Source organism: Anarhichas minor, unplaced genomic scaffold, assembly GCF_050575085.1.
Source record: "Anarhichas minor isolate MPS153535 unplaced genomic scaffold, ASM5057508v1 ptg000062l, whole genome shotgun sequence".
NCBI classification, from domain to species: Eukaryota; Metazoa; Chordata; class Actinopteri; order Perciformes; family Anarhichadidae; genus Anarhichas; species Anarhichas minor.
In genome coordinates, this window is record NW_027466508.1 from 2,782,547 (window position 1) to 2,835,895 (window position 53,349).

At 40.8% G+C, this 53,349-nt stretch overlaps 3 protein-coding genes and 1 pseudogene across 5 annotated transcripts; 1 reads left to right on the forward strand and 3 right to left on the reverse strand.

Moving 5' to 3' along the window:
• Positions 1-956: 956 nt before the first annotated feature.
• On the reverse strand, positions 957-21,987 carry LOC142933790 (protein mono-ADP-ribosyltransferase PARP6). Its single transcript, XM_076078013.1, has 24 exons — positions 21,722-21,987; positions 20,220-20,317; positions 18,582-18,741; positions 18,022-18,099; positions 15,497-15,591; positions 14,876-14,936; positions 14,591-14,681; positions 14,354-14,420; positions 13,967-14,116; positions 12,251-12,401; positions 11,670-11,801; positions 11,374-11,469; positions 10,989-11,081; positions 10,613-10,738; positions 10,278-10,343; positions 9,799-9,866; positions 9,280-9,328; positions 9,012-9,124; positions 7,583-7,655; positions 5,717-5,786; positions 4,717-4,796; positions 4,322-4,385; positions 3,615-3,699; positions 957-2,807 (listed from the first exon to the last, which is right to left on the reverse strand). The coding sequence occupies exons 3-24, from the start codon at positions 18,582-18,584 to the stop codon at positions 2,705-2,707; spliced, it is 1,914 nt and encodes a 637-aa protein (XP_075934128.1). The 5' UTR covers positions 18,585-18,741; positions 20,220-20,317; positions 21,722-21,987; the 3' UTR covers positions 957-2,704.
• Positions 21,988-23,290: 1,303 nt separating this feature from the next.
• pkma (pyruvate kinase M1/2a) lies at positions 23,291-37,814 on the forward strand. 3 transcript variants are annotated; one of them, XM_076077707.1, is made up of 12 exons: positions 23,344-23,449; positions 23,581-23,597; positions 28,652-28,827; positions 28,935-29,026; positions 31,622-31,753; positions 31,875-32,061; positions 32,175-32,445; positions 32,668-32,818; positions 32,985-33,137; positions 34,638-34,804; positions 36,291-36,472; positions 36,562-37,814. In XM_076077707.1, exons 3-12 carry the CDS (start codon positions 28,671-28,673, stop codon positions 36,666-36,668), a joined length of 1,599 nt encoding a protein of 532 aa, XP_075933822.1. In that variant the 5' UTR covers positions 23,344-23,449; positions 23,581-23,597; positions 28,652-28,670; the 3' UTR covers positions 36,669-37,814. The 3 variants fall into 3 exon arrangements, with proteins under 3 accessions (XP_075933821.1, XP_075933823.1, XP_075933822.1); XM_076077706.1 differs by lacking the exon at positions 23,581-23,597 and having other exon boundaries at positions 23,291-23,449; XM_076077708.1 differs by lacking the exons at positions 23,581-23,597; positions 34,638-34,804 and adding an exon at positions 35,229-35,395 and having other exon boundaries at positions 23,291-23,449.
• A 375-nt stretch (positions 37,815-38,189) lies between these two features.
• dhdh.2 (dihydrodiol dehydrogenase, tandem duplicate 2) lies at positions 38,190-41,708 on the reverse strand. Its single transcript, XM_076077709.1, has 7 exons — positions 41,073-41,708; positions 40,459-40,570; positions 40,041-40,204; positions 39,531-39,783; positions 38,776-38,900; positions 38,525-38,675; positions 38,190-38,299 (listed from the first exon to the last, which is right to left on the reverse strand). Exons 1-7 carry the CDS (start codon positions 41,376-41,378, stop codon positions 38,190-38,192), a joined length of 1,221 nt encoding a protein of 406 aa, XP_075933824.1. The 5' UTR covers positions 41,379-41,708.
• Positions 41,709-44,463: 2,755 nt separating this feature from the next.
• On the reverse strand, positions 44,464-47,403 carry LOC142933744 (trans-1,2-dihydrobenzene-1,2-diol dehydrogenase-like; annotated as a pseudogene).
• Between the last annotated feature and the right edge of the window lie 5,946 nt (positions 47,404-53,349).

Here is a 53,349-nt window from a genome sequence, read left to right on the forward strand (position 1 = left end):
GGAATCAATGTAAACTTTAATGAATTTGTGATGCAATAAATCAATTAGATGTAGCTTTGACAAGCCTGTAGGTACTGCAGATATGTCGGTATATTGGTCTGTCCTGCACCACCGCCTCCAAAACTAAATCGATAAAACTTTTAAAGGAAAATCAGCTTGAATGGGGAAGTCATACTTCGGGACTGTAGTGTTGAGTTTCTTCCATTTACTTTTATTCTTTCTTTTAAGTTAGTTTAGGATGATGTGGTGTACAACTAATATTGCTATTTATCTTTCAGTGAGCTAGTATTGCTTAAGCCAATCTGATGCATAATATACATATTTACTCTGACACAATGTTGTTAAAGGTTAGTATACACTACTAGGATAAAAGAATAAAAGTAAATGGAAGAAACTCAACTACACGCCTTATACAATTTACTTGGTGTGTGTATTAACAATGTATGTGGATATAGCAGGATGGGCATATTTTGTTTATTATTCATCCCATTTTCTTTCTTTGTCTTTCTTCAGGAGTAGCATTGAGGTATAGTGTGTTCACATGTGAGTCACATAGGAGACATCTTCCTATATGCAGGACATAATGGCTCAATGAACAGAAGTGCTGATTGCAGCCAATTGATTTGTCACCACATGAACTTAAAAGGAAATTTGAATCACCTGGAAAGAAAGTCCACAAACTCTGAATTTACAAAGCATCATACTTCACCTATTATTGCATAAACCTTTGCAAGTAATTATACGTGTGAAAGTCGGATTAGATTTCATCAATATCCTTGAAATGAAATAGAGAAGTCAGCTGGTCCGTGTATGTGCTGGTGGAGTAATGGTGCCCCCTTCTGCCCAAAATGCTAACAGAAAGCTTTAGCCACAGAAGATAATTCTACGTTTAATGGTTACACATATTTTCCACAGAGACATCAAATAATAGGAGACTGTATGTAAAACTGTGCAAAATCAGGCTTTATTCTTTTTTTTTTTTCTGCATCGTCGCCTTTCATCATCATCATCATAATCACCATCATTGTCGTCAACATCATCTTTGAAAACATTACTCATCATTAGAGACAGCTAGAGAATAGATTCTCAAAGAGACTCGCAGCTCAAGCCTGTTGGCAAAAACAGCCATCAGCTATTAGCACAGTCCCGCAATGCGATGAGTAAGCTGTACATGTCCACTTCTTTCTGGGCAATACATTGCAACAATGTTCAATGTCCCGTTATACAATTTGCTCTCTCAGTGCCTCGAAGTCCATCCAGGGGTCAGAATCTTTAGTTCCAGGAGATACCAAAAGCCCATCTCAGCACAGACATGGTTAAGATGTTGGATATTATAGTCTTGCTGAGTCCATACATACTTTTTTTAACCACTTTTCTTCCACTAACCATCTACTGCAGGTCCGAGGACAGTCCATTCTTCCAGTTTAGGCAAACGTTGAATAAGTGCAATGTCTAGTATAATGTCAAGAAAATACAAACCCACACGTACATACATACAGTACATGACTAACTGATAAACTTGATTAGCTATACAAGGTTGCCATTCTCCAAGGAGAAACAATAGAGTTGCACACAAATGCCGATCTGTAACATCCAGTGTCCACCAGGAGCTCACCTGGACTGGAGACTGCCAGTAGGTTGTTGGGTAAAATTGTCCATGATTCTGTACAGTGGCTTTTGGAAGTTGCGACTCCAATGGGAAGTGTAGTCCATACACACAAAGATTCATTTTGAACGTAAAGAAAAGGTGATGACTACTTGAACAAAATGATGATGCGTGACAGATTGTGGTAGCTTTTTGAACATAGATCATAGGCAACAGATATAACATGTCCACAGATTACATCCACTGTTGTTGTTTTTTTGTTTTTCTTTATGACCCTTGTTGTTCAGCCTGCCATGTCACATCCGTCCAGTTAGATCAAAGTTGTCTCTGTCAATTCTTGTTTGTTTGCCACTTGGAGACTGTGAGGGGTTTGAAGGTGCATTACCAATGAGAACTGTCTTGATTCTGTAATGAAAATTGGGGAGCTGGATTTTTACATTTGAAAATGTTATCAAAAACAAAGTGCCTATAGTGTACGTAACCACACCTCGCTTTATGGATTCTGGGAGTGAACAAGGACAAAATGACAGAGTAGTGCTCACCCCTCAGATAACCATGTCACAGACCTTAATTCATGTCATTAGTCAAATAACACAATAAGAAAACAAACTTCTATGCATGTAAATCCATCAATTATTTGCCACAAAAGGGATTTTGTTTGGAATGATTCTTTTTTTTTTTTTTTTAACTACATTTTCGCAAATAGAAATGATGAATAGATATAATGAGTCCAAAGGATCAGTGATCAGTCAGTGCATTAAGAAAGGGGAATGCCCAGTCTAACCAGGATTGGACAGTGTGTATGTGTATGTGTGGAGAGCCAAAGCAGTGACTACTCACTTTTTTCTCCTGCTGTTAACTGAGAAAAACAGACTGACTTTAACCAGGTTAAATCTGAACATGTAATGTGTAACCACTTGGAGAAGAGGAACAAAGAAGGGCGAGGAAAATGACAGGACCAGAACAAAACAACTTTAGAGATAATGTGCTCAAGAGCTCCCACAGCCTTCAGTGTCAGGCCTGAGGTCAGCTCGCCCCAACATTCGCTGTCTGCCTGCCTGTGTGCCTTCGCCCAGAGAGACGTATGGAAAACCGCCATTAGCTGGAGTAGATCTGGGTCCCAATCACACGCATGATCTCCTTCTGCACCTTAGGCTCCTGGGTGTTGATGTTGGCATCTCCTACTTGGCCATCCTCATACCTGCACATATACATAGATGAGTAGACATAGGGTTTCTTTTCAACTTTTCATCAATAGCTGCCTTATGTTTTATCCCCTCTCTTGCTCACTACCTCGATGTTCCTACAAGGTTACCTTTCTATACTGATGATAGAAAGGTTACCTTTCCATAGACGAATGAGCTGCTGTTGTCTAGGAAGCAAGTGAATTACAGTGGTTTTAGAAAAGGCGCTGTTATGTCTGACACAACAAATCTTCCTGTTTTTATTCTTATCATATCAACGTTTCCTCAAGCTGAAAAACACAACCATACGCTGAGCACAAGGTCAGAATTGAATTATATTTAGCTGAGATTTAAATTTGATTGCAGGCCATCGCGAATCTAATTTCCAACTCAGAAGACAGCAGTGGACATGATAATAGACTTTGCCATCTGGTGAATGCCTGTGTCCAAAGCCATAACATCAGCAGCCAGTGTGGATGTCATGTGTTATTTGCCGAGCTCCAAAACACAGTTTTAAACATCATACCGAAAGGCTGTGACTTGACAGGAACCCAGTTTAGTGAAGCGGTAACACCATTCAACCATCACTTATTCTCGGCTAATTTAAAATGATGATGAGTGATGAGGGAAAGCGGCAGCAGATATCACAATTCTTCATTAAATCACCTTCATCAGGTGCGGCTTCGCAGTAAAAAATAAGCAGCCTGAGTGATCAACTATGCCTTTTAAGTGTGATGATTATTTTTTATTTTTGCTACCTGGTTGTTATGCCAACTACTTTGGTAATTATGCATTACTTATGTAGAAGTGTTGGAAATACTTACACAAAAAAGAAGCGAGTACAGACGTGATCCGATACTGGACACACCCAAATGTTACCATGTTTCTGCAGATCCTTAGATGTGATGACTGTTGAAGAGAGAGAAGCATGTTTTACCAGAGATGGTGGTTTGTATGTTGTACTTTACTTTCTTGTTATTTATCAATATTAGTAGTGGTGTTGCTGTTGTATTTGGTGTTGTATTATATTATATTATACTGCATAAGATGCTGAAGAGCTTAAGGGCTTCAACTCAGTTATTATCCAAACTGATGCACATTATTTATTTTGTTTATCTGTAATAGTTTTATCCTATAATGATGATGATATTATAATAATTGATATGACCTTTTAACACATAAATACACTGGTCACATTACCTAGTTTAATTTAGATTGTAATGATCAAAATTGTGGTATTTTTTTCTTGTTTTGCTTTTTTATTGTAACTGTCCTCTATAGCTCCATAGCGCAGGCCTTCATTTAAATCCTTCTTATAACTATACACTGCTCAAATAATCTGTTTCAATGGGGAATATGTCACAGTACAAAGCATAAAGATGCTCTAACTTCTGTTTCACTGGGACTTTAAATCAATATATTATTATACATTTTTAGTTTATTAATTAAATGTCATACAATCAAATATACTAATGCAACATATTTGCTATTATCTCCGCTCTGACATGTAATACCTCCTGCTTGTGATTACCTTCACACAGAGCGATGCAGTTCAGATTTCGACTCTGAAGAAACCTTGATTGTATCGGACGGCTCTATAGAAAAAAAAGGAGACAACAGTTAAGTCCCACCAAGCTGCTAAAGTGAATACGACCTAACTATGCTGATGATGGCACACATGGAAACATTGAGAATTACAAACACTGAAACTGTACAGAGTGTAATAGTCAGAAGCAGGGCATAGTGAATGTAGGAAACATTTGATGATTTAAACTCAGAATACAAAATATTCTAAAATAAGTTGAACAGCCCTCATCTGGTAATCCATGTTGATTTCTGTGAAGGCTTCAAATTGTTCCTTGTCTCTGCCCCTTTATTTGCATATCTTCTTTGTGTGTGATGGGAATCTGGATGTAAAATGTCCACCTGTGGTATGGTGTTCATGCGGTTGTAACGCTGCACCAGCTCATCTTTGGTGGGCATGCGGTGCTGTCCTTTCCCCATTCCTGCAAGAAGCAGCACACAGACAGCAAACAACCCTGAGTCAGAACGACCTCGAGTCACTCAAGCTGTGAAAAACCTTCCTCTAGTGGTCTTTAGCTCCTTGTACAGAGACATTATTACCCAGAGTTCTAACCTTCATATGAAGGTTGTTCCAAAATGCTACTGAATATTTTCTGCACACAAGCTGAGACAGAAAGTGACACTGTTATCTTTTAATTTTTTTAAAACTGCAAAGTTCTAATAAAATATGAAATCAGCTGAAGTATGTATTTATTGGCTTTAATTAAGCACGGACAGAGTAAGCCAAATGGATACGATGCGAGCAACTGTTGCTGTTATTCTTGCCACCTTAACTGATAATAATTAATTCCACATCAATCCTTAAAACTGTGAAACCATTGCTTAGGAGCTTGTTAATAGTGTTAACAGGTAAACAGGCAACCTGCAGATGTCATGTCCACATAATCTGCACCAGAACCATAGTGGGACCTCAAAAACCAACCTCGGAGATTGTGTTTCAGCGAAAATTCACAGGGGGAAGTAAGGTAAGGACTAGTTAAGTTTAAATGTGTCTTCAGCCCCATCCCATGAACAGAACATAGTATAAAATACCAACACAGTACAAAGTAACACACAGATCCACTGACAGCTCCCTTTTACTCAGCCACAACATATTGTATGGTATGGTATGCGGCACGGCACACAAGCCCAAGGCACAGCACCCAAAATGGACACAAAACACAGAGCAGCACAATATGATAGCATGGAAAGCTCCCACATGTGAAAATGTCGTGTTCTGAGATGATAATCAGGCCATTTCAAAAACATAGAGCGTACTCAGTCAACATGGTGGAATCAAAAGGTAGAGGGGTGGGTGGGGGGGCCGGAGGGGACTGAGTGGCGAGGAATGAGCCGTTCCTACCTGAGTATCCAAAAGATATGCTGGAGATGGGGCTCAGATAGATGCCCTTTCCATACGCTGCCCCATGCAGCTTGGGTTTGAAAAGAGCAGGAAGGAAGGAAGGGTCACTGAGCAGTTGCACAGGACAACCTCTTACATGCACGCACACACACACGAATGTACTCACACATACAGTGCAATACATACCAGTCTTACTCTAGTTGTATCTCAGGATGTATAAGTCAGTGATTTTTATCTTTCTGTTAGAGTCTACCTGGCAAACAACACCAACCAGGCATACTAAATACACACGCACACCCACATGCACACGACAATCCAAAGATAGTGGATTGCAAAGAGCCAAAGAGAGAAAAGATAGTTTTATTATTCTAGTGATCTGAAACAACTCGTATAACCCACACAGTCACACCTTTAAACTGCCAACATGTTTCCTCCTTGCAACATAATGTAGTCCAGAGAAGGCCATGTGATGCTCTTGAGTTTAATGAATGAAATTTGTGTATGTGATGCTCAGGTATTCAAGCAATGCTGAAATGAGACCGTGTATGCTGGCTTGGTTTGAGTATGAGGACGACTGATAATGATGTTTAAGCCTCCACACAAGAATGTCCAGAATGAGGAAAATGAAAAGGACCACAGGTGTAACATGGACAAGTTTTCATAGGACACAGTGATCCAGAGGACAAACGAGAGGAAGAACAAACAGCACCGTGATGGTTTGGGAATGAAATGTGAGGGAGATGGAGGTCGGGACTTGGCACATCTGGAAGAAATCAAAAGGAACAATAGACAAGAGGTTTTGTGTGATGGTTGGAGCTGGAGGCAGACTCGATCCTCCTCCTCTTGTGAAAGACAATGACTGAGGAAGGGGGGTGTCAATGCTCAAGGTGAAATGGAGAGGAGAAAGAGGAGGCAGACGAGCACTGAGCACTGAGGCGTGATCAAAGATAGAGTGTTCAAAAAGTTGGAGAACAAAGAAGGCATAAATGAAACACATCAGCATGATAGAGCAATCACGGCCGACGTGAATGTTTCAGAGATTCTTGAGTTTTCACATTTAATTGTTTTTCATCTATTTTCAGGACATGCCGGTGTATCTGCAAGCAGTCATTATCTGCCGTATTGTGCAAATGAGACAATCCTGCGCTCTCTGGTGCTCGCTTCTTTTTAAATAATAATTGTGTATTATTATGTATTAATCTTATACAGACCTGGGTCACAAAGTGCAAAAACAACCTTGGCAAAACAATATAAAGATCCAGATGGATACAGACCTGAGTAAAACCGGAATACACTCGGAAAGAAAAGTATGATTTTCTGCTTCTGCCTTGAAACTATATTTATGGTCCTCATTTGGTCAATTGGACCCATCTGGTATCAACTCATTTAAATGACCTGATTTGAGGCTGCTCTTTGACCCAAGAAGTGGTGCTAGTTACTGACCTTTGCGGGAAGCCACACCCACCGGAAGTCTATACTTACTACCATGGAGCTTGTCCTTTGCATCCTTCAGCTTCAGACCTAGCCTACTCAGTGCTCTAGGTGGTTAACCCCAACAGGGCACACAGGCAGCCTCCCAACATCACAGCTGACACCACAGCCCCCTCCCTTTGTCCCACAACAGGAAGAGACGTGCTGTCTGCTGCTGTCGACGACAGCAAAAAACACAGCCGACATTGGCCAGGAAAATCTACCAGTGTGCCCCGCTCGCTAAAATGCCAATTGCAAAGCTGACGAAAGGGAAGCTGGCATCCATTAACTGCAAAAATGAATCAGCCGGACAGCGAACCTGCTCTGTCAGAGAGCAGGTTCACTGTCCGAGAGGAGATGCGTCGTAAATTGCAGCCAACTGCCAGGGTTACGTACCTGCAGTTTGGTATAAGAGGCATTGACTAGTCCATTTCTCAGAACAGAGTGCCAGTTCTCTATATGGGAACCACTAGAGCAAGTGTAGAGAGAGGGAGAGATAAGAAGGAAGAGATAAAAGTGCTGTGTGAATATAAACAGCATGGATCTCAGTGTGCAACCACTGATGTGTAGTGGGCCAGATCCATGCTGTTCAAAATAACACTGGGGCACATTCTGTCTGTGACCTTTGATTCACAAAAAGGGATTAGCAAATTCACTATTATTTAATTTATTTTTATATTATTTACTGTGTTTGAAAATGTCATGAATTATTAATGAAAGAATGTGTTACATTACCTTTACAGTGTTGTTCTTTTTATTATTACATAAGTATTTTGTAAAAGAATACTTATTGAAGAGAGAAGTTTGAAGTTCTCTTCTGCCATCCACAAACAGCTTCTGTAGTCATCTATTTATACAATCTGTGCAGTGACATTCTGTTACATCATCATAGTATTCCAAATTTAATATAAAAAAAAAGATCTAAGATGACAACCCATCACTGCTGTCTTTCAGGACAGGACGGGATATTTGAATACCTTTCCCAGTGCAGGTATCTGGACTGTCTTACAACACAGAGAGCAGTGTCACGATTGCTGTTATTTTTAACTTTTTGAAGCAGTATCGAGTCCTTGTTCTCACAGTCTAATAAATAAACAGGGACAAGTTATAGAGCTAAAAGTATTAGCTGTTTATGGATTCCCTTCTAAATCTTGCCAATTGTCATTAATCTGACTCTGAACGTGCATTTGTATTTTCAAATGTTTCTATTTATATGAAAAGATGGCAGCCACACTGACATACAAATTTGGCATTTCCTGTTCATCATTTTTAGTATTAACCAGCATAAAAAGAGAGACTGTTATCACTGCTCATGTGTTAGCTGTACCCGGCGAGAGCCCAGATGGGCCATGTGTATCTAAAATATTCAGCGAAGCCCCATCTGCTACAGTACAAATCTCGATCTCACAGATATTGCTGGCTCCACGTGCTGGCTTAGCGAGGTGGTTTCTCTGTCCAATAGAATGGTCACTGTTCTCTGCTATTGTTTGTTATGGTTCCATGAAAAGCTGCTAGAGTGGCTCCCCCATCCGCAACATAATGACCAGGTGTTACACTGAGACATGTTCATGTTTGACAGTGTGTACTGTTGTTACGCTAAATTATGCATGCTTTTTAGTGACTATGCTTGATTTGAGATTCATTATGTAAAGTAAGTGATTTCTCACATTATATTTGCTCAACAGCCACAAGCTTAACAATGTAATAACTACAAACTGTTTTCTGATATTACACAGCCTAAATGATTTAAACTCTATAACTGTAGCTTTACACTCTATAAGATTTTCGATTGTGTGAGCCAATGAGAGGAACAAAGTGGACTCACTGGAAGGCGAAGGTGCTGCCATATAGCTTCTTGGCAGTGCGAAAACGAGCCTCCTTGGCCGGGGGGCTGCTGAGCAGCAGGAACTGGTGGGAGGTGTGCATGAATTTCAGTTGCTATCACAATGAGTTCATAAGGGAAAAGTGAGAGCAAGAGAGAGACAAACAAAGAAATAGAAAGTGAGTAAGAACCATTAAATGACATAATGTAGCAGTAATAAAAAACTAATTTAAAAAAGGACACTTGAGGGGATGTCGTTCTGGTTCCCTACCCTACTCAAAGGCAGCTTGACGATATGAGACCTGTTACTGGAAATAATCCTGCAAAAAGACAGAGAGAAGATCGCAACATAAATCAAATAAGGTGAAACACAATTTAAAGTATTAGCCGATGTGCTACCACTTTGCTTGAACCACAATAGGCCTTTTTCACAGCAGACATTTTGACTTGTCAAAAATAGTAAAACACGGGTGTTAACAATGGTTCCGTTCTATTCAAGTGTTCCAGAAAGCCATGACAGTGTGACAATGAGCCAACATGGCACAAGAGCAGGACCATGAAACCAGCCAAATGGAATTCAGCCATCACTATTTACAGCTGTGCTTTTCCTGCTGTGAAATGTCAAAATGTTCTCCATGAGAAAGGCCTATAGGCATAAGCCTATATAATGATTATTTAACTAGCATGGTATGTTTGATATGCTCTCTACTGATAAGTAGTGCTGTATAAGTGAAATCATGTTAGATGCAAAGCAGAGCAAACCCCTTTTTAAAACAGATCCTCTACTCACCATTGTAGCAGAGGATGGGCCAAAGGGTCAAGCTTGTCCATCTGTTTCTTGATCTCTAGATATGAGCCCTGTAAAAAAGCACACAAGCATGTGTGGTTTTCAGTTTTCAGGATTGTTTCCCCGAAGCCAAATGAGCAAGTGTTTAGATCTAGACTTACTATGTGTTTTATACATAGTACAGATGCAGTCAAGCCACAGTGGGTAAATAAATAATAGAAACAAGAGTGGGGAAGATCAATAGAGAAGATAAACTAATCAGAAACAGCTGTCATTTTGATAAACAAAGACCTCACCCATACAGCTCAAACAGTCAAATAAATACAGGACTGTGCAATGTACATGTGGGGGACATAGAGTGATGATCTTATATAAACTAAAAAAAAACTTAGATTATGTCTTAAACATTATACATCAAGACCATCTGCAGCCTATATCAACTGTGGCCCTTTCCTTCATTCCCTCCCATCTACTCCTTGTACCTGGGTCATTTCCCGAATGGACATGACGCTGTCCAATGCTTTCTGCAGTCTCTCATAATTCTTCTTCTGTGTTCATCGGTTGAGCCGAACATCCATTGTATGCAATGAGAAAGGGAACAACATAGAGACATCTAAATTCACTTGTAGAGGTTTTTCCATCCTATCCTATCCATTGATACCATCTTAAGCATTTCAGTTACATCGCTTCATTCGTTTCGTCTGTGGATAACTACAATGATATTTTCTAGTTTTGTGGTGAGAGCAGAAGTAGTTTTAATAGAGTCGGTTTGTTTTACAAATTGAAATTTGTGTATTGGTTTTGTAAGGATGCTGACCTTTGGGTTGAAGGCCAGAGTTTTAGGGTCATTGGGGTCAACGACTGATGGGTAGGGCTCAAAGATGATGCTCTTACGGGGCGACTCAAGAGCAGCTCTACACATAGCCACAAGTAGGTCCACCACCTGCGGAGAGAGGGATTTTAAATTTACATTTTATGCCTTTATGTGATGCTGTTATCGACTCGATACGACTGAAGAACCCACCTCAGTTCCAATAACGCATATAAACTTCAAATAATCACAAATTAACATCATCACATGTCCCAGTGTTTGTGTTTTGATTTTCTTACATATATGTTCAGCCTTTCTTCTTAAAAAGAAATATAAATAATCAGGATTATATCATATACAATATCTGTTGTTTTGTTGTCACCTCTGCTCCAGTGGCCACTTCCTCTGCAGCTCCGGACATTACACCCAGAGTGTAGAAGGAGAAGACACACAGCTCCCTGGTGCACACAGCCGGCTATAAAAACACACACATGGACACAAAGAGGGATGAGAATACACAAATTGCAATGTGTACTACATATCTACACAAAAACAAGTACACTCATGCCCACACGTAATGACACACACTCTTTATCTTTCTCACTCACAACTACAATTGTGGAAAATCCATTAACAGGATCGTATTACTAATAGAGAGAGAAAACATCACATACATGCTATTCATAACGTTTTTTTTTTTTTTTTTTAACCAATAGGGAAGGGTTTCTAAACCGATACTGTACGTTTCTCTTTCTCGTCTCTGATACCTTCAGCATGGATCCATTCTGAAAGACGTGCTGTTCATCACACACCACGCAGTACTCGTTGAGCGTGGGGATCCTCTGCTCTGAGTACTTCATTATCTGTTTGGAGAAAAGTGGTGTTCCCAGTTATCACTCCCAAATGAAGAAGTGCCATATGAAGGAATAAGGACTAGTTTGGTAGCAGAATTGTCACAAACTACAATTTTGTACTGCAATCGTGACTGACTTAACCTGTTATTATGTCCTAGAACAACAATGCACTGTAGGCCCCACCCCATGCCACTGTCAGCAAGTCTAACCTGCACTAAGAAGCCATACTCCAAGGTAGGGATGTTCTTGCAGTGGCCGCCCGCCTGGGATGAGAAAAACAATTCAATCAGCTGCCTCGTGGTAATCTGCGCAGGGGCTCTGGCCGCCGGGACAGCCACAGTCTGATGAGTCAAGTGAAGACAAAGCATTATGGGAAACGGCGCACCAGCCATTTTACGGTAGGGGTAAGGAAAGGCTCAGGTGGGAACAGTGCAGGTGGCGGGTGACTGAGAAGAGGGTCCGAGTGAATCACAGTGGATTAAAAACAGAAATATACAGTGCCAAGAACATCATCATCATCAACATTTTGTAGTATTCTTGATGATTTTGAACTCCGTATCATAGCATCATGAGTTTCTACAGCAGCAATGTTACACATGTAAGGAGTGTAAAGCTTAGAGGGATGTGACAAAAACGCTATGATCACAACTTGACACGTGAGTGAGACAGATAAATAAGTGGGAGGACAGTGGCATTTAGTCAATTCATCATATTCAAATATAAACTGAAATGTATCTAACTCCAAATCTGAGAGATGCACGGGTGCTGTAATGTCCAGACCGGAACTGACCTGGCTGTTTGGTGGATAGCTGAAAAGCTCCCCTTTGGGATTCTTCATGGTACACGAGATAGAGCGGTTCATCAGACGGGTCACTCTCAGCTCAGGGACGCTCAGCTTCCCTTTTAAAACTGTGTCTTGGATCAGAGGAAAACTCGGAGACCTAGAATATAGCAAGAAACAATTCATGTGCATCACTTCATCTGCCATTTTTCCCAGGAGGAAAAAAATGTTGTCGTTGTCCCTGTGTTTGTAGAAGTTACGTAATGGAGGGTTTGGCTTCAAAGGCCAAATCAGGAATTTCAGAACTTATCATTGTAATGTTGCTTTGAATAAATCTTAATTATCAATGATATCATTGGCAACATCTCCTGAGCTGTAATCCTGCATGGTAAGACTGCACTGTGATCACATAGTCAGTACCTGGGTTATTTTATAGTGACATGTGTTAAAGAAATACACACTGCACACGCTGCACTTGGAGTATTATACTATCTCTGACAAGTGAAATCTGTTTGGGCAGTAGCTCAAGTCACTAACTGTTAACATTCAAGAACCAGTGTTCACTTCCACCATCACTCTCAGTACATTATCCATGTACACTCTTGACGTGAGACTCCTGTCAAGTTGTGAGGATGTCAAGACAGCCTATAGTTAGTGAGACTGACGTCCATCGAGTGGGCCGAGATTCAATCCCTGTGCACCAATAACTGTCAAAGCATTGAAAAGTAAGACAGAGGCCGAGAAGGGTACTTCCCCCCCCCCCTTGGGGAAATTGGTTGAGTGTGTCAAATTTGCAGTGTCAGAGATTCCTTTTCGCTGCTTGTCTTATTTGCTACAGTTCCTCTTTCACAGACACAACCTTCTTAAAGTATTTCCATCACTATCTTCCAACAGAAATCTTCAATCTTGGAAAAATAGCTTACTTGTATGTAAGTACATTTATTCATATAGCACATTTCTAACTCAGACGTCACAGGGTGCTTCACAAAAGAAGAAAGAAGAAAGACAATCGATCCCTTTGTAACAGGATATTTCCTGGTAAAGACATCTCAAGAATGAGGTGTTAAGAATGTTTTGTGTCACTGCCTAGGTACAAAATAACTGAAATCTATTTGAAAGTGCACAGTATACTGTTGTAATTCTTTAGAATTAAAAGTCCATATGCAATAATTATTAATAATTTCTTAATGATAATTAACAACCATTTGTAAATGGATAAACTTAATCTAAAGCCTTCTATTATTTCCTAAAAACCTTTACAACAACTGATAGAAATGTCTTGTAAAAACTGCTTTCACTTGAGTTACAGTAAAACGCAATAACAAACCGCAGATGTTATGCCAAAATAACACCAAAATAGCTTAAATGTTTCTGTACTTGAGGTTAATTAATCTGGGCTCTTCTCCACGAGTGATTGCAGACACTTGGAAACAGTGAAGTGTTCAGAAAATAAATCAGGACAATAACTAATAAGACTGTGTTTGTAGACAGTCAGCATCAAAACCAAGCGTCACAATATCAGTATAACAACTGAGCTCTATTGCTGGAATAGAAAGACATGCCGATTTTGCAATGAAATGAAAAACATCCAGCACATATCTGTATTATCATTAGCCTAAATTGTTGTTTGTTTATTTGAAAATTTTGTGTAGTATGCTGAATATGAAACATAGGCACGGGGCTGTAGTTGCCCTGATAGAGATATACAGTGGTAGAGAGACCTACTTGGGTATGGGGGAGAAGATGCTGAGCCCGGCGCGGAACTTCTTGATGGTTCCTCCGGCTTTGAACCAGCTGTGCCTCTTCTCCTGCTGGGCCTTGAGGAACTCATTACTGAGGTGCTTCCACTGCTGTGAGGTGAATGTACTCAGGATCCTGCCACGTTACAAATTAAGAGAGCCAAGCAGGAAGATATGTGAGTGAACCTGACACAGTGAATTACTCTTTAAATCACCTTCTTTTTGTTGTTGATGTGCATTATTATTTTGTGTGATTGGATTAGGCAACCAACAATTGTTTTTTACTTCTGATGCTGCACATTTGGATATCCAAAATCTACTACAATTTCACTATGAAACATCGATGCTCAATATAATAGATCACATGACTCACTTTTTGAGCTGCAGGCCCAAGCTGAAGCCTTCTTTATTGGAGGGCTGGAACACTTCTACTGATGGCTCTGAGTAAAGATGACTAACACTATTACACAGTGCACAGATACACAGACTCTCTCTTTCAATCTCCCTCTTGTATAGCACATACCGTACTCACCTCCTACGCTCAATGAGTGGCACAAATACCTAAAGTCCCTCCCAGAAAACCAACATCCACACTGACATCTTTACTCACCAGGTCCATCGAGGTACTGAGAAAGAGAAAAGCGCAGTCTCAGAATAATGGGCTCTGTTCTGATAACTTTCCAAGCTGTCGCAACCTCCTCCTGAGTCAGACACACACACACATACACACAAATATACAGAGTTAGCGTCCTAATTAGGGCCATTTCTCATTACATAAATAAATTATGAGCATGCAATGCATTATAAATGATGTGTTACTTTGCAAAATGTCAACGTTGGAATAGTAATGGGCAGGGGAGAAGGTGTGTGCAAGGGGAGAAGAATGCTGACTCACATCTAAGAAACTGATATTAATGTGAAGATCGATGTCCACGTCATCAATGGTTCCATACTCCCTATTCAGAGACACAACAACAGATACATTTATCATACTAATGTAATGGGATACATTAAACTCCAACACTTTCAACTGATTATCCCTTGAGGGAGAATATAGGGTTGTTGTTTTTTCTATTTCTCCAGAAAATGCTTAAAGGTTCTCTTTACAATATTCAGAGCATTGATATAGCATCAAATAACTATTTGAAATGTAAAGATATATGCAGAGAATGAAGTTACTCTCCCTCTGTGTGTGTTGTAATCTGAGTTTTTCTGGGATTTGTTTACATAGCTGAGCTACGTCATCATGGAAGCGTAGCGCCCGCCCTCAGGTTCCCCCTTATGTAAACACTGTTAGCTTTGTCAGCACAGTTGCCGTCATTTGCACTGTTAGCACTCATAGCATCGTCAGATACGAGCCACCGGCTCAGTTGTGGCCATGTTGAGAGCCGTGTGGAGGCAATAGTAATGCTCTGAATTTTGTATTGAGCACTTTGAAAATTAATACATGAATACATACAATCTTTGAATTGTGCCTGTGTGTAAGAGTGTGTACTTCTGTGTGTCTGTGCTGTACCTAACAGAGACAGCACTGTCAGTGTAGATGTCTTTTACTGCCTCAATATCTGCATCCAGTTGAGGGTGGCGGTACAGGTCAGCAGCACAGCTCCCCTGTAACGAGCAGTATACAAAGCCCTCTCAGATGAATTCAAGTACCCTTGGGTGACACCACCCATCATGTTCCAAATATGTTAATTTATTTATTTCATTTAATGGACAATGCATATTGATCAACATCACTGTAAATGTGCCAGTGTTAGACAAAATAATCATTTTATCATCTCACTTGGCCAGATGTTATATTAGCCATTAAAAACAACAATAAAACACACAACACATCAAATCTGAGCCGGAGAAAGCAAAACATGAACAGCTAATGAACAGCTAATAAACAGTTGATAAAATGCTAAGAAGGAGTAGGATATGTAAAATACAGGCTATTAATACTCAATGTTTGAAAGAAAATCAAATCACATAACATTACAGAAGACAGTTAAAACCAGAAGGAACGCAATCGGACAAACAGACAAAAAGCCAAGTAAATGATAGCAGACAAGGCAAGCATGCATGGACTAGGTATGATGGCCGGTCCAGTGGCGTTTTAGTCAAGTTTTCAGCATATATGTAAAGGAACAGTTAGAGTCGCTATGTCGTATATGAAACAGAACGGATGTTCAAAACTGTAAAAGCTGACTGGCGGAAAGATTTTTTTTCTCCTTGTGCCAATTATGTCCCTTTTTATTCTTGATCTAGTTAATCTAACGAATTTTTTATATCAAACAGGCTTTGTGAAATTTAATAAGATTTCCATACCAAAGGAGACCATTATCATATCTTCACCATATGAAGTAACAGTATTGACAGCTTGTAGGTTTATTGTCCAGGACCTTGACAGCTTGTTTATATACAGATTGTGCGGGTTCAACATTTGAATTTAAAGATTATTTGAAACTGGATTAAGACAATTTAATATATAAAAGTGGATATTGTTACAATAATACTAAATTAATGTTTCTATTCCAACCATTCATCTATTCATTTTACTTCAATATCTGTTATAATGACCTAACTGTTTGAGCTGTTTAATCACTATTTTTAGCTATCTAGTTCAACCATTCATCAATTGTTTATAGCTAAATATTGCAACTCTTTATCCATTACTTTTAGCTATCTATTTAAACCATTATCTATTATAATTACCTAAATATTATTAACTATTTTTTAAACTATATTAACTATTTAGCCATTGCTTTTAGCTATCTGTTCAGACCTCTCTGTTCACTTGATAACTAGTTGTTAACCCTTTTAAAACATGTTTCTAATCAAATCAATTACTTTTGCACATTTTATATTGGCAATAAAGTAGAGAGTTATGTAATGTAACATTAAAGAGGAAAGAACAAAGTATTTCGTTAAGGAAAGAATTCGTACATTTCTTAAACTGTCGACACATACATTTTGGCTTTTTTCAGTGATTATTTTACATCCCGTCATTTAATACTTTGGTATCCTCCATTAATAGCATTTATTGACCTAAGTTTGTCATACGCGTTCCTGGTGTCTAGACTTGAAGTCAGACTCTGTTCTCCTCAGCTCTCCTCTGTGTGTAGAACAGATCCTACTCTTTCATCCTTATCTTTATACACTGCTTTCATGTTCTCTGACTGCATAGAAATGAGCTTTAAATCCCAGACTGGATTTACATTTCAATCATAGGACTTGGAAGATAACAGTAAAAAAAGGATGACCAACAAATTAAGATCTTATATGGAAGTGAAGCATTGAACTTCTCGAGATGAGATGATACATGAAATAGGGGCCACGAAAATGATTTTGACAGTGTTGCCTGGGATTGATACTTAAGGTCACATAGGGTGATAGTAACTGTACTGTACTTTCAAGGTAAATGTCATGTTTGCTATTATCAGTTTGCAAAAAGACAAAAGCTCAGAGCATTGTTAAACATTGATCACTTACATTCTAACTGAATATCCTACTTCAGATTTATTTAAATGTTTGCCCTGCCAGCAGTGAGGCATTAAGATAGAAACGTCAGCAAGTCCATCTGTTCTGCACTACTACAGCAAAATATCTCAACAACTATTCACCACATTGCCATGACATTTGGTCAGAATATCCACAATCCTCAAAAGAATGACTGCAAATGACACCTGATTTATTGTCTGGTGCCAAGATCAGGTGAAAATCTATCTCGACCAACATCTAGGTCTCTGGCAATATCCTGAAAACGAGTGGCTGTTATTCTGTGACACTTGTAGTAGTTATTCATGGTTAAATGGTCCAATTAGTATATTACAGGAGTATAACTTGTCATGAACACATCCAGTAGCTCTTTTACAGTTGCTGGTAAATACAATTATAATAATTTGCGAAAGAAAACTATTTTTTAACTACCTGAGATTATTGTAATGTGAAAGTAAAAAAAGAGGATAAAGTGCTTAACAAGCACCATTATTGACAAATAGCAGATTAAACACATAGATTAATATAGTAAGGGTAATACGGTTGCCATTGCTGTACCTGAATGCCATACAGGAACTGTTCTGACTCGTTCTCCCCATCCGACTCCTCGTCTGTCCAACACTGGCCTTTGATGTCCTGTTGGCCCACACATTGTGAAAAGGCCGTTATAGTGGAGCGGAAAGAAAATGCAACCTCTCTCCATCATCCTTTCATCTCACATCCTTTCTCACATCTCCCTATTTAGCCTCTTGTTCAAAACACCCAGCTTCAAAACGCTGCTTTATATAGAATTTCAAAGAGAGAGACAGAGAGGCGCGATTTATTTCCAAAAGACAGGAAGAATTCAAAGTTCAAAAGAATACTCAAATAACAATCAATGATGAGTTGATAAAAATCGCTTCTTATCGCAAAATAACCATGTCTCGTGTCATTTCCAGCAAAGCCTGAAGCCCAGAGACTCTGTTGCACAAACCTACAGTCTGTACTTCTTTGAGTAGCCACAGCAATGTCATTTAATTGAATTTACCACTTTAATAATCTTAAACAAACCATGAATGAATGACACAGCTCAATCGTATGCATTGATTAATACACCAATAGAATCCTAGCTGTCTTACCATTGGTTCTGCTGTTCATAAGGCTCACTCAGACAGGTTTAGGCCTTTGAATACTGCCAACCATTGCAGCCTTTTTCCAGGTGGCAGAACAAGAACAGAAAACCGGAGAGCTTTGGCTCACCCCCCCCTCTCTTTCTTGCACTCGTCAGAACTGCAAAACCTAGGAGAAATAGAAATTAAAATTCAGTAATGGACGAAAACATGAAACAAAGAGGCCATCACCAGTGATGCCATGCTTTGTAAATGGTGCCCTCCTCCTCTTTTCTTTAAATGGTCTGCACTTCACCTTGCCATGTATCCTAGCAACAGCCATCTCTGCCTCCTTTCAGAGTGGCATTAATCACTGTGGAGAGAATGTGTGGGAGATATGTGCTGTACGTTCAGTACCCAGGATGTATCCATGTCTTTGTTTTTTTTTCAGGATCTTCATCTATTATTACCAAGGCTCCAGAGGTTGGCACACCTTTGAATTATGTCAGTACATCGTTAGACTGACGTTGTTGGTCTGGGCAAATTAATGAAAAGAAAATCGTTGAAACACAATGTAACTTGATGTGTTAGCATAAGGAGAGTCAATTGTGGGCACACCGTGTTGACTAAAAAAATCAAAGTCGTTTCTTAAGAATTTAGCATTATAAAATAATGGTTGCCTTTAAATGAATAGTTACCGTACGTGATGGGAAAAAAAGATCTTGAATTTTATTCCAGATTTAGAGAGAAGAGTATCTGTGAGGATAAACGACGTCGCTGATGTAACAGAGGCAGCTACAGCACACTGCAGTTCATGGCAGCCCATCGCATTTTGTGTCAGACATGTAAACAATGAGCGTGGTGTCCGTTCAACATGGCTTAAAGCTGCAGATGCAGAGTTGCATATTTCACACTGCAGCATCAGAATACAAATTACAATTTACATAGTCTGGGGCCCGTCAAGCCAAAATGATAAAGAATTTTGAATATTTATCAGCTCTAAATCCTGAGACATGTGCAAGCAAAGACTGGATGGTAATGTAGCTTGGCACTACTCTGCATCTTTGCTATATATAGGTCAATATAATGAAATGAACACCAATTATTCATTTCTTCTTTGTTTGCTGGACTAACAAAGGACACTAAGCTCATCTGTCCCTCAGATTGGGCCATTATCTATGCAAAACTATCATGATACTGTGTTTTTCTCTTCCTGGTTGTGGATATCTGTCCTTTTTTTCAGGTTACGGTTTGGCTCCTTCTTTGTCTAAAACACCCTTCCAGACATCAACTGCATCCTATTAAATGAATCCCCTGTTGTTACCATCTTCCACTTCAGCTCCTCTCCTTGTCTCTCTATGTCTGCTGCCCTGCCATGTCCTCAACCCTGCTAGCATCTACACCCCTCCACCGCCCCCACTCCCCACCATTCTCATAGCCTATGTCGTCTCACATACCAATAGTCAAGGGGCGAACTGCACCCCCCCCCCCCCCCCCCCCCCCACACACACACACACACTCCCACACTCCCCCACCCCACACACACACATCTACCGCCATCGTCCCCGTTCCACTTTCAGATGATATTTAACACAAACACAGATGCAGTCAGGCGGATTTTCCCCTCCCCCCACTCTCTGCACCCCCACCCCATCCATCCACACTTACCTCCACAGAGGATGGAGACTCGGATGCCGTCCTTGCCTCAGCTGCTCTCCCTCTTAAAGGGCACACCTGCTTCTCGCTCTCTCGGTGGCTGTATTCCACTGAAACGATATGACAGTAAGCCCATTAAAAGAGGATTTTAGAGAAACCAGAGACACAATTCCCCAATTCTACAGTGTCTGTCTCTCTGTGCTTGTGGTGTGTGTCTGCGTGTAATCCAGCCGGTGTGTGTGAGCCTGTGTGTTTATCTATTGCAGATCTCTGCCGCTACTGCTGTCTTATATTTTGCCTGACAACACTGAGGGGTCTGAGCATGCTCAGTGAGACCAGGCAAGCCAGTCATGTGACCTGCAGCTGACTGCACTGCTGCTGAAAAATGTCTGCTTGTATATATGCATCTGCCTGTGTTTGCGCGTGTGATTGCATAAGTCAGTGTCTATTACTGTGCAATCATGCTTTAGAGGTAGCTTCTGGTTGATATTCAAAAGCTTTCGTGTCTTAAAATAAGGAATACACATTTAAAAAAGAAACCCTAAATATCCTTACTGCTATATTTGTGCTTTACATTTCAGCTACACTGCATGCTATACAGATGAAGAAATGCAGGCTAAATGAATTGATATTCAGTAACATCTTCAAAAAATTATATAACATTACAAAAAAAGATCATATCTTCTGTATCTATCAAAGACCTTGTCATTGTGTGCATGTGTGAGATAATGTTAACTCAAGGTATCTATTTAAGAACTGACCTAAAGAGTGAACAGGTGTTAGGCCAGTCTGATCGGTGTGTGGCTGTACTGAGGAGAGGAAGGGAAAATGATGATCTCTTCATACATTTTATGTGGCATACAATGAGGCAAACTAGAGTGCACGGGCCCTAATGGCACGATATAAATATGGGAAACAGTTTGACATCATGCCAAAGTTGCTTTGTCAACCACAGCTATGCTGCCTGGTACTTCTTGTACGTGAATGTGTGTTCCACGTCAATGAAGAGTTCACTTTAGTAGTAGCCCCAGAACAATTCACCATCTCCCACCTATAGTGCAACTGTCCTTCACTGTACATCAACACTACAGTCAGTACATTTTGTTTCTGGAAGAAGGTGAAAGTGCAGCAATTAAATGTTTCAGTCTACTTTTCAGCAGGCCAAATATTTGTTTTCCATTTTCAGCCCATTCGGATCACCAAAAATGTAATCATAAATTGGTTCCCATTAGTGCTATTTCACATTTTTTGTTTTTCTTTATCGTATTATGATCAATGTAATCAAAATGTTATTTTACTGTACTATTTTAGGTTTTCTATGTGTGACTTAATGAAGTTGTGCTTATTTCATAATTTGTTTTGATTGATTCCCCCTTTATATTGTTATATTGACGTACTCATAGGCAGCAGTTGCACTTGCTCATGCAGTAATAATACACAACTAAGCATTAGGACGTCCAATCTGCTCATCTCTGAGATTTATCTGAGCATATTCCCACATTGTCTTACTGTACCTCGTGGCCCAGGGGTTAGCAGCCATTAATACTGACTGACAGCCAGGAGCTTGGCCAGTGGACGGGGTGACTGGATGGCAGATATGTCCCTCACTTGGACAGGTGTGTCCATTGGCCTCAGGTAGTGGAGAGGAGTGGATCCAGGCAGAGGCTGCCAGCAGCCAGTGAGACAGAAACATGGGCAGTGGAAACAGCAGTGCTAACACAACCACAGCTGTGAACAGGTGAGAACAAAAAGGGACACTGGGGGAGGAGACGTGGACTCAGTGAAGAATGCACACTTAGAATAGGACACAGGGAGTCAAGAAAAAAACAAATTAACATTAGCATTGGTGCTTTGTGTTTCTGTGAGTAAATAGTACATTGAAGAGTATCTTTGCCGGATTGATTTCTCTAATCTCCGTTGCTAAATTTGAAGTTTAGATTTGAACCACACTATAGTGGAGATATACGTAGTTGACAGTTGTGTTTGTGTCAAGGTTTTAGTTTTTGGCTGCCATCTTGTTGGCAGAGCTGAATATTACAACATCAGAATAAATCGTCCTGGGGAACATTTAGCTGTCTAGTCTTCCCTGGATAAACAACCGATATTTCTTCATTTACTGTCGACCATTGAAATACCACAGCTGATTAGCAAAGGGATGGCATTACACTAATCATGTCGTAACAAAGTATAGCTGTGTACCTGCACCGTGTACCTCTAACAAGGTTTCTCAGGCTTTTTGTATTCTCTGTGAAAAATCATATTAGCATAATGCAGTATTATAGCATAATACTGTTAGTGGTCGATTTATTTCTATAGTGTGTAATGTTATAGCAATATTAATCGTGTACTTAAAATATGCAATTTTTGAATATGTAGTGAAAACGTAAAATAAATTAAATATATGGTAAATAATAATAATACAAATAATAACAATACTTTTTCCACAATACTCAATTGGAAGTAAATAAACATAAATGTACATAAATGCATACATATCATTGAAAAAAAACATGTAAAAACTGTAATATTATGTTTCATCACTAGATGGAAGTATTGCCTCAAACACTGTACAGCAGCAAGGTGTCTGGGTCTGATTATTGCATCAGATTTTAGAAAATGAATAGAAGGGTGTTAACAATAGTGTGGCATCTTACAAGACAGTTACCGTACTGCATCATGTTTGATCATTTCTGTAGCCGATGATTTGCACATCCGTAGGATAATGGATTTAAAAACATACACACCTGACAATTTACTAATTTGAATCTCTAAAAGGGCCATTAAACTGGGAAGGTATATAAAAACTATTGTAACCAAAACACTGCTTTTCTTCTGAAGAGTAGAGCACGCCATCCGCTGTCACATGTCGGAGTCATGGGCCGGACTCATGCTCTACTGATGCATTCAAGCGCTGCGATTGGCTCCTTAACTTTACAAAGCACTTCCATCGTGTACCGTATCAACGTATCACTCCGCGTCGTTTTTTAGTTTGTTTTACCATTTCACGACTTGCCATAAGACTAATAGTAAAATAAAACACATGTTTGACTGGATTGTGATGACTGCGGTAAGTATAAATAGGTCTAGATTTTGTTTTCTTTTTTCATATATCTTTATTCTCGCGGATGGATATGTATCAGCATCCCTATAAAGTAGTTCCGCAGTGTGAGGGACTAAGAAGATCACCTTGAGCTAGCCTCAGTCTGCTCACATCCTTTCAAGCATTTGTTCAGCGAGATAAGGTGGGTATCCTCGACATGGGCTGCAACTTGGTCGCTCATCGATCCTATGAAGTTATCTGATAACGTGTGTGATACTTGCACTGTCACATAACGTGCCTTCTAAACCTTTTTTGTCTTTATTATATCTGTAGCTACATCCTGCGAGGTGGTAAGTCCATGATTGTATGAGTCGGTCACTGGTAGCTTGCTTAGTACCATTAACTATCTAACTATGCGAATACTCCTGGACTTGTGTAATTAGCGTAACGTTAGATAGGCCATTTGTTTAGTCCCGCTGTGCTGGTTTGGTATTCGTGTAACAACGTGATTTTAATATGCAGCTAATAGATGGATAAACTGAGGGAATGTGTCCATTCGTGGAGCATATCTTTCTGTAACGGACTTACAAACACGCTATGTTCTTGTGGTATGCTTAAACACGGTTATTACATCCAAATCGGTTAAATTAAATGTGATGCGTAAAGTGTTGAATGTTGGAGAATCGCTTCCTGTTGTGGGTGTGGCTGCTTCGTCTTCTCGGCCTCCCATTGGTCAGTCTCTGTGATGTCGCTCTGGATCAGGAAAACGTGACGCAGGAGGAGAACGTGACCTTTAGCGCATCGATTTGACTGCAGCGTATAAAATAAACGTTATCATATAATTCATAACTGATATATATGTAACTAGTGACACAAATGCACCAGAGCTAAAACTCCCCTGCTTTGTTAAATGTCGTGCGTTGTCGTCGTATTCATGCATGTGGCAGTTAGTCAGGAGATGCATTTGAAAATCCTTTTTATACATCAATAATAATTATATTATTTCCCCAGAAACATTTAAAATAATCTCGTTTGTTATGCTGTAGAAAATAACCATCCTATAATACACGTAGTTTGAAATATGTACGTTGCCTGAGCGGCTTCACTGCAGTGGCTTATTGCAGTGGTGCCATTGAGAACAGGACTTGTTGACAGTAAATACATGGACAGAATGGCACGTCTAATCCTCTCTGTCTGGGTTGTTAGTAGTTGTGGCTTTGGGCTCTCTGATAGCTGTGTTGTCCTTTTGGTAAGAAGAAAAGATGATTTGACCAAGGCAGGGCTTCGTCTATAGGTATATTTTTAATAATAATCTTATGCATTGGGCCTCCGGTATAGCCTGCGTGTGCTGTGTTCTGTTGTGAGAAGTAATTATTTGGGGTATAACAACCTGGAGACACTGTCTTTACTGTGTCCTTCCTGGCCCTGTTGACAAAATGGAGTCTTTATCCCAGCGGCCCAGTCAGGTTATAATGTCAAGTGACCAGGAATCCTGTTAAAGTTAAGAGCTCAACAGAAGGAAGTGCTCAGTGTCTGCCTCACCTAAATATCAGTTGTTGACTCTTTTTTTTTTTATTTATTTTTATTTTTTTTATTTTTTTTATTTTTATTTTTATTTTTTTTTTATTTATTTTTTTTTTATTAAACAATTTGCCCATGTGGTCTAAAGTCACATTTGTCATAAATATATCTTTAGTAAATTCACCGTTACTTAACAAATTCCATCGCGCCGAAGAGTCTAAAAGTCCAGACTTCTTCTTTCACTGCTGGTGAAATAAACAAAAGCATGTGAGTTTGTACTGTTAAAATGTAACTTTAGCTGATGATATTTTTCTACACATTGGCAGGTAACGATCCATTTGCAAAGATGATTATGAATTGTGATGTCTACCATCTACTGCAGTTAATGGATGGCTGAACTGTCAATTGTCCTTGACCCCCTGTCGTGGTAAAGTAGTCCAGCTGCAGTTGCAGCTGAGCCGGTGGTCAGTGCAGTAGACTCGGCCTTTTGCAGCTGGCATGGTTCCCATTCAGTCCCTCACCACCATCGCTGCATGTTTGCGTGGGGCCATGGGGTGAATACTGCCAATTATGGGTATGCCTTTGCCACTGCAGACACACTTGATTGCACTGACAAAAATATGCTCTCAATTTGGTGTAAAGTGCTTGGGTTGCCAGATGATTTGGCATGTGCATTTGAAACACACAGAATTTTTATTTATTCATAAACTTAAACCCGTGAAGTGTATGTAAGGTTTGTTTTGGAGTTTACAGGTGTACATTCTGTGTATTAGATTTCTACAAACCGCTTCTGGATGCAGTGCGTTATTATTAGCCTAGACTCTGTTTTTAGACCTGGGGGGGGTGTACAATCTAGGTTGGCAGTAAAATTGGTGTGATATTGCCGTGGTGTGTCGTGGTGGAAGTCTCATGTACTTCTATTCTATCCGGTCATGGCGATTGCTCGGTCACAGCAGGTGCTCTCCACATCCTTTATCCCTATTGAAGGGATTTACGCTTGAGCACCTGAATGTGTCCTATGTATGCACGTGCACTGCAGCGGTCAATTCGGCTTGGACTGCAGCAGCAGGGAGTGGTTCGCTCATTGGCATTAGAAGATCTAACAGACTGTTGTGGAGGTCATTGGTTGTGACGTGCCTGTTTGTCCCCAGCAGGAACAGAAAGATCTACTGGGGGTAAGTAGTGCAACTTGCAAATGGTGCTTTGTTTGAGTGTGACTGATGAACCGTCGACTGTCTCTGTGCGCCAACTTGGATAAGCCCAGTGTTGCGTCACACCTATAGTAATGGTAGTAAATGTCATGTCACCCTGACAGCAATGCCATCATTACTGCTAATTATTGCACGGGCATGTTTTCACAGATGAGGAATAAGGAAATTGTTCAGGAAGACTGTGACAGAGAGCATGTTACAACGAGAGAGTATTTTTCAAAGGTAGAAGGGATTGGAGGGGATTAATAGCTGTCGGCTCTAAAGTTAGCCCTGTGTCAGGGTTACTACGGCTGCTGTTGGCTTGTGGTAGCTGCTCACTTGCTGTCCTGGGGTCAGACACGCTATCTATGTCTCTTCAGTCTGCCATTCTTTCAATTATGTAATTTTGTCTTTCCGTAACAGCCAGGAGTTGGCACGCACGTGGTGAAGGATAGTCACTATAACCTGATTTTCAAAAGGGCTCTATAAATGGCCCTCACCTGAGGATACAGGCAATAAGGTTGAGTTGCCTGAGGATGAAGTTTCATTGAAGTGACAAAGATACAGGCTGTGACTTGTTCGCTAATCAAATTTGACCCCCGTGACGGTAATGAAAAGACTATCAGCAAATTTGTGGGGGTTGCACATTTCATATCCGGAAAATGTGCTGAGGGTAAACAGACATACCATAAAACAATCCGTTGCGGTTACTTGCACTTCCTGAAAACACCATTTGTTGCCTGTTTTGTACCGCCATTGACTGAATGCTGACTCCTCGCTCACTACTCTTAACAGGCCCTGTAGCAGTAGGAGCCGCTAGTTTTAACAAAGCTGAGTGCGCTTCCCGTTAGTGTTTTGGACGATGTGTTTGGCTAATAGCTAACGAAACTACCCAATTCAATCAAACAATACAGCAGTGGTCTTTGCAGAGATCTACACTCTTTTTGTCATGCATTATTATGCATCTGATTTGTAGTCCGTGTATGTCGAGTAGCAAAACGACTTGTAAGGGGATTTGCCTAAAACGTTGTGTCAACCTTTCCCTCCAATGTGCATCCCCTTTCAGTTTTGCAATTGCAACTGTCAGTGTTGCGTTGTCTGTAGTATTGCATTAAACTGAAGTTGTGGTAACTATATTAGTCATTGGTTTAGAAATATATTTAACCAAATGGCCACCATTAGCATGTCTAGATAGTTCAGTGTCTCTTGCTATTTTTTTTTAAAATGAAATAGATTAGTCAATGCCCTATAAGTTACTAAAGCACAAACATTATTAATGATAGACATATGCAACAGGCTGGGATAACAGCATATGCTCAGATCTAACCAGCAACAAACTGATATTTTTAATGAATAAAATACTCAAAACGATTGATTGAATATTGGCCCTCAGCCCCTCACTAATAAATAATGAATGAATAAAACAGGAAATGATTTAAAGAAAACAACACAGCAGTCTACTACAGTTACTGCGGATATTTCAGCCTCCCCCCCCCCCTCCTCCCCCTCTGCAGTCTTTCCCAGTGGTTCAGCCCACTCGGATGTCTGCCCTCAGCCTCTCCACGACTCTGTGTGTTGCAGTAGTGGGATGTGACTGAGCTCACGTAGAGCACTGCTCTGCCTGTTACATCATCAGCCAACAGCTCCAGCCTGCTGGTATAGTGGCTCTGCCCGGAATCCCCCACCATGATGCATTTGTGATTGTATGATTAAGATGTGATGAGTCAGTCGTACCATATATACTGTGAAATGCGTCATAGACTTAGAGGCCGTCATGAACGTGTCTTCAGTTGCAGTTACACCAGCAACACGTGCAGCGTCAATTGAATATATTACAACAACTAGAGCATAGTATAAGCAACATTCATTATCATTATAGAGTAACCATGCTACACCCTGCTCAAACACGCCTACCATTAACAGATTGTACAATATGGTGGCGCAACTCCATAAACTATACTACTCTGCTCTCTGTGGTGGCAGTGCAGATGTTCTAACCTAACATTTCCCCTAGCATTTCAGGTCAACATTCATGCGTCTGTTGTCCAATTGGAGCCTCACTGAAAAGGTTTTTTTTCCCCTCATTTATCATGAGCATACATTTAGTCACAATGTTGGTTGTGCAACCTGAAAAGCAAATAGTAGATCAAGAAAAGATAGTCTTGTGCAAGATAGCTCACAATAGCCTTTTTTGTTAAAGTATTGCAGTGGCTATATTTCATAAGCCCAATCTTGGTCTTTATTCTCCTTTAGTCTTGGGGGCTGATGTTGGTGGAAAATAGATATGCTGGAGGTGAATAACAACCGTCTGTAGTCCTTGTTGTACGTCAGTGATCAATTGATTCCCACTGGGACTTCTCCTTTCCTTTTGATATTCACTATCACAAGGTTAGCCACACAGCACCATTGGGTACAGGATGTTGCTAAGTACATTTAAATGGCAGACACCATGCCATTACTTGCTGGCCAGTGTGACCTCGGTGTGAAAAATAGTCCTCACCCTAGATCTCTCAGTCCATTCTTATATACATGAATACAACCACAGTGCAAGACTCGGAGAGAGTGGGATTCAGTGTGTACCTGATGACTTTTGAAAAGATTTCAGGAATCCTGGACCAACAGTGGTAAACCGAAGAAAGCTGTCAGTTGCCATTGCTGTGTCCTCTATATTTACTTTCTTTTTTTTTCTCCAGGACTTCTCCAGTGATCGCCATGCCTCAGTTAAAGTCTCCAGACATGGGCTCTGCCTTCATCCAGACACAGCAGCTCAACGCTTCCATGGCTGACACCTTCCTCGAACACTTGTGCCTGCTGGACATCGACTCCGAGCCCACCACCGCACGCAATACCGGCATCATCTGCACCATCGGTTGGTCAACATTTAGTTGTATTACAATTGTTAACATCTAATAGTAAATGTAACATTTTAAAATATATGCTGTCTCCTTGTCCTTTCCTTTCAATACCTGCCTGCAGGGCCAGCATCTCGTTCTGTGGAAATGCTGCAGGAGATGATCAAGTCTGGAATGAACATTGCTCGCATGAACTTTTCCCATGGCACACATGAGGTGGGTCTTTGCACAGTTCTGTCTACTCTGTAAATGTGTTTGTGAGGTGCAGCTAACCAATTGTTAAAAGTCACGTTTGTCTTGTGTAGGTTTCTTCTCCCCCCCCCCCCCCCCCCCAAGCAGTGTTTAACTCTTTTCATAAGATAGCTATGGTGAAAGGGTCAACAAAGCTCACGGGGAAAAAGCACATTATTCATTTTAAACTACTGCAATCAGATTGGCACATTGAGCTAGACTTGGCCAACCAGCATGACTGGAAAAAAAATAGTCTTTGTGTCACACAAGGGCAAATGCTCTGTAAAGTTAATACTTTTAAGATTCCGTAATCAGTCAAATGTCCGTCTTCACTATATCTGTTAAAAACAGACAAACAAGAGAATTGGCTAATTAATCTGTCAGCACTAGTTCTCATCAAAAAGCCTGAGTTATAATGTCACGCTAATGGCTTGTCTAATGAAAAACACAACTCGGATCTATGAATCAGTTCATTGGTCAGGCAAACTGAAGAAAGCAATGCTCAGAGTTGCATTTATGCCCCAACCCAGTTCCAGCAACCAAATATGCCCAAACAAACCAGAGAGATCAGAGAGACTGGCATACTGCCACTAGTTTATATAATATATAATTAGGCAGTCAGTCCAGGTGAGCTGAATCTCGCTGACAACCTGACTCCACCCTCCAGGTTCCTGCAGGGAGAACTAGATGGTCATCATGTTTTTCAACAGATTATCCAATCTAATTAGAGAACTATCCACATGGGATAGGTGGGGCTTTTCTCATAGTGTCCGTTTAATCTGATGTTACTGTGTAGATTAAGACTCTGCAAGATGCTCACTGCACTGGACTGTCGGATGTTATGCTTAAATTCCTCACTTTGTTTAGTTTATTTTGCAGAAGCATGAGCCGAGAACTTGTAAAGAACACTATGCAAGTAGCAAAACAGTGGAACATTGCACTAGAGCTGTACCGAATGGTTCAAAGCTTCATTCAAAACGTTAACGTTCAAATTATTTTTAATAACTCACAGAAGCATTGTGTGCAAAGTCTAGTCTCTCGCTCTCTAAGTCAAAACAAATTGTAGAAGCTTAGAATGCAAAAATGAATTGCATTCGATACAGCCCTATATTGAACATATTGTCAGCACACTGACAGCTGTTTTTTTTACAAATCTACCTTTCAGGTTCATTTTTTTTTTTTTAACAGGTAAAAAAAATTGCAATTAACTATGGACAAACATGCGATTAAATATTTTAATTGCTTAACAGCCCTAGTAGATGGATAAAAATGGATTCAGTCAAAAGGTTTTAACTGTCCACGCTGTGTGAGTTTAGTTGTTTCAACAAATCAAAGGTTAGTCTAGATTTGGAGAATATCAAAATAAATCAGAGCTTTGTTGGCTTAGGGTGCTATATATAGTACCTGTAGCTTCCTGCCCTTTATCTCCTCAGCTGGCTGCGCGCCTAGACTCTGTCATTAAGTGTGTACAACAACCAACACCTAGGTCACTCTACTTTAGAGTGTAAAGTATATTATGTTGCAAATCCAAAAAGTCCCATTTCTTAAAACCAGTTAAAGGTGCAGTGTGTAGGATCTGGCGACATCTAGTGGTGAGGTTGCAATTTCCAACCAACTGAAATTTCTCCTTATGTGTCGAGCGTGTAGGACAACTACAGTGGTCTAATTTTGGATTAGTTTTTTATTTTTTTTTTGGGGGGGGGGTTTTGCAGTTGGTGAGACCATCCAGGCTTTCTTTTAGTCACAGTGCAGTGACTACAGTGTTGGCTCAATGTATCGCCAATGCATTCACCTGCCGCTTAAGTTATTACTGAAAGCTCTGGTTACCCAGGTGGGAAGTTTAAGCCGTGTGTTGCTGGAAACACTGTGCTGCATGTTCATTAGCCTGTATGAATGGGCCGGGAAGGCTCAAACGGTAATGTGCACTTTAGGGTTAAGGCCGGCCACCAGATTCTGTTGATGCAGGGAACAAGATCCGACCACATGAGTAATGATTTTACACAAGTCGGTTTCCATTTCAAATTGGGGTAGCATCTGGATTGCTGGGTTTTCAACACCAATTTCGCAGAGAAATTTCCTCCTGAGAAACCCTGCACATACTCTCAATACAACTTGAGGCAAAAGGCATTGCAAGCCACATTCTATATCTATAATGCTAGTTTAAGTGATACTGTATGACATGTAATTTTGGTCTTCAATGGCATTACTTACTGATGCTTAATTTGCAAGGCATTTTAGCTTAAAGGCTATCTGGTATTGTGGTTTGTGCACTCGGATTCTGGAGTTACAGTTAACATGCCAGTGAAGGTGGTAGAAAGAACCTTATGACCCTGCAGTGATGCTGACAGTATGACTCATGTTTATTACTGGGGGAGTTGTGTTTTTTTTTTTTTTTTTTAGTGTCTTTTGAATAAAACTTATATATTACATCTATAATACCAGTGCCTCTGCATAATTGTGATTATTTTTCATTTCAATGTATACAATAGAATCAAAAGATTGGTTAGAAATATAGGTCTTGCTTAATGTTTCCTCTGGAGGTATTTCAACGCGTGTTATGCTTCTCTTCCCTTTATATAGTACCATGCAGACACCATCAAGAATATGCGTCAGGCATGCGAGAGCTTCGAGCCTGGCAGTATCCAGTACAGGCCCATCGGCATTGCCCTGGACACCAAAGGCCCAGAGATCAGGACTGGCCTCATCAAGGGAGTGAGTTTAGCATTACCTAGTAGTCTTCACAATGGCTTTATTAGCTGTTGACAATCAAGAACATTTTGCATGAAAATGAAGCAAAAAGAAAGCAAAATGATGTCTGTTAATGATTTGACAGAGTGGCACTGCTGAGGTGGAGCTGAAGAAGGGCAACATGATCAAGATAACCTTGGACGATAGCTATCAGGAGAACTGCAGTGAGGAGATCCTCTGGCTGGACTACAAGAACATTCCCAACGTAGTCGAGATTGGCAGCAAGATCTACATTGATGACGGACTCATGTCCCTTCAGGTCAAGGAGATTGGTGAGGAGTGGCAAACAAAATCTCTTGTAATCCATTTGAATGTTTAGAAAACCCTGCTGTGTATTAATACCCAATTAAAGGCTCAACCCATTCACATTTTCTTGTCTCTCCAGGTTCTGATTTCCTCATGTGCGAGATTGAGAACGGTGGCACCCTGGGCAGCAAGAAGGGAGTGAACCTCCCCGGTGCTGCTGTGGACCTGCCTGCTGTTTCAGAAAAGGACATCCAGGACCTGCAGTTTGGTGTGGAGCATGGAGTCGACATGGTCTTCGCCTCCTTTATCCGCAAAGCAGCAGACGTGCACGCTGTCAGAGCAGTGCTGGGTGAGAAGGGCAAAGACATTAAGATCATCAGCAAGCTGGAGAACCACGAGGGTGTACGCAGGTGTGTGTGGATGAAGTGTTTTCATCTGTTTTACTGGTGTGGTCAAGTAATTCAGATCTTTTGTTTGCATCATGATATACTTGTCCTGAATATATTTTATTTATTCCATGGTTGGCTGTGTTTTATGAACCCATGTCTTTCACATGGCATTTGAAACTTTTAGAGTCTTATGATCATTTTCAGATTTACTGTTAAATGACTCATTTTCTGTCTCCTGTGCAGATTTGATGAGATCATGGAGGCCAGCGATGGCATCATGGTGGCCCGTGGAGACCTGGGAATTGAGATCCCCACAGAAAAGGTCTTCCTCGCCCAGAAGATGATGATCGGTCGCTGCAACAGAGCTGGCAAGCCGATCACATGTGCCACGCAGGTTAGATAAAAGCAAAGGACGTGCTGTATATCTTCAGCTATATTATCCCCAGGAGCTAAGATAAAAACATAATGCTAGCATTCATTTTGTTTGTCTCACTCAAAAGGCTGTTATTTTTGCGATCTATGCATGTTACCCTCTAACACATCCTATGGACACCATTCAGATGTTGGAGAGCATGATCAAGAAGCCCAGACCCACACGTGCTGAGGGCAGCGACGTGGCCAACGCCGTGTTGGACGGAGCCGACTGCATCATGCTGAGCGGAGAGACTGCCAAGGGAGATTATCCTCTGGAGGCAGTACGCACACAGCACATGGTGAGTCAATGTGTGTGTATATATGAATGTATTTCTTATCAAAGCATAAAAGTTATCATTTTAAAATGTCAGGATTTTGTGGGATGATCTTGCATGTCTCTTCTAACAGCATGCTCTAAGAAAGGGAAACTGCTCTTTCTTGTTTCCTAATTTTTGTGTTCTCCTGAACACTTCTATTACTTCTCAGCATCTCTTTTTCCACTTGGCCTAATAGCTGCTAAAGAAGGTGTCAGCAGAACTGTTAGGTCAAATGGAAGTGCATCATATTTTTTCCATCCACTTATTTTCAGTTTAGACATTTACTGCCTTTTAGGTATGCTAATGAATAATCAATGAACAATCAATCATTAAATATTTGATCACTTAAAGATAATTGTAATAACGGGAGTCAAATTTCACAACTCTTTCTCACCATTTCTTAATTTGTCATGGTATCCCCAAACTGATCCACCCAGTTTTTGTCAACGAGGACTTGCAGTGCCCATATGAGTCACCCTAAACTACATAGATATACTGCTGTTCATAAATAACAATAAGGCTGGTGCAGAGGCAGCAGCAACATCAGCTATGAGTGATGGCAAATCAAATCATGCACATAGGCTTGGTATAATGCATTTATTGTGGAGCATTTGTGCTGTCTGTATTTTATAAAATTAACCAATTGTTGGTCATTAACAAGGCTGATGATGGATTTTGAAAATTGCTTAAAATTGTGTCTAATACCTACATTTGTGTGTTTGTATTTTCAGTCAGGGACAGACACTATTGTTGATAATTAGGTCTTTTATTTAATACATCAAAATCACAATTGGTATCAGTTGCGTGGATGGATAACCGTCACTGTTCTCAGCTACACTGTTTGCACTGCTATGCAGATGCAGAAGTGACTCAGCAGTACTGCAGCTCCTGCCTTTGAGCTTGCTGCCCTTATGTTAAATTAGCATGTTGTATACAAAGACTGTCGCTGACCTAAAAGCTTATATTAGGAATATTTTATATTCTCTTAACATCTCGTAGACTAATAACTTATGTATTCTTCTCCTTTACTTCAATCTTTTACATGTTTTTCTTACTCATTTCTCCTTTTTTACAATTTCTTCACGTTTAGTTGTCTTGAATTAGTTTTTTAATTAATTTATTTGATTAAGTTTGGCTCTGTCATTTTGGTACTTTGTTTTTTTTTTATCTTGATGTTAAATATTCCTTGTGGTTCTCAGCAGCACAGTTGCCTTTACTCTAGATTAGCACAATTTATATTTTACTGTTTGTTTTTATACCTCATGTAAATGTTTGTGGTGAAATCTTGACTCCTGGATATGTCCTTTCCTTCTGTCTCTTCTCTTCTTTACTTTGGGTTCTTTTTGTGTGCCTCTAACATTGTCCCTCTCTCGTGTGTTCCTTTCCTTTTTTCCACCCGTTTTCCTCATTTTACATCGGTGTGTGTGTGTGCCTGGTGTGGGAATGCCTTTGCTTGATGCATCTTGCCCTCACTTGTGCCAGATTGCCCGTGAAGCCGAGGCAGCCATGTTCCACCGGCAGGTGTTTGAGGACCTGCGTCGCTCCACGCCGTACTGCAAAGACCCCGCTGAGGCTATTGCAATCGGCGCTGTTGAGGCCTCTTTTAAGAGCTTAGCCTCTGCGATGATTGTGCTCACTGGCTCTGGAAGGTAGGCAGGTTATCTGGTCCTAGCAGGTCGGGGAGGATTATAATACCGGTGCTTAAGGAGTCTGAGAGAGAGAGTAGGGCCAGACAGGGACTGACTGATGAAGTAACTGGGAGAGCCTGGCAAACACCTAGTCGACTGCTGTTTTTTTTTCTTTACCCATGTGGACAAGTGGTCTTCAAAGCCCTGCAGTTTAAAGGCTCAAATTAACCCACAACTTTGATTATCTTTTGCCCTTTTTCAATGCGATTTAGTGTTAAAATGAACAATTAGCCCATCATTAAAGCAACAACTAAAGTTTAACCATGAGTCTAGCTACGCATTTGCCAGTCACTGTCAGTGGTGTGAATGACTCGGCGTGCAGTAGTGGGTGATCCGTGAGTAACCCCACCACCCCACCCTTCCCTCATGGTCCCTCTGGGCTCAGATAGCACGAGAGGCCGAGGCGGCCACCTTCCACAGACAGCTGTTTGAGGAGCTGAGGAGACACTCTCACCTGACCAGAGACCCCTCAGAGGTGGTAGCTGTTGGTGCTGTTGAGTCTGCCTTCAAATGCTGCGCTAGTGCCATCATTGTTCTCACTAAGACTGGAAGGTAAGATAGACAAGGGTAGAGGTGAAATGATTCTGGTCCTGAAGGTAAGGTGTCGCCAACACAGCTCCTGATTCTCCCTCCAACACCTAATGTGCTCTTGCAGATCCCCTCTCCATTGATTGTATGTGTGGGTGTCTGAATGCATTACAAAGGGTGGGTGGAGACAGCAACAGATATCAAGAGTGGGGATAATCATTAGCCCAGTCCCAATGTCCATCCTTCACATACTTTATTTAATATCACAAGAGATTTAGTCAAATTGGGTGCTACTACACAGCTTCATATAGTATATTATCCAACTAGAAATTATTAATGGAAATCATTAGTTTTACACATAGCTTGCAACAACAAGTATCCATGTATGTTACTGTACTGTCATTCCTGTTTGCCCACTGCAGTGACTTTAAGCCTGTGCACACGCAACATACACGAGAAGCTTTCCTGTTAGTTGTGTTGCACCTGTTTGGGCAGGACAGCTCGGTATGGTTGTCATGATTAAGTTAATGAAATCTGAGCTCAGCTAACATTCAGTTTACAGGAGTACTGCTGGATTTAGTAGCTGCCGTATGTGGGGTTCAGGGTTTTTAATCGCACTAAATTGCTTCCTCCAAGAATCCAGCTGAGAATTATATACAATATCGATCCAAATTCTGCCTTTTGAATATATCTCGTGAATAATAACATAATGCCATAGTAACTGAGCCTCTTACTGACTTTTAAAAGTAAAGATATTTTGTACGCAGTTGAAGTAAGCATTACCTAGTATTTTTGCATTGAACTTGTTCATCTGTTTCCCTCCCGAATCATCATAATTATTTAGTTATACTGTTGAAATCATGAAAGGAAAATACTCAAAATGTGAGTGAGGTGAGGTAAACGTTCTGTGTATTCGCAGGTCCGCCCACCTGATCTCCAGATACAGGCCACGTGCACCCATCCTTGCTGTGACTCGTAACGCCCAGACGGCTCGCCAAGCCCACCTGTACCGCGGCATTTTCCCCGTCCTCTACACCAAGCCCGCCCACGATGTGTGGGCAGAGGACGTCGACATGCGCGTCAACTTTGCCATGGATATGGGTAAGTGTCTACTCTGTCACCTTTTTTAGTGTTTTATACTTCATCGAAGAAAAAGTGTACATTTAACATGTTTTATGTTTAATTTCCAGGCAAGGCCCGAGGCTTCTTCAAAGCGGGAGATGTTGTCATCGTCTTGACCGGCTGGCGCCCAGGCTCTGGTTACACCAACACCATGCGTGTGGTTCTGGTGCCTTGAACAGCCCACAGGGCTGCTCTGCTTTCTCCCTCCACCTTCATCTATCTTTCATAGCTCTCCACGCCATTCCAGCTCACAGCCCTTCTCATCGAACACCTGGGCTCACAGACTCAACCGCTGAACAATTAATCGTTTAGGCAATAATGCAAATTAAATAGAAAATAAATAGAGTGCAGCCCTCATGACCAGAGAGCTGTTTCCGGTGGGTATTGGGGCTTGATTTGTACAATTCCACTTTATTTCTCCATTCCTTTCACATTATTTCAATCAAACCAGTCTGCAGGGCCTCAGATTAAAACAACCTGACCAGAAACTGCTGTATCTATTCACTCAAACACTTGTATTATTAAAGGTGAACCAGTGTGAGAGTGAATGCATCCTGGTCGGTGTGCATGCGCATACTGGCTCTTGTTCAGGTGGAGTTGGTGGGTTGGTCAGGCTGATCTTAAAAGAGCACCTTGACTACTGCAGTTTACTAATCATGCTCCTCTGCCGATATTACGAACAAATTTGTGGCGTCCTAACTCAAAGGGCTCCTCCTACAGATCTGCACTGGCTGCACCGCTCCACCCGAACAGATCCCTTTGTAGTGGTGTCCGCTCTTAATGCCAGCTATCACTGTATCCAAGTGTGTCTGTAAGTGCACTCCTAATCTCCTCCAGACGATGTTACAGTTGATATTATACTTGACTTTTGTGAGTGGTGGGGTTTTGTTTTGGGACATCCAATACTACTTCTATTTTGTCTGAATATAGAGAGAAATGTTAGTTTTGGATGTCCACCTCAGAGGTGTTTCTGTAAGTTGCTGTATTTGTGATATTAGATGTGTTATAAAGCCTTTATTTGTATTCGGCTCATATCTAAGTTCGCACTTATAACTAATGTATAGTTCACTAACGTTGACTAATATGAATATGCACTTTGAGTTTTTGTCATTGGGGACCTGGTGGTGGGTTGACTTCCTTTCCCTCTCAACTCCAATAGGTGGAACCCCTCTGCTTCTCTTTTTGTTGGTGACCCACTGTAGTTGTCCTCATGTGTCTAACATGCTTTTGATTGTAATGCTAGAGTGTAAGAAATGTTTAGCTGGTGTACTGAGCTATCCTAAAAGACTGAGTTTCCATCAATAAAAAATATGAGCACCTACCTTGTCTTTGGCTTTTTTTTTTTTTTTTTTTTTTTCAGGTGAAAAACTCGGGTCACTGAATGTTTTATAAATGCTCAAAGGTTTAATAGTGCTGTAATGTGTCGGTAGACCTAAGGCATCCAGTGAGTATGTTTGATGAACTAAAGAGCTTGCAAATACTGGCGTGTCAAGCATCTTTATCAAAACACATGAACCATATTAAAGCTAATCGTTAACAGACAAATGAGAAAAAGAGGAAGTTTTGCTTTCTTAGTCAATATGATCCAAACTGATCATGTACTAATGTTAAGTCCAGTTAGAACATAAAGAACCATTCATGCTCGATAACAAACGTGTTGTATTCAACAAGGGGATTTTATTCAGCTTAATGTTTATTACTGGCTGTCCTGGCTGTACACCACCCCCACCTGCCTGCGAATCTCGTCCTCCACCTCAGCCAGCAGAATAGAGTCAGCATGGGAGATAACTGCACTCTCCTTTAGCCCTACATGGGACAATCATACTTGTTTAGACTGCAGGTAGAAACATAGTAAATGGCCATTAAGATTTTAGTGTTTCTGACACCATCTTGTGTTGAAAGGATGTATAACACGGTATGCTTAACATGATAATGAATCACCTACTGATGCTTGTTTTAGTTATTTTTTAAATACAATTCATTCTTATCGTGATATAGATGCAGACTAAAATATGCTGGGTGTCAAAGTACCTTTGAGCAAACACTGTCGAACCTCCTCTGCTTCGTAACGCATGCCTGTGCTGTTGAGGAAGTTTAGAGGCAGACAGGGATCTGGCACTGGGAACTGGGTCTCCTTCCCGTTCACTTCTAATGATGTGGGGCACCACATATGGGCAGGGATCTAAAAAGCATGAAACAGGATATTTCACAGCAGGCACTGGTTTGGCATTTCAGACTATCTGAACTGTATTTGATTATGCAACCCTTCTGTGATGACCTACCCTGATGATGCCTTTTGTCCCCACAATTATGGCATCGTTGGACAGCTCTACACGCGAAGAGCAAGTAAACACTGCCAACCTGTTCTTGGAGAACTTCAGAGTGACGACGACAGTCTCGTCCACTCCTGCAACAACATGCAGATATATGATTTGCATTTGATGAAGTGATAATAAAACAAATTATGTACATTTTGTGACATGGTTTTAAAAAAGTGCAACATAGATTGCTGTTGCAGCGTGTCCAAATGCGTCCTCTGCAAACATAATGTTGACTCAGTTAATTTGACTGTGCTATATAGTGACAAAGAATCATATCGTACATTTTATTGTGCCGGATAAGACCCAAGAGATGAAGTTTTTTCAGACAGGAACACTCCTATGGTTAACTATTCTCAATTTATATACAGTATAAAATCATACTGGCAAAGATTTTACAAGCTCCACCTTAAAAACTCCCATTTATTATTATATGAGGGGCTTCAAATGAATATATATGGCTGAGCAACAATCCTGCCACAGTCAAACTGTGATTGATGTGTTTAAAGCGAGAAGAGAAAGCAGGATTGAGGAGGACGACTTGGCCACTACAACAGGCTTTTTTTTTTGTCATATCACTCATATGTGAACAAATATTTAGTTTTTTTGGTAAATGAATGAGCTATTTTTTTAACACTTCCCCAGATGTTAATAAAGCGACAGAGCTTCAGCAATCATATAATTGCATCTTGCGATCTTACTGTTCTCTTTGTCGTTACCTGTCTCCGTGCAGACACCTGTGGCCTGGATGCACTCTGGCTTTTCTCCATTGTACACCATGCATATGAACTGCAAGCAGTAGACACCAATATCTATCATTGCTCCTCCGCCCAGCTCCTTCTGCGAAGATCTCGGCAAGTGGATCACCGGCACGCCAAACTCGGATCTTACCATCTTCACCTCTCCCACCTCCCCCTGGGCCAGCAGCCGTTTGATCTCCACTGAGGCCGGGAAGAATCGGGTCCAGACGGCCTAAAGCAAAGAGCAGGAGGCGGTTTCTACAGCTGCATTCTAGTTGCTTGGTGTTATGTTATGCAGGTGTTGATTTACACTAAAGCTCAAACATCCCAGCTTAAAATAACTTTAAATTATTAGAAAGGGTTTGCAAGCTCATTTAATTATCACAACATGTCATTTTTTAACTCGAGACATCCCGACCCCTAAATTATTTTGCCGGTGAAAAGTGGAGAACGAGAAATTAAAGCTGTGAAGATGTTTTCCATGCGTACCTCCATGAGGAAGACGTCGTTCCTCTTGGCAGAGGTCAGGATCTCCTTCACCTCCTTGGTGTTCATGGCCAGTGGCTTCTCACACAGCACATTCTTCTTGGCATTCGTAAAGAGCAGACAAGTGGTCAGATGGTAGGGGTGGATAACTCCAACATACACCGCATCTGCACACACACGCACACACAAACACACACAAACCAGAGAGTATGCTGTAGCAGGAGAAATGGTTCTGTCTGTCAAATTCCATGTAACAGTACATTTTCCACAGGAAATGAAAACAGCCGTAAAGGTTGAAGCTATACTGCATTGTTAAGTTTTAGCTCCCACTGAAATGTCCTGAAACAGCAAATCCCTTACATCAGGTGCTAAAGTGCAAAGAACCATAATCTTTTATGACCAAGGTCTGACAGAAACCAACCTATATCTGGATCTCTGGCCAGCTCCTCGTAGCTGCCGTATGCCCGGGAGATGCTATGCTTTTTGGCAAACTCCTGTGCATCCTCTAATTTGCGAGCTGCCACAGCCACAACCTGTAAATACAGTTTCATAATATTAACTATTAACAACACAGTGCGTCTGTTCCACCTTGTAAGGCCCCAATTTACAATCGAACTTGTTTCAGTCTGTATAGAGGACTCAGGATTGCCACATAATCATCACTTTTGCTGATAGGTTTTGCCTTAATGTAATTATTGATGAAAAAAAATGACCGTAATGCTTAGGCTATCGAGTGCAAAGAAATGTAGTGCTTAATTTACGGTAGCCTACAAAGAAAGTGTGCCAAAGTGTTCAAAATGCTGCAAACAGTAGCTTGCATTGTACTTAAACTCACTGGTGTCCAGTGTCGATGGCATTTAGCTCGTTAAAGCTGCTGGTTGCAAATCTATAACATTTCATTGCGACCTGATTTTAACAAGGTGAACTGCGGATAGTCGCAAACAGTATACAGTCTAATCCTCGCCGAGTCCTGAGGAGACGTCTTGCATTTGAAACCAGAGATGTATTTGTGTCTGAATCTATTCATACTGATACCTGATGTTCTTCAGGAGGAAGAGTTCTCAGGGCTACAGTGAAGTCATTACTGATCTGCCCCGCGCTACAGATTCCCCACCTCGTTGCCATATTGGACACAGACTGTGAGAAGTGGTTCGATGGGAAACGAACACATTGAGTTGATATCAGTGTCACATTACTGCCACACGGTGGAGGCAAAGTATTATTTTTAACTCTGTGACGTTGCACGAAGACATAATGATGGTGATTTGTACAAAAACGAGTATCAAATAAACTACTTTTTAATAGTGTTCTGTTACCTTCTCTTATTTCATCACTGCCCATAGTCTGAGTAGTTATTTATTATTCATTTTTATGACTGTATTTTTTATATCTTCTATTTATAAGCTGACATGTATATAAAGTATAAGTGTATATGTATGTGTGTATGTATATATGTATGTGTGTTTTTTTAATTAATGTATTATTATTTATTTATTTTTATTAATTTATTATTATTCATATTTTTTATTCATTTATTTATTTATTTTTTATTAGTTTATTTAATGTCTCACTGAGCTTTCTGTTGTTGTTATTGCCTTGTTTTTTCTGCTTTGACTGTCAAAGCACTTTGTGAACTCTGTTTTTAAAGGTGCTATATAAATAAAGTTATTATTATTATTATTATTATTATTATTATTATTATTATTATTATTATGCACAGGTACATTTTGTTAGCGACTATTTATCATTATATTGCTTGGCATTATATTGAGGCTGAATTGTCTATTTATTTAACCTCTTAACTAAATAAGTAAATGTAATAGAGTGAAGTTGCGGTAAAGAAGCTCCATAAAACTGATAGAAATAAATTTATGATAATTTTCTAAAAAGTGAACATGAATACATTTAATTATTGGACCCCTCCACTTTTCACAGTCCGAAAACTATATTAAAAGGGGGGAAAAGACTGTATATATGGCACGCACTAGGACCACGCGGAAACAGTGCCCGCTCAAGCTTCCAGTCCTATTGCAACATTCCATATCACAAATCTGCCTCAGAGGGATTTACAATCTGTACAACATACGATATCCTGTCTTTCGACCCTCACATTGGTTAAGGAAAAACTCCCCCCCAAAACAACTTGAATGGGGATGGGGGGGGGGGGGGGGGGGGGGGGTTGGAAGGAAGAAACCACAGGAAGAGCAGTTGAGGAGGGATCCCTCTCCTAGGATGGGCAGAGGTGCAATAGATATCATGTGTACAGACTTAACATAATAAGATTACAACATAGTCAATCCATATGATAGAAATGATACATATGAGAGTAGTAATAGCAGTAGTAGCACTAATATGAGCAGCAAAATGATAACTACTGTCGAAAACAGTCATAAAATAGTATGACGAAACAAAATCTATTATATAGTATGTGGAAAAAAATCATAGTGTGTTGAGTCCAAAAAAGTAAAAAGAAATCATGGGGGAAAAAAACCACAGTAAAGTATGTCGGAAAAAGTCATAAATAAGTCATAGCATAGGTTGTTGAAAGAAGTCATTTTAGGTATTGTACCCAAACAACTTGTACTTAACATACAACAGTGTGTTCCAGAGTTTAAATAATGAGGTGCCCAACCATTACCTCTATTTATACACTGATGATGTCAGCGGTGATGTCATAGGTTTAGACCAAGTAGGGGGGGGTAGATTATGTAAAGGTGGGTATTTAGGTTAGTTGTGATCTGTTATGCATGGTTGCAATTGCATAGCATATGGTAAACTATCTAAACGTGTTTTTGTTTATATATATTGTTTATATATATTTTTGGTGACACGTGCAGGGCCACTCTTGTAAATAAACACTTTTTGTTTTCAGGAAAAAGTTTCTTGTGTCTGCCTCCTACCACTATCCCAGGTCAGGCTTCCTCACAGTAGTCCTCCCAGTCCTTTGTTGAAATAGCTAAAAATCAGAATTCAAAATAATCAAATGTGCACGTTCAGTCTCCTTATATTCAGTTTGAAAAGTCAATAAATGAATTATATGCGGCACTTCGTTCTTCTTCTTCTTCTTGGTGTTAGATAAAACTGAAGCATATTAATCTGATCTTTCTGATCAAATTTTTTTGAACCTGTTTTGTCACAGTGTCTATCGGTTGATATCAACAGTGCCACTTTGCTGCCACAAGATGGAGGCACAGTGTTATTTGTATCTCTGTGACGTTGCACAGCAATAATTAATAATAGTGATCATGACACAAATAATACCAGAATAAACCTTTTTTTATATTCAGTTTTGTAATATTTTATCTCTTCCTTCTTTCCTGCATGGACTCATGGGCTATTTTATTTATAGTTACTTTTCATCAGTTTTTGACTATTAGATCTTTTTACCTTAGTGAAGATGTTTTTTATTTCGATGGAAAATGTTATGCCCCAAAACGAGCAGCCGTCTTGGTTCTAGTAAGAGGTGACAGGTTAAAGTTTTGGCACGGAAACAACATGACATGTATAGAAATACATTTATAACTTCTTTTTTTATATATCAGCAAATTTCAGAATTATCAATTCAACAAGCAAAACAGTTGCCAAAATAACGTTACTGCATTTGCATTCATGGACGGCATCCTGTATCAATGAGACACCGTCCAGTTTTTTGGAGGCCTATGAGGCCAAAAGGTTGGAAAACAAGTATTAAATGAGCCATGCTCTTTGCTGACTCATAAAAGGCCATTCTCTCTGTCCTAACCTTGAAAAGCAGGCAGTGCAACCTCTTTTTGTATGGAGAGCATGAGTCTATTTGTACACGACTGCAGGGGTCAGACATGAGAAAACACTTTGATTCAAATGTGCCACTCGAAGTCTCTTCTTCTCTCCAGTGGATGATATTTGAAATGAAACAAGGCTTTCACAATCAATCCTTTATTGGATTCATCAATCACACATCCCACAGTGACAGCTGGGGTTGCCTTTCAAGGCCTAGGACTTGATTACAGGACATGGCTGCTCTGTTTGTTACATTGTGATTTGTCTGGTTTAAGACATTTTTAAACTGACATGTGTAAACTGACAGTGTCAGTGTTTGTCGTGTGCTGTATCACAAGGCCTTTACATGGTGAATCTGGGGTAGAATGACAGTTTGGAGATCTAACGGGTCTATCAGATGGAACAAAATAAATGGAAAGCAAACAGTAATAAATGCACTGATTTGCATGATCAAATAATTTGCAGATTTTATTTTTAATACAGCGGCCGCTCACTAGAGTATGTTATCCAAGTCACGTTTGTCTCACTGACACTGCGTCTGGTCGGGCTTTGTCACACACTGTCATGAGTGATCTGCTTATACCAAAGATCCAAAGCCTGCCTCGAGCAGCTCCCTCTGTTCCATCTGAGTAGGTTAAGGTCAGGTGATTTCGGCTTTGGAGTGATGTCACTGGCTGTCCTGGCTGAAGGTAACTCCCACCCGTTTCCTGATTTCATCCATGATCTCTGTCAGTAAGACAGAGTCTGCCAGAGGCATCCATGGGCTCTCCTTAAGTCCTGCAGATGAAGAGGAGTTTAATAGGGAAATCAGACTGACTGAAAGACTGTTTATAACCACTGTTTATATGCACGTATTCACAATGAGGCATAAATGATGTCATAGCAGGGATGTAAAGATTATGTAAATTCATAAGAGGCAAAACAAATAGGAGTGTAATACTGTATAAGCTAGAGGACATCCCAAGGACTGATAACAGCATTGATTCTGAACCAATCTGATGAGTTCATTCATGTACTCATCCAAATTTCCTCAAGAAGCTCCAGGAAAGTGACTGTTTCACTGACTTGCAGTGTCGTTCTTTCAAACTGCACCTTACCTTTGAAATGGGGGTTTCGGGCTGTTCAAACAGTTTCACCTCTTTGAAGACAAATATACATATAGCTACCTTTAAGCAGGCACTGCCTCACTTCTTCTGCCTCATAGCGAAGCCCAGTGCTGTTGGTGAAATTCAGAGGGAGGCAGTGTTCAGGCAGAGGGTACTTTGTCTCCTTGTCGTTCACCATGAGTGTGGTAGGGCAGTGCATGGGGCCAACGACCTGGAGGGGAAAGAGGACATGCATTTTTGTGTTTATCCAATCACTCAACTCGTAACTCATCAAATGCAGTGGGAGTGGATCCTTGACTGAATGCTTCAGTTTAATTAAATGTGAAAATAATTAGCGGTCTAACTCAGTTTTTTGCATGTCTCAGTCCTTTCTTAATTAAGTCAAATGTCCCTGTGCAAGACTACCATAATATGCTTTAATGGAGCCCTCAGTGCCACTGATGACAGCATCGTTCGGAAGTCGAGCAGCAATTGAAAAGGCACAGAAGGCCATTCTGTTCCTGGAGAACTCCATCACCACAATCACTGACTCATCCACTCCTGTCGAACATTTAAAAAGGTACATCCTTGAAACACTGGTGAAAAGGAAATGGCTGAATGAATGGAATCACTACTGCTGTTGCTCATCAAAACTAGGTCCAAAAAGTTAAATTATATTCGGGATTTACTGGCATGAGGTCACACCATTTGTTTTTGTGTAGCTATTAAATTAAAGTCAAAAATGTTACATGAGATAAGAAAATGCTCATTACATGTGTAGTGTGATGTGATGGACCTACATTGAAGGATATCATGCTGTGAGACAGTATTCCCCTGTCAGTTTTACTGTGTTACTGTATTCTCCGGGGAGGCTTTGGATTAGTCTCACATTTTAAAGATAAGTCTGGGATTTTCTGTGTGAAGAATTCTTCCCTGAGGTGTTTACACTGTGGACAGTTTATTTAAAAAAGTGATTTCTGTCTAAGTTTCTTGTGCATCACAAGAGGCATTCTAATGTTCTTTTTTTATGGTTTCATTTGTGATCAGTGATTCATGTAGGGTGGTTAATGATGCTAATCTACATCCCACCTCAGCTGCATGACCGGTGCGCTGAATCATACCTGAGTCAAGCAGCACCCCTGTGGCCTGGATGGACTCCGGCCTCTCTCCGTTGAACACCATCAGCACAAAGTGCAAGCAGTACACTCCAATATCCAGCAGTGCGCCACCGCCCAGCTCCTTCTCCACAGAGCGGGGGATGTGGAGCTGAAGGGAGCCGAAGTAGGCCTTTACCAGCTTAAGCTCGCCTACATGCCTTCTCCGCCAGCAGCCTGCGCACCTCAGCATGCACGGGAAAACAGCGTGACCAGATGGCCTGAGAGGGACGGAGCAGAAAACCTAGCACCACTGCAACAGTAAACAGCTTATACTGGACTTTCACCTGAGCAGCAGTTTATAACTACAACTCTCCACTTTCTCCACCTGCCTTGAGTGCTGTGGCAGATGTGCTGGTCAAACATGACAGACAAGATGTTTTCTTGCGTCATGAGGTATAAATATTCCAATGACATTCAGGCTTTTGCTTCCAACATTAATCTTCTTTGCTTCAAATAACTGCACTCATGCCACTGTAATATAACTGCTGGACTAGTGTAATGGGATGAAGTGTAATGGGATTTTTAACATACAACATGCAATGCCTCCTGCTGCAATATTGTTTGTGACAGGTTAAAGCAATAGATATACAGTACATTTTGGGAAATACGCTTGCTTTCTTGCAGAGAGCTAGATGAGAAGATGGATAGTACTCTCTGCAAATGGGTATGGTATACATTATCATCTAATTCCTGGCAGGAGAGCAAATAATGCAAAGTCTATTTACCAAAATGTTGAAAAAAAAGTAATTTAATAACAATATAATAGTTTTCTGCATTTGATCCATTTTTATTTCACGAGATACTAAAGGGGAAGATGTCTGTGTGTTATGATTATTACCTCCCAGTTTTAACCTCTAATCACACCTTCATTTTGTTGTTGGCACCAAACCTGCACTTGCCAGTGCTCCGTGTGCAGCACTCCCAAGTACACAATGTCTGTGAGGATACAGATGTTCCAGGCTCAGCTTCAAACAGCGACACAAACAAGCCACTATCTCTGCCTGTGCAGCCGCTCACAGCTCTTCATTCACCAATGTCTAGGTTGTTGGCCAGCTCCACATAGCTGCCGTAAGCCTTAGGAATACCATGCCTCTTGGCAAACTCTTTGGCACGCTCCAAGCTCCTCGATGCAATCACTGCTATCTGTGCGAAAGAGAAAAAAACACAAAAAAACACACATTTATCACAGTGCTGCTCTGTCAGCAGCTCTGTTTAGTGCAGAGGAGACAACCTGTCTGACAGTGAAGGTGTAGTGAGCCTGATTGGGTAGAGTACCTGGTGATCTCCAGGAGGCAGAGTCTTCATGGCCACGCTGAAGTCATGGCTGATCTTCCCCGCACCACAGAGTCCCCATCGGGTTGCCATGTTGACTTGGAACGTATAAGTGACAAACGAGCGGGATGGTGCTTTAGTAAAGGTCTGAGCTGCTGGCGAATTGTGACCTTGGAAAAGGTTGCACGTTCAGGGGAAGAAACATACTAAACTGTCATGCCTTAGAGCCAGCAGCACTTCAGCGAGAAGGCTCCTGAATGTATATGCTGGGGAGGCTGGATGTGTCACCTGCCCTCTGCTCCCACCCTGAGGTTAGATGGTACAACACACACACACACACACACACACACACACACACACACACACACACACACACACACACACACACACACACACTGCTGCGTTGTTGCTGACACAGGCCTTTCAATTTGGACTAAAGTGGTTTTGTACCAGTTGCCTCTAGAAATCTGCAACAGGATTATCAGTGGGACTCTAATCATTAACACGCTGAAGGGGAAAAATCGCAAAGTTTAATGTATACAGGGCGAGGGCTCACCTTGTCCACAGACCAACACTTTCCCACAGTAGTACAGGTCAGGTACTGGAACCAGGAGCTGCTTTGTTTCACACTGAGAGAGCCAGCCTGCGATGGTCTGTCAGCCACACAGAAGATTAAACCCGAGTCTCGTGGGGGTTTCTGGGATAAATAGATATGCTAGGTTCACAGAATGCTCATAGTGCCCACATCAGGATAATTTAACTGGCCAGTAAGCTGAGCCAGGATGACTATAGAAAAGAATCAGCTCAGTTGCCCTTGAGCTAAATATTATCCGTTTACAGATTGTGTAAACTTCCTGCCATGTGCTGCCAGTAGAGGACACTGTGTTGTCAGCGGAGTTTACTTTCTCTCTGAAGCTCTGAGGAGTTGGCATTTGTCATTGTAAGGAATTATATAAAGGTTTGCAAAATCAGGTGAGCTAAGGAGAAGACAGATGCACTTTCTATCTGCCAGAGGTCATGTAACATTTGTTGAATTTATTGTCATCTGAGGATAGTTACATTTTTTGACAATGATTCACAACATTTTAAATATATTTTCCTGTCTAAATGTATACCCATTTAATATTGCGGTCAATTTAAAGTACATTCTAGTCATTATCTTGTCTTCAGTAGGCTATATGGTGTTTTTCCTCATTTTCTGCAGGAGCTATATGGTGATTGGATTTACATGTCAACATAGTGACAGTGTCAGCAACTTCCTCATTATGACATTATTTTTTTTTATCAATGACTCTATACTCGCTGGCTGCTTTCCTTTTGTATTTCGCTTCCAAATGAATACTGGGAGCTGTGTGCCGTTGTCATAACAACAAGGTGCCAGCTGGGCAATTTGTATGCAAATGGCATTGGGCTTGGCCTGATATCCTTGCCTATACCACAGGACCTGGTTGCCATGGGAATGCCCAACTCCTCCTTGAGTAATTTGTACCTTTTTATTCATTTTTAACTTTAAGTACTATGGATACAGCGGTATTTCTCTGGCATCACCACAGGTGTTAAGAAAAGAGGTAAAAGTGTGAGGCAGGATGTGTAACCCGACAGGGCGAGTGCAACTAGATTTTAAATTGGTGTGAAGCAAGGACTTGGTTCTGTACGGCCTGACACACAGCACAGAGGCTCAGGTGGTCAGAGAAGGCTGTTCTGGACAGGACTCGGACAGGGTCGCCCGACAGCCGTGCACTGGGACCCCACATCTCTCCCCGTCAGCTGAGCCATGGATGCCTACTTCTCAGCGGAGAGTGAAAACAAAAAAAATGACAGCTGAAAGCATCCCTTCCTTGCATAAGCTCGAGGTCATGAGGAGAAAAAAACCTGCAAACTGTTCAGTTTGCGTGAAGAGTGGCTGAAGAGTCAATATCAGAAGGTGGAGTTTGAGGCCCTGGGATGGAGGTGGATGGTAAAGATGGCTCCAGAAAGCAAATGGTGATGAGCCGAGTCATTCAGAAACCTGGCATATGGAAGGAAGCCAGGGCCTCAATATTTAGCACGGCCAGGACGATTGCCTTCCACGTCTTTCACTTCTCACTGTCTCTATTTGATTAAGAATTCATGCATCATCTCTTGTCTGCGTCCCTATTCCACCAGGACATGGAGGAAGACCGGTCACAACAGTTTCCTTAGAGAGGGGGGATTGTTTTGCACGTGAAGGTGGTTGATCACAGCAGACAGTTTTGTTTCACACATTGTCACATAATTTCGTCTGTGCATATTGGTATCAAAAAGACCCCTCCCCCAAACTAATTTTGGGAAGAAAGAAACATAAAACATTCAAAACTTGTAAACTAGTTGGATTTTTTTAAGCTAGCCTGTTATTTGATGTTGTTGAACTCTTTTTGAATCTTAATTATTGAAGATAGTACTGGCTACATTGGGGCTCTGCAACCCCAGTTACCACGTAACAGCTCCGCATTTCATCAGCAACTTCAAGTTAATGGGAAATAAAAAAGGACCAGAGAGAGGCACCCTAATCCTATTTTGATTGATGCGGATATGCAGAGGGTTCTTGCCCCCTTCCTCCAGCTGTGTAAGTGAGAGCCATCTTGCTGCTTTGTATTTTCCTTTTTGTGGGGGAAAAGGAACAGTATTGCAGCAGTTATGGGAGCACCATCACTCCTTCATCTCTGTCTCAAGGTCACTGCAGACGAAGGGTGTCAGGCTAGACAAGCGCCAGAAGGTGCCAGCCATTTTGAGGGGAGGTTGGGAGCTTGATGAATCCAGGGAGGGAGAGGGAAGTGGGCAGGGAGGAGTAATAAGTCATTTTGTCAATGCTACAGCATGTTCTGATGTGTGGGCCGGGTTATTTTTTTCCGTTAGAAAAAGTGTGATAGAAGGAGACTGAGAGGAGCAAGCAGAAATGGGAGCCTTTGAGCTGCCCGGCATTATGCTGGTCCTTTGAGAGTCCTATCTTTGTCTGCAGCACACACACACTGGGAGGCTGAGCTGTGGACCAACAGCAGGCTGGACCAGAGCTGACTTAGCAGCCCTTCATCTGGATGTTAGTGCTGATACGGAGGGCAGCAGGATGTAGAGAGAGTAGAGCGGAACATAAAGCTATTACACCGAGTTACCGTTCATTTCAACCAACTCTCCATGTGTCTTATGTTTTTTGTCAGCCGTTTATGTGAGGCTGAAAACACTCATGAAAGCGGACCGAGGAGACACATAACATTGTCAGCAGGCTGGTTATTATATGTTGATCGTTTATTTTACACAGTATTGTGCATTTAGTCCTGATGCTTGGTTGCCTGTTTAAAGTCAAATGTGTGCACTGTTATTGACACTGTACAGACTAAGCAAGCACCAACAATGTGATCTAATCTTCACATCTGCTAACCTACACACCCCAAGCGCATTTTAAGCAAAATTCACTTCTCTGTTACATTTGCAATGTCTCATTGTTGTGTAATCTTTATTTAAACAAGCAAAGTAATACCAATTGTTTATTACTCTGACCAAAGTTTCAGGCAGATGTACAAGGAGAATGGATTTACCAAGGTGAGTTTTCATGTTAACAAATGTGGTAAAATATGTCTTGTTTTTTCTGTAACGGTTACACTTAATGGATCTGAAAGAGGGTTTTCCAACCAACAAATAAAGCCCTGTGAGAGGAGGTTTTGCCCGTGTGGTGAATGTCTATTTCTATTTGAGTGCTAAACAAGGTGTCTACTCCATCAGTGCTGTTGTTCCACTGAAGTTGTTCCTCTCTCTCTCTCTCTCTCTCTCTCTCTCTCTCGCTCTCTCTCTCTCTCGGCTTATTACTGATACATAAGGCACTGCCAAAGCGTGCATTACCCATTTATAAACCCACTACTTGAGAGTTTATGAATCACGACTCATTGAAAAGTTGTCCCAACATATTGCAATATTGATGATCAATCTCCTTATTATAATTTATCTTTTAACTTCACAGTTTAAACCTTCTTCCACATAAACATTTCCTAACATGGCCTTCCTGAGCACCCTTCCTCTACCGCGTGACAGAAAAGCTGTTGACTGAGACCAATGTAGCTGCTTCACCCACCTTCTGATTTCCCACTCCATCAGTGGTCTGTATCCCCCCTGTTGGCCAGTCACACTGGCTCCTCTGCGGGGAGGCCGAAGCCATTAAGCAGCTAACACACTCCGCTGCGTCCCCCTATTTAATTGCTTGATAGGGCTTGTGATATTTTTATCAGCTGTCCTGTGGCGGATGGCTGCCAAGAGGGGAGATGTGTGTGTGTGTGTGTGTGTGTCTTTATGTGTCATGCCTCGGTACACCTCTGACAAGAGAGCTGCCTGCTTGCTGCAGGAAACCCGGGGCTTCTGTGCACCTGCATATCAAACTGTGTGACCCAGCCTCTCAGCCGTGACATAGCACAGAACATCCGTACCTAAATTGGGCTTTGGCTTTGACGCCTCATCATTATCGTGCTAAGATAATGAACAATTTCTTCAGCACTTTGGAGCTGATTTTCTCACATACAGTACACAATTGTTCCTCCACTGTGGATATTTGCATGTACATTATGAGGTTTAAAGATGGCTCTGAAAAGTATAGTGGATGGATGTATCACTATAAGCTGCTATCAGTATCAGATATGAAGCATTTTCATGCCTAGGGACTTTATATACAGTACAAAGGTTAAAGTTGCTGTCTCTCACACACATCACACACACATTAGCACTTCCCTGCCGGCTGTTGACTTTATTAACTGTATGCTTGTCCACAGTCAGAGTGATTTAGGGCTTTGGAGGGAGGTGAAAGGAGGAAGAAGTGTCAGTGGGGGAGCCAGAGAGAGAGAGAGAGAGAGAGACAGCATAGGATCCTTATTAGAGCTCCGGAGCCTACTAACTGCCGACCAACAAAAAAACAGGAAAAAAACAATTCGCTCACTTTTCCAGTTGAGTTTGTGGCAGGGGATTAGGAAGTGGATTTCACCTCTTTGAGTGCAAGCTCTGTCTCACGTGGGAATTATTGAATTCATTCAGCAACTCCCTCAATGCAGTTTAGGAATTTTTACTGCGGTCACTCGGCACACTGATTGGATACAGCCAGTTAGTCACACTATTTTACAAAGCAAGCAGAATTTCTCCCAAAATAGGGTAAGTGTAAAACTTTGAACCCTGGAATAAATAAATGAAAGAATATGCATCACATTTCATGGTCAATCTTGATCTTTCCTTGCCATATTTTCTGAGTGGACAGCTAACTAAAATCAATTCAAATCCTTAGATGCCTTTGCTGAATAGAAATGTCAAAATGTACTTAAATTTCCTCAATTGCCACAAAAAGTTTTAATGGTTGTTTGAGGAGGTTTTTGTCTTTGTCGAAATGGAGTTAATGCGATGAATGGACCAGGAAACACTTTTGCCAAACAAATTGTGACGTCGTGAACATTTAACTAACATGACTGCCTGAGCTGTGTACGGCTTCTCGGATATAGAGTGCTGCAGGGATGACGTATTTCTGTAGGCCAACTCCGGAAGTTTGCATCGCATTGGTTCCCTCAATAAAAAACAATGGAATTCTTCCATTGGATTTTGGAATACTGCAGAAAATAAGCTCTGTGGCAAACACAGGTTTATGATGCTTACATGTTTTAATCCATCTATCTAAATGAACACCACTTTTATGATTTTTGAAGTGTAAATGCAATCTCCAGAAGTAAAAAGCATTATAAATTAACTACACCACGGTAGCATGAGCACGGTCTCATTTCACCAGCTTTTAGCAACAGTCTTTTTTTTCTTAAAAACTTCAAAATCCACAGAGGGATATTTACTGGCATATTTTATATTGTAGAACAAAACTTTAAAACACCTTAAGCTTGTGTGAAACACATATCTTATTTCAGGAATCTTTCCAAAAACCCATTCTAAAAAGCTATTGACTTTAAGACGAGGGAACCTGAAATGTACAGACACTAACTCATCCCCACTTTGCACCACTTTATTCCCATAACATGCAAATGCTTTTCTTTGTCTCTGCACAGTACGAAA

Coding starts and splice junctions, on each gene's coding strand:
- LOC142933790 (XM_076078013.1), bottom strand. Junction 11,470..11,669: donor AGTATGGCTTCTTAGTGCAG/GTTAGACTTGCT, acceptor TTCTCCAAACAG/ATAATGAAGTACTCAGAGCA. Junction 10,344..10,612: donor CTCTGGCCTTCAACCCAAAG/GTCAGCATCCTT, acceptor CGATGAACACAG/AAGAAGAATTATGAGAGACT.
- pkma (XM_076077706.1), top strand. CDS start 28,671: ATGCCTCAGTTAAAGTCTCCAGACATGGGCTCTGCCTTCATCCAGACA. Junction 32,062..32,174: donor CCTTCAGGTCAAGGAGATTG/GTGAGGAGTGGC, acceptor TTGTCTCTCCAG/GTTCTGATTTCCTCATGTGC. Junction 36,473..36,561: donor CAACTTTGCCATGGATATGG/GTAAGTGTCTAC, acceptor TTTAATTTCCAG/GCAAGGCCCGAGGCTTCTTC.
- dhdh.2 (XM_076077709.1), bottom strand. CDS start 41,378: ATGGGCAGTGATGAAATAAGAGAAGGTAACAGAACACTATTAAAAAGT. Junction 39,784..40,040: donor ACGACGTCTTCCTCATGGAG/GTACGCATGGAA, acceptor TCTTTGCTTTAG/GCCGTCTGGACCCGATTCTT. Junction 38,676..38,775: donor GGACAAAAGGCATCATCAGG/GTAGGTCATCAC, acceptor CATGCTTTTTAG/ATCCCTGCCCATATGTGGTG.